We start from the raw sequence: 60,948 nt of genomic DNA on the forward strand, positions 1-60,948 counted from the left end.
AAGCCTGGTCATGCACAATATGCAGAATTCGTTCCTATCATGTCTAACATTTAGTGAACACATATATTGTGCTCATATATATCATCTCATTGAATCCTCATAACTACTATACGCTAAGCACTGCTCATCCGCTTATGGATTCTGCAAAATTTCATTGAATACCTACTGTATACTAGAACTATGTATTTATTCTACATGTCCCACTGTGTGCATTGCTGTGTAGGATATTATTCCCTTTGGATAGGCACTTTGGTGTTTGCCTTCATGAGAGTGTGAACAAGACCCAGTTTCGGTTGCTTAATGCTGAGAGTGTGATAAGCCTAGTGGCCCCTCTGACCCCTCTGAAGCCTTCTTCATACCAACACCAGGCCTCTGCACTGCCCATGGCTTTTGTCTTTCAGAACTCAAACCTTCCTCATTCAACGCCTTATTAATAAGCTCGTCAATATCTTGACTAACACCATTCCTAAGTTTGTGCTGGGTGAGGTAAGTGGGTTGAAGTGAGGGCTTCTAGCCCTTGCATCTTAGAGCTTCTCAGGCTGAAAGAGGCCCCTGGAATGAGCTATTCTGAGCTTTCAGTTTCATGAGTAAATTGCATCCACGTCTATCTGTCTATTGATCCATCTTTCTATGTTTCGTCTTTCCATCCTTCAACATACTGATTGGTTCTTGCTCTGGGCCAGGCCCTGAACATGTCCCCATACTACAGCTGAAATGGATTGGCCCTACCCATAGAAGTCCACCCCAACTTCGGCTGCAGAGAAGCACACTTCCAGCCTTTGCTTGAGTGCCTCCTCTGGCCAGAAATGCACCCCTCCCAGAGAAGTCCACCTTGTTAGAAACAGGTGTCATGTCACAGAGTGAACACTGGCTCGCTGTGCGATTGGGTGCTTCACATACATGCCTTCAGTTTCTCCTTCTGCCCAGTGGAAGTGTGAGCATTTATCTGTGGGAATGCTCAAAAAACAAATATTCTCAGATAAAAGGAAATGGTAGAAAACTCCCCTCAAGAATCCATTCTAAAACGATGTTGCTCCCAGGGTCTCCCTCCAAGTACCACTTTGTCTACCTCCACTCTCTGCCCCTCATTCAGGTGTGCTCTATAGTCAATGGAGTTCTCAGCCAGTTGGATGTGACCATAGTGCAATCCATTGCTGGTAAGTATCTGCAGAGGGGGAGAGAGGGCTTGGAAGCCCTCTCTCCCCCTCTGCAGGAACTGTGTTTTCCCCAAGGAGCCCTGTCCCTGCACACCATGGGTCACGTAGACCCCTCCAGCCTCAACTCTCTCCCTTTCGGGGTTTTTTTTTTTTTGCCTTGATTTATTCAGATAGTGTTGAAGTATAGACCCTTTCCCCCCCCATCAGCCCTGACACCGAGGAGAGCTGGGCTGGTTGGTGAAAGGAGGCATTGCCCCTGCCAAGCCCTGCCTGAGCTTGGTCAGACTTCCAGAGTTGCCGGTCCCTGGCCCCAGGCCTCAGAAGGAATATGGGATATCCCAGACACCTTACTCTGAGACCATGTCTCAGGTCTGCAATGGTGGTTTTTCATTTTCCAGAGAATCTGATTCCGGGAAAGAATATTAGCATTTCGGTCTAAATGTTCCAGGAAGGGACCTGGTCTCTCCTGAGCTGGTAAGTGCTGTTCCCAACTCCCCAGGATTCTGGAGGCTACTGTTCTTCCCCTGGTCAAAGGCAGCAGAGGGGTTGTGACAGTAACATCCAAAGAGAGAGACAAGTGCCACAGTGACAAGTATAGATGTGCCCAGAAAAGTCCACAGAGATTCTGACGGCAGTTGGGAACACAGGCAGCAACACAACACAATCACAAACAAAAACACACATGGTCGTGGATGCACGCACATACACACCCAAACACGTCACTCAGACAGGTGTACAGAGACACACACTCTCACACCAGCACACTTACACTTGTGCACACACATGCAAATTCACTGCACACAGGTGTCTGTGGATACACAGACACACACCAGTCAAACACGGGCACAAGGAGCCCCCTGACCCAGACCTGGGATCCCTTTGTAGCTGAAACAAGACCCTAGCCCTAGGGTCTCAGCCTCCTGCCCTCTCTCTGGAGGGTTTGATGATGGGCCAGTGCAAACAAGAGTCAGTGGCCTCCAGTCCCCATTCTGATTGAGGTCTTCTTGCAACAGAACCACTTCCTGCTGCTCAATCCATTCCCTGCCCAGCTCCGAGGATTCACAGAATGCTGCCCATGTCCTGAACAATTACACAACCACTGTTTGGGGCCAACAGCAGTCTTCTCTCCAAGGAAACTGCTTCCCCTCTTTTTCCACCAGGCATGTGTTACATTCCACACTTCCTCACTAAATAAAATTGCTCTTGTCTGCACACGGGACCTTGTCATTCTTCAGCATCACTTAAGTGCTCATTGGTTGGAAAGCATCCTGGCCTGGGTGGTTGGAGCCACAGAACAGAGTTTGGACCTTGCATCCGGGATCATAATGGTCTTTAGCAGGACTGGGACATGTTCAGATGAATGTGGATTTCAGAGTGACTGCTCTGGGGCCCTTAGAACAGGTGGACAGGGTGGTAGGGGTAGATGTGACACCCCAGGCAGAGATGATGGTGACATACAAGGTTACCACATAAGAAGTAAAAATGGCAGTTTGAGAGATGTTCAGGGGGTGGACCTGGACAGGTGTGGGTGAGGGAGCTACTGAGGCTCCTGTCCATGTATCAGGTTTGGGAGCCCAAAGGTAACTGGGAATGTGGGAGGCTAGGTATGGCCACACTGCACAGAAGTGCCTGGGAGACCCCAAGAGAGAGTCCTAGAAGCTGAGGATGCACAAGTTGTCTACCACTCCTCTTCGCTTACTTGCAACCAGTCATACTGGCCTCTTTTCTGTTCTCACAGCAAGAGGATGATAAAGATGACAAAAAGGAAGTGTAGGAGGAAGGGCCAACTGGGCCAAAGTGTTCATTGCTGAAAGGCTTGAGAAAAGTAGGGACAGAGAAGAGTCATTGGCATTGCATCTGAAAAGATTATTGTTGGCTTGAGTAAGATTCAAAGTTTGGAAGGAAGAAGATAGATTTAAAGGAACAAAGAAGAAGGGACCAAGGATACTGAGACTGTTAACACAGGTAAGATTTATGAAAAAACTAAATGCAAGAAGGAAGAACAGGGCTAACCAAAATAGTGAAGGTTGTCCCTTCAAATAAAAAATAAATATGTTACCATTATTTGAGGTCCTTATAGGACAAGCCCAACCCTGTCACTCCACACATGAGAACACTGAGCTGTGGGGTATATGTGAACAACTTGCACACAGCCACAGAATGACAAAAAAGACAAACCAAGGACTGAAACTCCACAGACTTCACAGAAAATCTTGTCCCTTGCTCTTTAGGAGACCCCATTGACCTTGTGAAAATGAGCAGGTTCAGGGTGATGTTTCTCAACCCCTGGGAAACATCTGTCATCATGTCCAGACCCACCACTGTCTGCACACACTGTTGCCACCAACCAACAGGGCATCCTGGGAGGACAGTCACGGAGTTCAGGACTGCAAAACGGTTAGTTGTAGGGAACCAGCAGGTGTCTCCTGGTGAGGACACAAGAGAGGAAACATCTTCCACACTCACAGAAGTAGGAGATCTCTGAGCTCAGGATCAGAACTATTAAATTCCATAAACAGTTGCATGACCATGGTAAATGTCTGTCCAGTTAGTGACGTGAAGTACAGAGGACCTTCCTGAATGGAAACCAGCCGTTAGCACCTGACTGGGATGAGGGAGGATCCAGGCATTAGCTACCTTCACGTCCTTTGTGGGCAAGGGTTAGGTCAAGACTGAGAGTCCTCCTTGGATGAGGCTACAAGAATCAAGGTGGATAAGGACAGGGACACACACCTGGAACCATCAGATCAGAATTGCTCCTGCTGCCCCCTGATCATGGCACCAAAATGCATTCTGACCTGGACATTCACCCACTACCCATCTCTAGACCATTTTCCCACTGCCCCCCAGGACTTCTTCCCATAGCTCACAGATGGCTCTTTCTCCTCCTGTAACAACTGCAGTTCCTAAGTAACTAGTCCAAGATCCCTGAATACAAAACAGTCAGAGAGATGGCAGGGAAATCAGAACTCTCTTTTTAAAACTCTCTAAAAATATGTCAGTGAACATGGTAGATTAAAGACCCCTGAAAATTCTCTCCTGCATAAAAGCAATGACAAAAATGGCAAAAAACAGAACCAACTTTTTTAGAACTCTCAAAATTAACCAAAGGCTTCCAACAATCTGGGAGGTATTTGATCAATAAATATATCAATCATCCTGGGCTCTGTGATCTTGCCTCATTCAGTGGCATTTGCTCTCATATTCTACAGAGGCCACCAAAGACTCCAATGAACACACAGGGTAAATATCAAAATTTTTCAGCGGGTTGGAGTTGATCCACCAGGGAGTGAAAACTGCAGTTCTCACCATAACCATGAACCCTCTGGACCACAAGAGGGCAGGTACTGGCCCCATCAAGCCCAGGGTCCTACCTAGCAAGGGTGCTCTCCAAAGGAAAGGAGGAAGGCAAGTCATTCACAATGACTAGCCATTCAGAGCCACACCTGTCTCAAATGTCAACCAGCGGAAAGGAGGAAATGTGCTTGAGTTCTTGCCCTTACAACATGCCTCATGTTTCTGCTTGATCATTAATTTCAAACTTGAACAGCTTGACTCGTTTTACCTCTCTTGTGCCCCCCAACCCTCTTTACTCACAACGGCCTGGGTATACCATCTCTCAGACTCCTTCTTCATTCCTAAGTCTTCGTCACCACATCCCAACTGTTTCTCTACTGCCTGCTTTCATTCTCTTTCCTGTTCCCAACTCCCCATTTCCTTCTTCTAATAATTATCCTTAATAGTAATGTCTCTGAACTTGCTCACTTTTTAAAAAATGGAATATAAATTGCCACAGTATTAGTCAGAACAGAGCAAGTCTTTGCTGCAGTAACAAAGGAGCCCTAAAACCCCAGTGGCCTAACACTATGAAGTTGTATTCTTGACTCATACATTTACTCCATGCTCCATTTTGGAGCTACACCATCTGAAATGCGCAACCTCCATGGTCACCAAGACAGTGCACTGAGGACTGGCAAATGGGCAGGACATTACTAAGGGCCAGGCTGAAAAGTAGCATGAACATATTACTTCCTTCACATTCCCCTGGCCAGACACTCTGAGCCCCAGTTTCCTTGTCTGCAAAAACCCCCATCCCAGAGGGAGTTTGTGAAGATTAAATCAGCTAATGCATGTAAAACATGGGCCTATCACAGTGCCTGGCACATAGTGAGGTTTCAAGAAACATAGCCGTTATCATCATTCATGCCAACTCATTCTGGAACAATTTCAGAAGCAAATTATTTGAGCCTCACTTCGTCATGGGGGGGCAGTGGTGGGGGACAGAGAGGTCCTCCAATTACTCTTCTCACCACAATATCCGGGAAAACTGAACACTTTTCTGTTTCACTTGTATCTACTTGTGGTTAACTTCTATTTCTGAAAGTTGATGCTGGGCTTTTTAACTGAAAATTGTAACATTTCCTATTATGATGGATTTCTTTAAAGATAGTGACACAGTTTAAAAGAGAATAAAGGAGAATTAGTAAATTGTTTATGTGGCTGGTAGGTGGTATAAATTGTAAGGTAGTATGTGAATGATTGGAATGTAAGGAACTTACAGACTGGTCCTCAAGAGCGTGACTAGTCTGGCTACCAGATACCCTGAAGCAAGAAGACCTCCAGCATCCTAGCCTTGCACCAGCGCTCACATATATGTCCTGTGACCACTAGAGGGAGCAATTGCATAGCAACCCAGCAATCATCTTGAAGATTAACATTTATTTAGCATTAATGATGGGACCAGCACCTTGCTCAGTCCTTTAAGTGCAGGATTTTATTTAATACTCATAAACATTAGGATGCTAAGGCTCAAGTTCATACAACTTGTGAGCATTGCATCCAGGATTCAAATTCTGGAAGTCAAACTAGAGCCCAAGCTTTTTGCCACAGGTTACAAATTCACGAGCATCCAGCCAAATCTGACACATAGTTTTTCATTTTTATTTTTTTAAATATATTTTATTATGCCATTACAGTTGTTCTATTTCCCCCGTTATTCCCCTCCACTCTGCACACCCCCTCCTCCACCATTCCCCCCTTTAGTTTATGACCATGTGTCTCAAGTTCTTTAAATTCTATATTTCCCATACTATTCTTGCCCTCCCCCTATCTATTTTCTACCTACCATCTATGTTACTTATTTTCTGTACCTTCTCCCCCCTTCTCCTTCTCCCACTCCCCTGTTGCTAACCCTCCATGTGATCTTCATTTCTATGGTTCTGCTCCTGATCTAGCTGTCCTCTTAGTTTGCTTTGGTTTTAGGTATGGTTGTTAATAACTGTGAGTTTGCTGTCCTTTCACTGTTCATATTTTTTATCTTCTTTTTCTTAGGTAAGTCCCTTTAACATTTCATATAATAAGGGCTTGGTGATGATGAACTCCTTGAATTTGATCTTATCTGAGAAACACTTTATCTGCCTTTCCATTCTAAATGAAAGCTTTGCTGGATAGAGCAATCTTGGATGTAGGTCTTTGGATTTCATGACTAGGAATACTTCTTTCCAGTCCCTTCTTGCCTGTAAGGTTTCTTTTGAGAAATCTGCTGACAGTCTGATGGGAACTCCTTTGTAGGTGACTGTCCCCTTATCTCTTGCTGCTTCTAGGATTCTCTCCTTCACTTTAATCTTGGCTAATGTAATGATGATGTGCCTTGGTGTGTTCCTTCTTGGGTCCAACTTCTTTGGGACTCTCTGAGCTTCCTGGATTTCCTGGAAGTCTATTTCCTTTGCCAGATTGGGGAGTTCTCCTTAATTATTTGTTCAAATAAATTTTTCACTCATGGTTGTTCCTCTTCCCCTTCTGGTACCCCTATAATTCCGATGTTGGAATGTTTAAAGATGTCCTGAAGGTTCCTAAGCCTCTCCTCATTTTTTTGAATTCTTGTTTCTTCATCCTTTTCTGTTGGGTCATTTTTTTCCTCCTTCTGGTCCACTCCTTTGATTTGAGTCCCAGTTTTCTTTCCATTACTATTGGTTTCCTGTGTACTTCCCTTCATTTCAATTAGTTTAGCTTCCATATGTTCCTCTAATTTGTGACTAAAATCAACCAGTTCTGTGAGCATCCTGATCACCAGTGTTTTGAACTGTGCATCTGAAAGTTTGGCTATTTCTTTATTGCTTAGATTTATCGGCTCTGGGGCTCTGAGTTGTTCTTGAGCCATGTTTTGATCTGTTCAGGCCTGTTAGGTATAAGGAGCGGAGCCTTAGGCATTCACCAGGGCGGGGCCACCCAGGTCACTGGTTTGTGACGCTGTATGTGGGAGCGGGGTCAGAGAGGGACAATGGCAGTTCCCTCTGCTTCTTCCTGCCCCTGAGGCCTGTGCGATCCGTCTCACTGCTAGCTCCTTCACTGGTTTATCTGCGCGCAAATGTGTGACCACGATCAGCCCTCAATGGGTCCACCCACTTCACACCTGGGATCCGCCCACGGCTGCTGGCGCACCTGGGTTGCTCACCCAGGTAGGTCCAGTGGATCTTTCCTGCCTGACCCCGCTCTGCTGCTGGCTCTGCCCCTCTTACCTGTTTGGCTGAAGGGTAAGTTATTGTCAGACTTCCGTGTAGTTAAATTTTCTGTGGTTTGGCTGCGTTTTTGTTACTAAAACTTTATTGTTTTTAAACTTAGTTGTGCAAGAAGGTGCAGTGCTTCCACCTACACCTGCATCTTGGCCGAAGTCTAATTTCATTTTTACTTTAAATTCCTTTAAATGCTGATTATTCTCCAAATGGGTGCTGATTATAAATGCTTTCACCATTTTCCCCACCCTCATCATATCAAGTCATCTTATGTTATTAAATGGTAGGCCCCTAAAATGGGGCCAAGATTTACCAATTAAAATTTAAGACACCCAGTTAAGCGTGAATTTCAGATGAACAATAAATAATTTTTAACGTAAGTATTCCCAAATATTGCATGGCATGTACTAAAACTAAAACATTGTTCATCTGTTATCTAAAATTCACATTTAAATGAGCTTCCTGTGTTTTTTTCTGGTAACCTTACTCTGCAAGCAATTGTGTTTATAACTCTCACCCTGTACTCTATCCCCCTCCCTGTCCAGAGGGGAGTGTTTATTGGGCATCTCTTCTACGTTAGTTTTAAGGAGTTGGGTGGGGGAGGGCAGAGCAAGAAATGGCTGTGCAGAAGCTCCATGCTGAAGTCCAAGCGGCACCGCCACTTGAGCCATGCAACTGGGCAGACCTCATGGTACTAGAGGCACCTGTGCTAGGTGAAGATGCCATTGTGGATTTTCTGACAAATCCCAATAAGTGAGTCACAGAGAAGACCGCTAAAGTTCTGGACTGAGGTCATGCAGTCTTCAGCAGAGACCTGCACACTATTAGAAAAACAGCCCTGGACGTGTTCCCAAGCTCTGGTAGAGAAGAGGCACACAGCCATAGGCCTCACTCAAGTGACTATGCAGCCAGAACTTCCCATCATGCACCAGGCACTGTTACTCACTGAGTCAGAGGTCAGGCAGTACTGACAACAATCCATCATGAGGTAGAAGTGATACATCTCATGTGGGCTCAGGAAGGTCCAGCGGGCATAAGTGAGCACGAATAGGTGGCCGGGACCACCCATGGAGCCTGTGTCACCTCCCAGGGTTGCCCTGACACCTCTATCTCAGTTCACACCAGTGAGGCATTCGCTGTGACCAGCTAATGGAGGGAAAATCCTTGAGCTCTGTTCATGGATGAGTCAGCTCAAAATGTTGGCATAAGCTCCAAATGGATGCTGTGCCACTACAGCCCCACCCGGAGTGACTGAGAAAGGCAGGAACGAGAGGACATCCTCCCAGAGTGCAAAGCTGCAGGCTGCACACTTGGTCGTCCACTTTGAGAAGTGAGAGAAGTGGACAGATATTTATAGTGTCATAGGCTGCCGCAGATGACTTAATAGTTTAGTCAGGGACCTAGAAGAAGCAAGATTTAAAGATTGGGGACACCAAGGCTGTCACAATCAATATCACTCAATGTATGGCCCATCAGCAACAGGGACCAACGAGTTCCATCCGTTCAGGTGACCAACCAGACACTTGGGCCAGCAGAGGGCCTGAGAAGTAGGACAAACTGAATGAAGAGTAGAGGAGGAAGATCATGGGTATCAGTTAAGGCCTCATGACTCAATGGGGACTCTAGTTAGCATTGCAAGTTTCTCAAAATCAGTGACTCTGTTAGTTTGCCAGGGCTGCCATCATGAAATGCGATAGACTGGATGGCTTAAACCACAGAAATCTATTTTCTCCCAGCTCTGGAGTCTGGAAGTCTAAGATCAAGGCACCACCAGGATCGGTTTCCCCTGAGGCCTCTCTCCTTGGCTGGTGGACAGCTGCCCTCTTACCGCCTGTTGACAGTCATCCCTCGGGCACACATGCCCCCGATGCCTCCTGGGCATCATCCTAATCACCTCTCCTCCTGAGGTCCAGGCCAGACTGGATCAGTCCCACTCTAAAAGCCCTATTTGAATGTAATCATCTGTTTAAAGGCCCTATCTCCCAATACAGGCATATTCTGAGGTCCTGGGGGTTAGGACTTCAGCATGTCGATTTGAGGGGATACAATTCAGTCTACCACCATGGCCAACTGGAGTCCTGGAGCAGCTGGGTCTTGATAGAGTGAACTTACTGGGAAAAGTAAGTCGATTCCAGCAATGCAAGAAGTGGACTGTTGATACTGACATTGCCCCAGCCGGATCCTCCCTGCTGGGCACTAACCCTCAGGAGCTGTCAGTGTTGACCAGCAACAACTCACAGCCTCCCCCTTCTCTAGGGAATTACCTTCAGCTGACGGGAGTCTCCCACCCCACTTAGTCCACAGCCAATGACTAACTTTCCGAGGGGCAAGAGGCCAGCCCCTGCACCTCAAGATAAAACCCTCTGTGGTGTGTTTCATGACACAGTGGTCAGAGCTGCTGCAGAAATAGCTGGGAGGCACCACCAGGGCCCTAACGGGGGAGCAAACCCATGTGAGCGAGATGCCCATTCCTGGAGACAAGGGGAAGGGTCGTGGCAGAACACAGCCTGTGAAACTAAATACTGAAACTCTATGTGCTGACGTGGAGGAATCTCCAAGACGCGTTCATGAGGGATGGGGGAACAAGGTGCAGCACACAGTGCTGTTTGGTGGCTATTGCAGAAGTAGCCCTTTCTGGAAGGAAGAGTTTACCGTGATTAAAACCCCTGGGAGCAGAGTGGGTCGGGGACGAGGAGGCTGTATGTCCGCTCACTCACCCTCCATCTGTACTGATAAGGTTTTATCCTGTACATGTGTGGCTTTCCCCCAATGTTTTATTACAAAGATATTCATACATACAGGAAATCTGAAATAACTTCTTTATAAGCACCCATATACCTACCACCTAGATTCTATAATTCACAGTGTGCTGTGCTTGCCCTGTCATGGGTCTGCCTGTTTATCCAGCCTTCCATCCATCCAACCATCTTATTTTTTGATGCTTTTCAAAGTAAACTACAGATATTGTTCACTTCAGGATATTGGTTATCTTTAAATACTTCAGGATGCATTTCATTACCCAGAGTTCAACATTTGTTTATGTTCTTTAAGGAAAACTTATATGGAATAAAATGCACAAATCATTGCATATTTATATTTCATTTTTATGCCTGTCTTCTTAAACATAAAAAAAAGTGCAACTACGGGTGTTCATTGCTGCACTTTCAGCCAGCACTTATTGTGCCCCTACTGTGTGTGGCACTGTGTGGCGGCAAGCTGGAGCAACATGGTGGACATAGAGTTGCAGTTCTCATGAGCTCACTGTTGAAGTGCGGTGCAGATGAGGAGCTCATCAATGAATAAGTTAAAAAGATCATTGCTGGCTGTGATGGCAGCTCGGAATGTCAAAAAGTGGGGGTATGTAATGCAGAGACTGTAAGTCTGAGACAGGGAGAAAATGTAAGACGATCCCTCCAAGGAGGGGACATCTGAGCGGATGCCTGAATGGTAGGAAGATGCCCAGACACACCCCAGCTTTGACAAGTCCTGGCTGTTGCCTGGAACAAGCCTCTTTGCCACTCTGAGCTTCAGTTTCCTCACCTGTCACAGGGACGGAACAACCCTGCCTCGTGCAGTTGCGGAGAACACTAAATGAGGGAGTTGCTCTGCTTCTCATAGGCCCAGCCCAGGGGAGCGTGGAACAGACATCAGAGGCTACTCCCATGGCCGCTGCTGCCACTATCGATTCTGCTCCTACTATGTATAGAGCCCATGCTGGGTGCTGAGGACACAGGGGTGAGCCATACAGGTGTCTTCCTTGCAGGGTTCAAGTCTAGACCCGGCAGGGGTGTCCAACCTTTTGGCATCTCTGGGCCACACACATCAAATACACAAGCACTAACAAAAACTAAAGAGCAAAAAAAAGATTGTAAGTAAATTGACGACTTTGTGTTGGGCCACATGTGACCCATGGGCCACAGATTGGACACCCCTGGCAGAGGGTGGGACAGTTACAGAACAGGGCCATTAGAGCTTCAGGAGAAGTAGCTAGAAGTATCCTCATGGCACTAAGGGGGGAGTGACTTCCTCTGAGTGAGAGGTCCAGGAAGGCTTCCTGGAGAAGGTAACATCTTAGATGAGCCTAAAAAGACAATTGTGATGTCATCAGATGAGTGAGGGCAGGATCACATTCCAGGCTGAAAAACCAGCCCATGTAAAAGCAGAGAAAAATGAATGGACCTGTCACACAAAAAACAAAAACAAAAAACAAACTCAGGTCACTAGAGTTAGAAAACTAAATGGGAGACGGAGAAGGCAAGGCTGGGCAGAGAAGGGCTGGACCTGGTGGTGGGGGCACCCAGAGCTAAGGCTCAGAGCCGGACCTTCTCCTGAGCCATCGGAGCCAAGGACATACTTTATAAAAAGACACACCTGACACTCCCAGCAGAAGGGCTAAAACTAAAAAGACTAAGCACACCGCATGTTGGTGTGTAACTCTCATACACTGCAGGCCAAAGTGTTAAATGGTACAACCACTTTGGGAAATGTTCTGATAGTTTCTCATAAAGTAATCAAACCCCTCCCCTGTAACCCAGCAATCCCAATTCAGAAAAATGAAAACACTTATTCACAAAAAGACTTGTCTTGAAATATTCAATAGACACTGTATTCACAATAATCCCAAACTGGAAACAGCTCAGGTGTCCATCAACAGGAAAAAGATGAACACACACCCTGTAATGGACTCATGCAGTGGAACACTGTGCATCCGTGTGAAGGGAGGACCTACCAACAGCTGCGACCACATGGATAAACACCAAAAACATTAGGCTGAGTGAAAGAAGCCAGACACAATAGAGTATATCCTGTACGTTCCATTTACGTGAAGACCAAGAGCAGACAGAACCAGTTTTTGGTGGTTAAGAAAAAAATCAGAACCTACTTCCTTGGTGGAGGGTCCAGAGGAAATGGACTGGAAAAAGGCATAAGGAAACTTTTTGACGTGATGATGAATTTCTGTTATCTTAATAGGGGGTTGGCTTACACAGATGTATGCATTTGTCAAATCTCAGCAAAAGGTCACTTAAGATCAGTGCTTTTCATTGTATGTTGATTAAAATGTTTTCCATTGCAGCCCACGGGCTGGACAGTCCCCAGGATCACTTTAACGGTTCCAGAGAGTTCTCTGGCTAAAGATCGAAGCCACATGTGTCAAGTAATGTTGACAATATTGTCTAAAGTCATATTCCCACTGTGCTTAATGTTTTTCTTCACTTTCAGTCTCTGCGTGGCTCTGTGAGGGCTGGGAGGAAGAAGGCACCCGCCAGTCTGGGCCTGTCTGTTCCGAATAGTCACTTCCACTGTCATCCCCAGAGCCCTCCAGTCCCAAGTTGTCTAAACAATGTCATCATCAACTTTTTTTGGAGACAGACCTTTTATTTAAAAATAAAAGAAGTTCACTTATTTATTTTTAGAAAGAGGGGAAGGGAAGGAGAAAGAGAAGGAGACAAACATCAATGTGTGGTTGCCTCTCATGCGCCTCCTACAGGAGACCTGGTCCACAACCCAGGCACGGGCCCTGACTGCAAATTGAACCAGCCACGCTTTGCTTTGCAGGCCCACCCGTGCTCGTTCCACTGAGCTACACCACCCAGGGCTGGAGACAGACCTTGAGGGCCAGGACAGATGTGGCATCCACTTCCCTACCAGCGCACGATTTTGATTTCATTCGGTTCAACGTGGGTGTCATGGAGGAGGCACTTGGTGTTAGATGAACTCAGACCAGAGAAAGGTGCACCTTGGCCTCCTGTGAGCTGAAAGCCCAACCGCAGGCAAATGTTGAACTCTAGGTAATGATGCCTGAGCTGAGAAACTTAGTGGGGAGAGTACTGACATCTGCAACTTGGGTTGAAATACATCACACCGGTAAGTTGGATGGGCAGAATTCAGGTGGTGAGTAGACAGCTCTGCGTCTAAAAAATCTCATAAGAAAGGATTGCGGGGAGGGAAGATGCCTCTGACTACAGTGTGGACAGGAAATTTGAGGGGCCAGGCCAGACTCAAGGAGGCCAGAGAGGAGGCTATGGCAGCTGCCCCAGTCAATAACTGGTGAGGCCTGAGGTGAGGCCAGGTAGTGGGGGTGAAGATGAGGGAGACCAGAGACTCCGTTTGTGGGGACACTCAGGAGGTGAGAGATGGAGTTGGGGAATGAGTGGAAACAGGCCAGAAATCAAGCCCTCTGTGGAAAGAGACCCTAGAACGACCTCCTCTCTCAAGAGCAGGAGACTCTGAAAGTGCAGAGAAGCAGACTGTTGGGGGGCAGACACAGCGGGCAGAGAGGTGTCCTGAACGTCCCTATCTAGCGTGAAGGAATACATTGAAATGAGTTCCCACGATGCTCCCACCTTCAGACTGGTCTCCTTGTTTACCCACTAATTCCCTCTTTCTCCTCTTCTAGAGAACTGGGTGACTAAGTGAGTAAATGTTAGCACAGGAACTTAATCCAATGTGGGTGACTTCAAGGGAGGTGCCCGCTGGGTCCCTGTCCTCCCCTCCCAGTCCCTGGTAAGTCCATATAAGTGAAGAGCAAGACATTTGCAGTCCAGGCAGGTTGCAAGTCTGGAAAAGGTGCAAAGAATTTCAAGAACACACTTCATTCGTGTTTCAGAGCCTCCAGTGCCAGAGGACACAGCTGCCCACAAGGTAAGAGATGTGTAATCTGGCTCGCACACTCAGAAAGGGCTCTGAAGCATTTCTTGATGCATGATAGGTAGCTTGGTGCAGAGTTTTCCTCGGTGGGAGAAGACAATTGGCCTTCCCACTCCTTCTCAATCCTTCCGATATGGAAGGCTCAGCAGGATGCTAGTGTGTCTTAGGCAAAGCTCCAAGTGCGGGCTATTGCCTCCAGGGGCCTGGAGCAGGCTGCAGGGCTGGAGCTCAACAGTACATTTCTGTTTATTTTCACTAGGACTCTAGAAAAAGTATTTAGGCCCTGGCCAGCACGGCTTTGTTGGAATGGTGTCCCATAACTGAAATGTCACTGGTTCAATTCTCAGTCAGGGCATATGCCCAGTGTAGACTCTCTCTCTTCCTTCTCCTCTCTTTCTCAAATAAGAACAAAATAGAAATTACTACTAAAATATAGAACAACGATCTCTTAACACTGACAGAAATCGAGCTGAATGGAAGTCTGACAACTATAGAATTAAAGAAACCACATCCACCCAGATTTGTAGAAGGGGCACAGATGCAAAACAGGCTGGTTCCACATCCCCATGCAGTGGATAAAAATTTGGGAGGGATATCTTGGGAGCAAGGAGTCCCAGCCCCATACCCAGTCCTCCCAGGAAGGTAAGTCCCCACAGCTTCTAGCTGCAAAAACCAACAGGGATTAAAACCATGAAAGAAACTTTTGGAGCCCCAGTTCCTCTTAAGGAACCTACACACAGACTCACTCAGACTCACTCCCTCTGTGCTGCAGCACCGAGGAGGCAGCTTAAGGGGCACCAATGGTATGCAGGGGGAGGCTGAGGTATCCAGAATCAAGGCAAGCAGAGACCATTGTCCCTTTCCTGGGCCCTCTCCCAACAGAGCCACCAGACTAGTGCCAAATCTAAGATTCCATCTGCACCTTGGCTAACACTGCTTGACCCACCTTGGAGATCCCCAGAGATCAGCACCACCCAATTTGTGGACCCATCCAAGCTGCTTTTACATATAAATGACTGGTTTTGGCTTAGGCTTCACAACTTCCTAAATCCTCTCAAGAAACAGCTGGTTTTTGTGAGGCCCAGGCTCAGTACTAGCGGCCTAGATTCACAGTTTAGCTTCACCAGGGAATCTCCAAGCCCAGCACAAGTAGCAGCCATCTCAGATTGCTCTATAGCTCACAGAGGGGGGACCTTCAGCAAAACAGCAGGTCAGGGCTGAACTTGGCCTGCACCACCTGGGAAACCCCAGGAGCCAGCCCACCCAATGGACAGCTACAGAACATGTCTGAGCACCACCACCCTGCTCTTGGATAGCTGATTCTCCACAGAGGGGGAAGGGTGGTGGTCAGTGATCACAGCCAGGCCTCACAGCTGACTGGCCTGGATAAATCCCTCCTATTGATCTGCCAACAGCAACCAAGAATCAATTATAAAAGGAGGGTATACTCAGCACACACAAAGGGCACACCCTGAATACTCAGCTTGAGTGATAGGTACCCTATACTGTGCCAATGGACCCTGTGCCATTGGACCCTACAGGACACCCACTACATTAGGTCACACTACCAAGACACCAAGTCAAAGCAGCCCTACCTAATACATAGAAACAAACACAGGGAGGCTGCCAAAATGAGGAGACAAAGAAACATGGCCCAAATAAAAGAACAGAGCAAAACTCCAAAAAAAATCTAAACAGAATGGGGGTAAGCAATCTACCAGTCATAGAGTTCAAAACACTGGTTATAAGGATGCACAAGGAAATTTGTGAGGACCTCAGCAGCATAAAGAAGATCCAGTCAGAAACAAAGGATACACTAACTGAGATAAAGAACAATTTACAGGAAAACAACAGTAGAGTAGACGAAGCCAAGAATCAAATCAGTGATTTGGAACCTAAAGAAGCAAAAAACAACCATTCAGAACAAGAAGAAAAAATAATTCAAAAAATGAGGATAGTATAAGCAGCCTCTGGGACAACTTCAAGAGGTCCAACATTCACCTCATAGGGGTGCCAGTGGGAGGAGAGAAAGAGCAAGACATTGAAAATCTATTTGAAAAAAAATAATGAAAGAAATCAGTGAAGGAAATAGACATGTGAGTTCAGGAAGTACAGAGAGTCCCAAACAAGATGGATGCAAAGAGGCCCACCCCAAGATACATCATAATTAAAATGCTAAAGGTTAAAAATAAAGAGAATCTTCTTCTCTTTATTGCCTAAGGGAGTGGGGGTGCTGGGTGGGGAGGGACTGGGGGAGAAAATCAGGACAACTGTAATAGCATAATCAATCAAATACAGTTTTTTTAAAAAGAATAGAAAAAAGAAAAAGTATTTTACCCCCCTGAAGGGGCTTGTCCAAACCTTACCCACAAAATGAGGTTGAAATAGTGCTGACCTAGGGCTATCCAATTCTCTGTTATAAATAGAAAATTAGCCCTGGCTGGTGTGGCTCAGTAGACTGAGTGCCAGCCTGTGAAGCGAAGGGTCACGGGTTTCGATTCCTGGTCAGGGCACATGCCTTTGTTGCAGGCCAGGTCCCCATCTCTTTCTCCCTCCCTCTCTATTAATAAATAAATAAATAAATAAAATCTCTTAAAAAAATAGAAAATCGAGTGTATTTAAGTTTTAAACATGATCATATTTGCCAAAACATATGTTGAGTAAACAGTAGTCCCGCGTTGGCAGAGTGCTGAACGCAAAGGAGATGCGGCCTGCAGAGGAGGGCGGCACGCAGACAGCAGCTGTTTGGGAGATGATGTCTGAAAGATTAAGAGCACAGGTGTTGAAGTCAGATGCACCAGAGTTCAAATCCTGGCCTCTGGTCCCAGTGGCTGTGTGACCTTAAGCAGGTCACCCAGCCTTTCTGCACCTCCATTTCCTTATCTGTACAATGGAGCTAATAGCAGTCAACTTGTGGGCTGGAGGCTCTGCCTGGCAGGTAGTGAGCACTCCGAAATGGTAGGGTCGTTCCTATTCTATACCAGGCAGCCCTTTCCTTTATACATAATTCCCGAAGTTAAGCAAGTGAAATGTGAAAGTCGAACAAGGAGACTTACACAGGAAGGGGGTGTCTGTGTGTGTCTGTGTGTGTGTGTGTGTGTTGGATTTTGGGGGAGAGCGTCCAGTTGGAGCTAAAACCACTTCAACCCTCATAACATTCTGATGGCAGAGCTCCAGCCTTCCATACCTATTGTTTATTTTTGTTCTCTGTCCCCACAATACAGACAATTGAGCTCCGTGGGGTTTTTTTATATTTCTTTGTCCATTTCTGGCTCACTCTGGTCTCCCGAAGAGAATGTGAGCCCTTGGGGGGCACGTGGGGTAGGGGGTTGTTTGCTCATTGCTCTGTCCATGGCACCCAGAACTGGGTCCACACACAGTGTGTAATACAATTAGCCAACTGACCAGCTGACCTTCTGGCTGACGCATCTGGCGTCTCACGGTCCTGAGTTACCGAACAGAATGGGGAGCACGCGTCCCTCTGTCTGAGTTTCCCTTTCCTGGGGCACTTTCCAATGTCCAGCTGACTGCCACCCTCCCACATGCTGCTCGAGTGGACAAGAATCACAGTGCTCAGCCCTTCGCCTGCATTGACCCTGACTGTGACCCCACCAGGAGTCTGGTTTAGTCAGAGTTTGTTTGTGTTAAAGCTTATCTATTCCTATCCCACAAAAGAGAGATTATGCCCGTGAGTTTCCAGTTCTGATTTCTGTCTTTCGTGCCCCACGGTTCCGGGACTAGAGTGACTGGGCTTTTGTTGCAGCTGTCAGCCACGTCACCGCAGTGTTTCCCCAGAATCCTGGGTTTCTGGATCAGCCCTGGGAAAGGAATGTGGCTTCCTCCTGTCCTTTGTCCTCTGCCTGACGTTTATTTACTCATTTTCAAGCTATTTCATAGAATTGTTTGCCGATCAAAAAATGCATTCAGTATAAAATTTTTTTTTAATTTTGAAAATACAAAGAGGATGGTAAGAGTCACCTGTGATAACATCACAAAGAAATAAGCATTGTTACATTTTTGGGGAAAAAAAAGAATAAAAAATAGAGTAAATAATTTCTTTTTTTCACTTGCTAAGAGTCTTCAATAAATTTCTCTATATTGTTTTGGGATGGCTGCCTGGTGGCAAAATTAAACAATTTATTTAATAATTCCTCTGTTGCTGGACATTTAAGCTGGTCCCAGTCTAGGGCTCTAATATGTAAGGCTGTAATGAGCAGCCTAACAGTTCATCTGGCCCACACCACTGGGCAACTCCCTCACACAGACCCTACACAGACCCTGGGCCAATGGGTATGGGCTTTCCTAAGAACAAATTTGTCCCCCAAACAGGCCATTCCTCACTGCATATTTACCCAGCTTTTTCTGTGATAAGCCCAGGTTATGCCAACCTACCTAACCCACAACATAAAGGAACCCAACATCCTTATCTAACAGTTGGGGAAACTGAGGTCCAGAGATAAGAAGACTTGTCCAAAGGCATTAGCCAACTTCCTGTTGTCTGGAGCTTTTCTCCTGACTCTGTTATCTCTTTGCTATTTTGCAAGAAAATGCAAAACTTCAACAAGGAGGCAGGTGGTTGCAGCAAGAATGTAGATATCTATACCGCTCGCTCATGGCAGACATTGGTAATCAATCATCACACTCTCCCCGCTGCTGAGTCCAGATTCTGAGGGCTTCTCCAAAGCCAGTACCAGCCAACAAGAGGTGAAGTGTTTCTCCATTCTGGTGGTCTTCTTGGTGCCAACAGAGAGTCTTTGTAAATCATGGACTTGAGGCCACTCAAGTGAATTCCTCAACGTGGCTTCCTTCTTGCCTTCCAAGTCAGTGACAGTCCACAAGACCTCCGAATTTCTACTTGTCCAGCCCTTCCATGTCCTTAGAAACCATTTCTGGTTTTCTACAGAACCACAGACTTCCCAGAAAAGGAAGACCCCCATCCCAGCCAGAGGTGATGGGGTGGGACCGAAGGGCAGAGCACAGGCGCCAGGGTCGGCCAGAGTGGGCTCCAAATCCTGGCTCCACATTTTATGGCTGTGAGACCTTGGGCAAGGCACTTCCCTTCTCCAAGAACCTTCCTAATCTGGAAAAGGGGGACAATATCCCCTCTACTTCCTCTGATCTAGGCCTCACTATTGTGATCTGTAGACTAGAGATGGTCTTTTTCACTCTGCCACCTTACTGTGTCAGTGTCCGACTCCAAATGGACATCAAACTCCCTCCCTCCACCCCTAACTGAGGCTTCGAAGGACCAGCTTGAGAGAGAGACAAAGAAGAGGAGTCTCTCATCTCTCTCTCTCTCTATTTCTCTCTCCCTCACCACACACACACACACACACACACACACACACACACACACACACCCCTTTTCCTCTATCTCTGGCAGCAAGCAGAGGACAATGCAGGAAACGTCTCCCCCTGACTAATGGGTGGCTCCTACTCTCCGGGGAGCCAAAAATGTTTCCAGCTCAGTTTAGTGGGCATCCTCATTAGGGGTATCTCCAAACCTCCCTACCAGGCCTCTCAGGCTGTAACCTCAGACGAGGACAGAGCCTCTCCACCTGATCACTCTGCGTGCCAGCCCCAGCCCCTGGTTTTCTGGCCCCGTTTCTTCCCCTGCCCAGGGATGAGAGCGGGAAGGACTTAAACCAGCCCCAGACTAGATCTCTATCCTGCAGGGTCCATACCAGGCCCTGGGAAAAACACAGACATAAGCTTTGACCCCGTCCAGAGGAAGCAAAGAGCCATAGTTTTTTGCTCACAGAAGCCATGCTCCCCACCATAACTTCAGCTAATCAGCCTATTTGTCTCAGGCAAGAAAGAGAATCCAGTGTATTTCATGTCCCAACTCCAGGGACCCTCAAGCCCCTAAATCATCCCTGGAAAGCCCCCTCCCTCTGGGTTTGCATTAGGAGCAAACAACAGCTGTGTCCTTTTTGTCACCCAGTCTAGACCCTTTTGTCACCTCAGTCTGGGTCAGGAGCCCCACATGAGGGATGTAAGAGCTATGCAGCCAGTTTTTGGCCACCTGCTTCCACTGTGCTCTGGCCCCTGTCCTTAGTATACAGTATCCGTGGAATTGTGGTGCCTCAGATGGCACTGAGTTTTCAGATTTCAATAAGGGCTGGTGAGGATATCTATCAGTGGGCAGTGAGCACAGAGCTCTACTTCAGACAGAGTGGCCAGGAAAGGCCTTTCTGAGAAAGGGGTGCCGAAGCTGAAACGTGGTGATTGAGAAGGAGCCAGCCAGGGCGAGGGCTGGGAGAAGAGCACTCCTGGAGAAAGGCTCAGCACGTGCAAAGACCCTGATGTAGGAATGAGAAGAGAGAGGGGAAAGGGGGTGGGGGATGAGGATTGAGAGGTGGCCAGCAGCCAGCCATGCGGGGACTCTCAGAGCTTGGCTTTTCACACAAGAGCTACAGAGACCTCTGGGTTTTAACAAGCAGGGAAGTGACACGGTCTGAGTAATATTTTTTAAAAATTAACTCAGGTTGTTGGGTAGAAATTGGATTCTGTAGGGGAGAATTGAGGTGGAAAGAGGAAGACTGAAGTGGAGACTGGGATAAGTAAGTGAATAAATGAATAATGAATGGATGGATGGATAAGACAGACATCTCTCACGGCAAAGGGGGATCCAAGCCCCAAGACAGTTAGTACTTAGTGCTTTAGGGGCTCCCGGGAGGCAAGAGCATACCAGGTCTCGATGGAGCAGGGATCAGGCCCCTGTGTGCAGATTCTGCCTTTTGAATTGGGCTTTGAAGGTCAACAGTATTATTTCAACAGTAATAAAGCCATTTACCATTTACTAAACACTCGGATGTTTCAAGCATTCCACATTGTCTTATGTGACCCTCAAAACCATCCTATTTCACAACCGAGGAAACAGAAGCTCAGAGGGAAGAAACCATCATCCCAGAGCCGCACAGCTGACCAGCCCGAGAGCAGAAACTGGACCACATCGGTCAAACCGGTCAAACTCCAGAAATGTCCCCTGCTCTGCTGCCCTCACAGGGCAAAAGAGGGTCATCAGGGTTAGGGGGCGGGTGATGAGGCATTCCAGGAAGGGGACACAGCACGACTAAAGGCCTGGGAGCTGAAAAGGGGTGCAGCCGGGATGAAGAGGCCCTTCGCAGTCTGCGGGGAGCTGAGCGATACTGCGGCCAGGGCCATGCGACCCATGGGTTCCAAAGCGTGCTAGGCCTACAGAGACACAGTCATGCTTGCTGACCCCAGCAAATGTGCAGAGCTGACAGGCAGGAAGCAGGAGCGGATGCGGGGTCCAGGCCCTGGCACTGGGCTCGGGCCTCCTACAAAGAGGCATTTTCCATGGGCATCTGGCATGGCCAACTGGGAAACCCAGGAGGGGGCGTTCGCCTTTCTGGATATGTGCCCAAGGGACACGCAGGGCTCCCCCAAGAGGCCTTGCCTTTAGGAGTTTGAGGACTTCAGGACATTTGCAAACACAGCCACAATGTGCCTGGTCTAGTTGCCTGCTGTGTGCCCCAGCACCCTGCTCAACCTTCATGACAGCTTAAGACCTCCTTTCTCCAAACCTCAGGAAGCTGGAGTCCTGAGGCTGCCTCCAGGAAAGGATGTGGTTCAACAGAAGCCACAAATATTTTCCTTGGAGACCTTGGCCCAACCTGAGGCCTTGGCCCAAATGCAAAGGGTAATTGCCCAGCCCAGTGTATATAGGATATAAGCCTGAACTTCCAGACCCACTGCCCAGGTGATGAGTAAGCTGAGGACTCTGGCACATCCAGGTAAAGTGTAGGGAAGGGACTGAAAGCCTAGGGCACCATCAGGGTTCTGAGCTGGAGACACTTGTTGGGGTCAGATCAGAAGCAGGAGGGAGACTTGGCCCTGAGGGCCATGAGGTTCCTGGAATGCCTCTTGAGGGAGCTGGGCACCTCAAGACCCTCAGAGCGAGTGGAGAGGTGCCCAGCTCCCTTACTGAGAACACCAAAGAGCAGTGCCGAGGGATGAGAATGGCTGAGTCTTTCCCTGGCTCCATCACAATGACATAAACACATTCTGCTTACACCAATTGCTCTGTGCCTGGCCCCGTGACAGGATGATTCTGGGGACAAGAAGGATAAGACAGTTCTGGCCCTCAGGAAACTATCAATAGGGGCTAGTGTGGTATATGCTGTGCTCAAGGAAAGCCCAGGGACATGGTGGTGGGGAGCAGTCAGGGAAGGCTTCCTGGAAGAAGTGACATGTCAGGTAAGAAACTGAGTAGAAGTTGGTTGAATAAAGGAGAAGAAGAAGGCATCCCATATGAAAGGAACAGCATAAGCAAAGGCCAGGAGGCAAGATATGCTGTGGTGTGTGTGTGTGGGGGGGGGGGTGCTAGGATTTGGGGAGGAGACACTTAGCCACAGGAACAGATGCAACCATCCTCTTGGTTCCCTGGGTGTCTCTGATTAGAGGACAGAGAGATGTGCAAAGATAATGGAGGGGAAACAGGGCTAAGATGCTTGAAAGGAAAAGATTATAGAGTGGGGGTGGGGAACTTCCCAGGCACCTGTGCAGAGTGCTGGGAGTCATCTCTGTTTTCTGGCTTTGACTGCAAGGCCATTCTTTCTGACCCCAGTATTATTAATAATAACTGTTATAATGATAGCAGCTAACACATTGAGCTCTTGTAGCATGCTGGGCCAAGGATTGTCTCATTTAATCCTCCCAACAACCCTGTAATGTAAGTATTATTATTATCCCTTATTTTGCAGGTAAGAAAACTAAGGCTCAGAGAGGGTAAGTCCCTTGCCCAACATCACCCAGCAAGTGGTAGAGGCAGTCTTCCAATCCAGGTCTCTCTGACTCTGAAGCCCATGATATCTCTCCTTCACCCTCGAGCCTCCTGGCACACAGGGACAACGGGGTCCCGTGACTTGACAGGGGTCCCCGGGGCCTAGCCCTTTTCAGTTCAGCAGGCTCAGACTTCCCATTCTTCCAGGGCTCCCAGAGGCCATTGATTCATTCAGCAACCGTTTGCTTACTTAACATGCACTGTGTGCCAGGCACTATGCTGGGTGCTGGGGACACAATGGGGAGCAGGTAGAATCAATGCTTCCTCCCAGAGCTTGTGGCCTGGTCAGGGAGGCAGATATTCAATCGTAACTGCAAAAGTCTCTAAAAGCTGGCACTATTCCAGGTCACAGAAGACAGGTGTCTCCCAGATGCTGTGTTTCTTTGTGTTTGTCCTTTGCAACAAGAAACTCACATGCTGAGCCAAGAAAGGGTTCAGGTATCTGGGTCAGCATCTTTCCTCCCTTCAAGCAGGACAGTCCACAGAGGGCAGAAGCTTCCATGGGGGCTTGAAGGCTGAGCCAGAGTATAAGCTGGGGAGCTCAGGACCAGGTTATAGGTGCTGATGTTCCACCCATGAAAGGGACAGAACAGCCAAGGGACCAGAATACCCTCAGCTCTTCTCCCAGGAGACACCCACAGGCCTCTCCTTCTCCCTCTCTGCCTTTCTCTTCCTGGCTCCAAGCAGCCATCTAGTTCCTCCTCAGGCCCTTTAGAACTGCAGATTAAGTAAACAGCTTTCCTGCCACTTTGCATCCCACCTGAATTCTCATGTCCTTCCTGCCTCCAAACTTCCTAACCTGGAAACACACCAGCCCCAGAGCGATACTTCTCCAAGTGTGGGCCAGGGTCTCTGGCTGCAGGAGAAATCTAACATAGGAAAGGGATGTGTGGGCAAAGTTTTAAAGGATGAATAGCAGTTCAGCAGGTAGATAATAAGGAAAGGGAAAAGCATTACGAGAAGGAGAAAAAGCAAGGGTAAAGGCGCAAACACAAGAGAGAACTGGCTATGTTCTGGGACCTTTGAGCAGCTTGGAATGACTGGAGGCTTTATAGACAGGAAGGGAATTAACAGGAGGTGGAGCTGGCTGAGGTTGGGCCATTGAGTGTTTTAAGTGCCAAGGGCTATAAAGTAGAGCATTATTTCATTACACCCCATTTCCAGATGAGAAAACTGAGGCACAGAGTGGCTGATTGTTTAGGCTACACAACTAGCACCTGGCAGCAGAAGCAGGACATGGAGCTCACCAGTCAGACTCCAGAGCCCACTCTTTTAATCACTTCACTAAATAGCTCTCCTGGACTCCACGCCCCAAGTCACCAGGCATGGTAGACCTGCCCTTGGCCTCTTTGCCTGGCTAACAGAGCCTTCTGTGCTCACCCCAGGTTCTGACGGCTGCCACCTGCTGCTCCCTGATGCTCAGGAATATGGCCAGCTCAAGGACTTTCATCCTCATCTGTGGTTTGCTGGCAGCCACCCTGGTTGGAGCCACCCTCAGCCCTCCTGCGGTTCTCATCCTTGGCCCGGAAGTCATCAGTGAAAGTAAGTCTTGGCCGCCCAGCCCTCAGCACCAAATGGCAATGGAGCAGGTGGAGCAGCTCCTCAAAGAAGGGAGGGGGCTTCTCTCACTGCGGGTGTGCAAGGCATGGCTGGGACCCCAGGTGTAGGTGAGATTCAAGTGGGCAACTCATGAAGGTTGAGAGTGTCTATGATCCCAAGAGTCCACGATTCCAAGTAACTCTTCTTAAATTCCTTGATTGCAAAAACCCACTACTCTGAGGTTCTGCCGCCTGCAGAAGTGGAGTGTGGCACTGAGTGTGATGAAACTGCTGCTCCCCCTACTGCCCTTGCCCAAAGCCCCCTGGCGGAGCACCTCCTCAGAGTTAGAGTCAGTGTGCAACCAGCCCCCAGAGCGAAGACCCTTGGCTGGAAATCTGGCGGCCTGGGTCCCAGGCACAGCTCTACGGCCCTCTGGCTCTGTGGCCCTGGGAGCCTCGGTTCCCATCTCTGCAAACAAAGAAGGGGGCCTGCCTCACCAGGTGGTTGGGACTATGCAATAGGACAGGAAGTAACAAGGATTTTATGAACTCTACGGTCAAGTTTCTGAACCCAGCACTTCTGACTTTTGAGACCAAATAACTCCTCGTTGTAGGGGCCCGTTCTGTGCCTCAAGAGGGGTTAGCAGCACCCTCAGCCCAGCTGAAACAACCTGAAGTGTCTCCAGACATTCTGTTTCTTAGAGGACAGAATTGCCCTGGTTGGAAACCACGGCTCCAAAGTGTTGTCCCCTGAGGGGATGACAATCAGTCGGTTCTGAGAGTCCATCTAAAGCTCTTAGAGACCAGCCCTCTGCATGCAGTGAACTTGGGCTGGGGCTGGATAGGCAGGGGTGGGGCCAGGTCCTGCAGGGCCCCATGGGCACTGTAGCCAGAGGAGGGATCCCCATGTAGGGACAGGGGGCAGAGAGTTCTGGGTGCTGTTGGGCAGGCAGAGGTGCCCTGGGCCCACAGCATGAATCACAAGCACCTGGAATGGCAGTCAGAGGAGCTCAGAGATGAGCAACCTTGGTGTGGGTGTCCCTGCAGCGGAATCTGAGTTCAGGAGTTGCTTGCAAATGGTTGGTTTTAGAGGTGATCTCAGGAAAAAAAAAAAACAAGAACCACCAGCAGCAGAGTGGGGAACAAGTCAGGCAAAGGCAGTGCAGCTGCCACTGAGAGCTGGGGCTCCGTCCTACTGGGCAACTGTGTTAGTCGGTCAGGGCCCGTCAGGAGGCAGAAACCACAGGGGGAATATAACTCCTGAGTTTGTTTAAAGAATTATGAGAGTGGGGTTGGAGCCAGGGGAAACTGGCTAAGAAAGAAAATAAAAAGAACTCCAAAGAGGATTGGGGACGGGGGAGAGGCTAATCCAAGGACAGAATAAACTTGGGGTGGGGGGGGGATTCCTCCCCAGACCTCAAGGGAGGAGGATGGCTGAAGTGCAGTGGGTGGTGGGGAAATGTGCCGGGCTGCCCCAGGTCAGAGCCGGTCCACAGTGGGCAGGCTGAGCCAGCGGGCGGAGACATGCCTACGGGGAACGGAAGGAATTCTCTGGGGAGCTGCCTCCAAGGAACAGGGTTCCTGGGAAGCCTTCTCCTGGAAACTTCCTGGACAGGAGCTGGGGTGCCCACCAGTACTCACGAGCTGCCCTGGGGACTGATGTCGAACTCACAGCCCCAGACAATGAGACCACGGGAGCCTGGCGAGAGGAGCCTCTTCCTCCTCTGTGGCCCTCCAGAACCTCTGCTGACAGAGCTTAACATTGCACCAGCTGGCCAAGGAGGACTATTTACAGGGCCCATCTCCATTATCACAGAGCAGGCAACAGGGCGATTTTGTCGCCCAGAGGCAATAGTGCACAGGGACTCTGGGACACAGTGGGGGCGCATCCCTGATTCCGATCAGTCATTGGACCAGGGCCGCTTCCTGAGCATTGGCTCTGCAGCACTTCTGACCGGCTCCGCACACAAGCCAAATGGGCTCTGGCTGCCAGGGAGCGTCCAGCAGGGACCGGAACCCACGGCTCCTGGCTCACAAACCCCCAACCTTGCCTCCCCCTTTCTCTGCTCAGCACTTGATACTCTTTGGATAATAGGCCCATACGATGTGGATGCCAGAGAATTGTTAGCAAGTGTGGTTTTGGCAGCAAAACAGCCCCAAACAGGGCCTTATGAATCCCCTGCTTCTTGAGTCCAGAAGTGTTTGCCGCTGACTGGTGGGAGGGATGCAGAGGCTGACGATGCTCAGGGGCGTGAGTGCCCCGGCCTCAGTCTTCATGTGAAGGTGACCCATCTGAGCCATCATCCTCAAGGCCATGTCTACACGGTGGACATGGTCAGGATGGAACCATCCACACCATTGTCTTGTGTCCAGGTCCAAGTAGTCCTGGTGAGGCTCCCTCTTAGCCTGCAGCCCCCACCAAGCCACCCTTCTTGCCCCTCCTGCTGGACCCTAATCCCTAGAATCTGTCTCCAGAGCTGACCCAGGGGCTGAAGGAGCACGATGCTGCCAACATCCTGCAGCAGCTGCCTCTGCTCAGTGCCATGCGGGAGAAGCCGGCCGGGGGCATCCCCATTCTAGGCAGCCTGGTAAACTCCGTCCTGAACCTCATTATCTGGTAAGTGGAGCAGGGCCAGGCTGGCAGCTCCCTGCCCACACTTCTGCCCAGGATGCACTTTGCACACTCAGTTGATCAGTCAACAAACATCGGCTGCTGTCAACTTCACGCCTGACCACAGAGTGGGGCAAATTAAGCCCCTTCCTCAGAAGCTCCCAGAGGAGTTAATAACCATAAAAGAGTCACACGGGAGCCCTGATAGGGTGACTCCAGAGGGAAGTCACCTGGGGTGAGAGGGTGAAGAGATAAGGTGACACTTCTAAGTCTGAGTGACAGGTGAGCCTTTGAATCCATGCTCCAGGAGACGAGAAGAAAATGGTATTCTAGGCAGAGGGACCAGTCTGGGCAAAGGCACAGAGGGGTGACAGTCGGTCAGAATGGCTGTTGTTCAAACCCCAAGGTGAGCATGGGGAGGTCAGAAGGGCCAGGTCACAGAGGGTCTTAGAAGTTGGGCCAAGGAGCTGGGATTCATCTCTTAAGGGAGGCCAGAGGCACAGGAGTATTGTGAGTAGGGGCAGAGGTTGAGGGGAGGGGTGTGGCAAGAACACGCTGGGGAAGAGTGAGCAGACAGGGCTTGGGTCCAGCTGCCAGCTGGGCAACAGGGGAGGGGGGAATGATGGAGGGAAACAAGTCTGTGGCTGGCGCTCAGATGACTCTTGTCTCTCCTGCACCCACCCAGGCTGAAAGTGACCTCAGCTAACATCCTCCAGGTGCAGGTGCAACCCTCGGCTCACAAGAAGGAGCTGATGGTCACGATCCCACTGGACATGGTGGCTGGATTCAACACGTGAGTAACCCCTCAGTCTGGCACAGCAGGCCCGAAGGTGCATCCACGCATCCCCACTTTCCTCTGTGCAGGGATCTAGAAAACAGTTCTGAGCAGAGGAAGGAGCAAGTGCAAAGGCTCTGAGGCAGGAGTACACTTGCTTTGTTCCAAGAATGGCAAAGAGAGAGGGGAGAGAGAAGGGGAATCCTGGGAGGTGAGGCCAGCAGGGAGCCAGGGCCGGGTCATGCAGGGCCTTGTGGACTGAGCTGAGGGTTTGGCTTTTCCCTGAAGGAGATGGGAGCCGTGGAGGGTCCTGAGCAGAGGAGAACCATGACACGCTTAACATTTTTTAAAGAATCCCTCTGGTTGCTGTATATGGACGCCATCCAGAAACTTCTAAAATAATTCAGATTGAGACTGATATCTGGGACCATAGTTTGTGGAGCAGGAAGGTGGCAAGGTGCTGGATATGCTTGGGAGGCAGGTGGAGAAAACAGGGTTTCCTGATCAATGAATGTGGAGGAAAAGAGAGAGAGAGAGACACTGGGGAGTCAAGGCTGGCTTCGAGGTTTCTGCCTGTGCAACTGGCAGGAGGGAGTGGCCAGCAACCCAGACAGAACGACAGTGAGAGGAGCAGGTTTGGGAAGGTTCCGCAGTTCAATGTTGTACACGCTAAGCTTCAGATGCCTGTAAGACACCTGAATAAAGAGTCATGTATAAGTTTGGAAGCTGTTGGCATATACAGAGGATTTAAACCGGGAGAGAAATTTAAAGAGAGCACAGGACATGCTAAGGTAAAAAGTAAAATGGGGAAATGAGGAGAACCCAGCAAAGGAGACAGAGAAGGGAGGTCAGAGAGCCAGAAACAGGGAGGGTCGGCGGGTTTGCTCCAGCCTGGAGCTCGGATGCTGCTCACAGCGTTGGGCACCGTCACTCCCAGGCCACTGGTCAAGACCATTGTGGAGATGCACATGGAGACAGAGGCCCAAGCCACCATCCGAGTGGAGACCAAGAGCAAAAACCAGACCAAACGCCTTGTCCTCAGCAGTTGCTCCAACAGCCGGGGGAGTCTACGCATCAGCCTGCTGCGGAAGTGAGTGTGGCCACCTCCCACTGGGCTCCCTGCTGTGCCTGGGAGGAAAGCCAGGTGGCGGTCTTGCCCCATTTTACAGATGGAGAACAATGACACTCAGAGAAAGAAAGGGACCAACCCTCCTGACTCTTGATCTGGGGCTCCTCTCAGGGCATCTGTGATGTCAAAGAAACTGCAAGACATCAAGTGTGGAAGTCATAATGGTGGAATTTCAGGCATCGTGCCAGGCAGTGGAGCAAACTTTTAAAGGTGGAGAGGAGCCACCTTCCTAGGGCCCCTCAAACCACCCCAGGCAGGCTAGGGTGGAGCCAGGGGTAAAACATGCTTTAGAGTCAGGCAAATGCATCTCCTCATTTACTATCTGGGTGATGCTGGGCAAGTTGCCTCTCTCTGCCTCACCTTCCAAGGGGCAATAAGAGGATTAATTAGCTCAGGCCACAGCTGTAAGTAAGCACTCAGCAGAGTATGTAGCACACAGCAGGAGCTCAAAAATGTGGTGCTTCCCCCCTCTTCCCCTTAGCAAGAGTTTGGGGTGGTGGGGTGTGGGGGGCGATGCCATCATACCAGTGTCCAGCACAAATTTCTATGACAATCCCCAGCCCCTGCTCCCTGAGAACTCTCTGCCACTGGTGTCTACTCCCAGCCCTATCTCTAATGGCCGGCCATGTGACCTTGGGCAAGCTCCTTCCTCCCCTGGACTCAGTTTCCCCTTCTGTAAAACAAAGCACGAGCAATCATCTCTGACCTTTCCTAATCTCTCTCCTTTTCTTCTCTTGGGAAGGCTCTCCTTCCTGGTCAATCCCTTAGCCAACAATGTCATGAAACTGCTGGTGCCAGCCCTGCCCGAACTGGTGAAAAGCCAGGTGAGTGGAATCAGGACCTCGCGAGGCTATAAAGATTGCTCCCCCTGTAGGGTTGGAGTGGAACTGCAAGCTGGTGCTGAGGGACCTGTGCCTCCTTGAGTGGATCATGCTTTCAGCAGGGGATCATTGAGGTCAAGGTAATAGAACTGCCAAGTCAGCCAGGAGACCTTGAACAGTGATGTGCTGATAAATTGTGCTGAGCAATTGACTTTGGAGAGGCTGAGGGGAGAGAGCCCAGATCTGTAGCATTTGCTGATTTCTCTGGTGTAAACACTCCCTCCAAGGCCAATTTCAAGCTACTAAAGTGATGTCACTGAGCCGAGTTGGGAAGCACTGTGCAGCAGCACACCATCGAATGGTTTTCCACCAGATGATGCAGTAGGACCGCAAGAGATAATAGTAAGATAAACAAAATAACTAGGAAGAAATGAGTTTGGAGTTTTTATTAACTTTGATTTCAATATAATTTTCTTAGTTGTAAGTTTATATGCTTTAACTTTTAATAATGGCTGAATTTGGTACCATCTCAGACATTCTTGATAATTTAACAAATTGCCTCGCAAACCAGTACAAGCTGGCTCTAGTATACTAGTCTCTTCAACCAACCCGTGGTCCTTAGGGGTCTGTCGCCCACCAGGTCCTTTTGGATTTGTTTTCCTGAGTCAGTAAACATGAGACAGGCATGGTATATGTCCCTTACAGGCCAAAGGTAAGTTAAAACTTGCTAAGTTGATTCACCCCCTTTGACCGTTGATTTCCACTATAAATTCCAAGATGATGTTCACAACAGTGAGCCACCTGGGGTTCAAACTACCTGGTCATCTAATTTTTTTTTACAATAGAACACTTTTTAAATGAAAGGATGATGTAATGACAAAACAACCTCAGGGGGAAAATACTCATAATCCTGCTATGTTAACTCGGCAGCTGTTTTCTCTTTTGCATATCGCCTTCTAGGCTCCACCCACTTGCGCTCAAGTGTTTGTGGCTGTGCTCAGTGTCAGCACTATTTTATATCATTTAAGTGACATATATTTTCTATGCCATTGTACAATATTCTGAAGTATTGTAATAGCTGCATCTTAGTTAATATTTAACTAAACCATTCCAGAGAGCCTTTGTAAAGGAATCTCAAAGTGGAAAATTCTGTACGACTTGGCTTTTCCTGTGGGGGCTGTTCCGTACCCTGTGGGATGTTTGGCAGCATCCCTGGTCTCTACTCACGAGATGTCAATTTCATCCCCCTCCTGAACTGTGACAACTAAAAATGTCTCCAGAAATTTCCAAACATCTCCTGGGGAACAAAACTGCTCTCTGGTGAGAACTGCTGGCAATTTGGGAGGAGCCACGAACCCACAAAGGACACGAAGGGCGTGTCCACAAGTCTGGTTTGGTCTGTCTTGCTGGCCTGTCCTAGAGTCTGACAGGAAGGAGAAAGTCAGTAATGAAAACATGGGCTCTCGGGAACAAGATGAGTCTGGCAGGGAGGGCACCTGGTGGGCCAGGTGTACCTTGGGCATAAGGCAAGGGGCAAACCACTGCAAAAGATCTCAGGTTCACCAGGGGATTGGGAAGGCAGGGGCAGGGGGCAGGGGGAATCTGAGCAGCTGGGTTGGCTGGGGGAGTGGACCCATCAGAGTCCTCAACCCCATAGACAAAAAGCTGGCTGGCCACGGGCACAGCAGTGGGACTCAGGCCACGTGGGCCAGACATGGGTCACCGTGGGACCCCCTTGCTTATGGAGCTCCCGTTTTTGTGCTGTCACAGTTGTGTCCCGTGATCAAGGAGGCCCTTGAAGACATGCATGAGGACCTCCTGCACCTGGTGAGAGGTGAGTGCCTGCTCTCTCCCACCTTTTTCCTTTACTAATGAGCCGGCCTCCAGGCCCTGGCTCTGTCCACGGGGTACCTCCCCAGTCAGGCCTGAGCAGCAGGTGGGAGCATCAGATGATCCCTGCCTGGGATGAGCAGATAGGAGTTCACAACACTGACTTCACCAGTACTTACTAAAGGCAAGTTCCCACGTGACCCAGCAGGTGCCCCCGATAAATCTGAGTGCAAATTCCAACTCTACCATTGACTTGTTCCATGACTATGAGAAGCCAACTCCACCTCCCCATCCTCAGCTTCCTCATCTATAAAATGGGGCTTTTACATACATAAAATGGGCCTTACTCACAGGATTGTTAATGAGAATTAAAAATTTACAGGAAAGTTCCAGGCACAAAGCAGGTGTCCTGGCAGCACAGAGAAGTATTTTCAAACATGTACTGGGTTGGTGGATGGATAAATGGATGATACAGCAACCACTCTGGGCTTAGAGAAGAGGGAACGAGGGAAGAGACCAGTGTACGCTCAGGAAGGAGGTCACTGTTCCCTCCCTGAGAGTAGCAGAAATGGAAGGTCACAGGCTTCAACCCCCACCTCAGATTTCCGCTGTGCTCAGACACCTCAGAGTGGGGATTGGCGGGAAGAAGAAAACTCTGCCGCCTCCTGTGTTGGGATCTGAAGCGGCTCATTCAGAGGCCACCAGAGGAGAATGGGAAGAAGAGAGTGGAATCAGCAGCACTGAACACCCACAGAACAAACACTGGGCTGGGCGTTTTATACGCTGCCTGGCTGACTCCCCAGACAACACCATGAAGTAGAGATCATTGCCCTTCTTCACAGATGAGAAAACTGAGGCTCAGAGAAGTTAAATCATTTATCCAAGTTCACAGAAGAAGTAAGTGATAGAGGAAGGCTTAAACCCAATTCTTCAAATTTCAAGTGTAATTCTGATTCAAGCCAACTTTACTGTGAGTAAACAGGTTGAGCCCGGAGGAGACTACCTACGGCTACTGTGGCTAGGACGGAAGGCTATCTGGCCCCTCAGCTCCCCAGGGGTGGGGCAGGAGTTGGATCAGGGAGAATGTTAGTGAGTGTAGAAGGTCCAAGGACCTACTCCCTGCCCATCCCTGCGCCTCCTCTGCTGCCCTCCCCATTCTCGGCCCAACAAGGGCAGCTGAGATACCACCGCCACCTTGCGGCCAAATGGGGAACTCCAGGGCGAACATATGGGATCCAGTGGCCAGATCCAGGTCTGCCTGGGTACAGATCAGTGTGGTAGGGAGGTGGAGAGTTATAAGCAATAGTTCAGTTTTGTTCCAAACCAGGACGCTGGTATAGAACCACCGGATTCAAATTTCACAGTATGAGCAAATTATTTCACTTTTCTGAGTCTCAGTTTCCCATCTGTAAAATGGGGGTAATATAGGCCCTACCTCCTAAGGCTATTGGGAGGATTAAATGAGCTAACACATGTAAAGGTTTCACACAGCTCAGCACTCAATATACGTTCAATAAATGCCAGTCATTATCATTTTCATCATTGTCATTATCAACCATTACTCCTGCCCCCCTCTGCTTACCCCACCCCATGCAATAATGCAGCTCCACTCAAAAGCAGCCCCCAAACAACCCCATCCAATACCTCCTTTCACCCTCACACAGCTTTCTTCTTGTTCCTGAGCAGTGCCTGTTCCCGTTGGCTACAACCACCTGAACTTTGACCTTCTGTCTCCTGCCATCAAGGGTAATGTCATCCAACTCAACTTGGCGGTGAGTGCCATGGAACCATGAGTGTAAAATGGGGACATCATTGGCCTTCTCTGTCCACCAAGGGTCTCTTTCAGGGGAGAAAATGCTGGTCACAGTTAAGACACAGGCTGATTTAGGAAAATCTCAGCAGGCTGAACATGTCCTATGTAAGCCATTTGATGCAGAAAAACAGCAGGTAGAATTGAAGGGCCAAACACAGAACATCGGCCTTGGTGAGCCATCCTCCGACCCTGAATTCCCCAGTCACAGGCCAGAGAGTTGGCACTGGGACTGTTGGCCTTTCTCCCAGGCAATCCTCTGCCAATCCCCAACTATCTGGTTACCTTGAAACGAGAGCCCAGGACCAAAACACATCACTGAGAATCACACAGATCTAATTTCTCTCCCGGCTCGACCAGTCTCTGCCTGTGTGACTTTGGGCAAGTTTCTTCACCTCTCTAAGCCTCAGTTTCCTCATTTGTAAAATGTAGATTAGTCATAGTCACCAAGGAGAGAATGAAATAAGACTGAAGACTGGCAGGCAGGAGAACCCTGGTAAATGGAGCTACATACACACTGGGGCTCGACTCCCTAAGGGACCGGCCCAACCTGGGCAGCTTGCATCCCAGACCAGTTTTCATGGATGTCTTAGAAAACTGTGGCATCAATCATTTTCATCAATTTTGTTGCAATTTTTAATTTTCCCATCACCCAAAGGGTTCATGAGATATCGGAAAAGTTGAAATGCCAAATAAGGCATTTAAAGTTTGAAAAAATCAGATTATCCAAAGGATGCAGGTGGGGTTGCTAGGCACCTGAGATAACTCATCACCTACAGCAAGGCACTGATTTCCAAGCTAAGCTTCCTGGAAGCAAGTGCAAAAGGGGAAACAGACTGAGTAGTGTTGTGTCCTTCTGGGTTGTTAGTGGGTGTGCCTCAGAGTTTCGAGCCCACTCTCGGCTCTGTGTCTCCTTAGGCCAAATTGCTGGACTCACAGGAAAATGTGAAGAAGCGGTTCAATGAGTCTGCAGTTTCCCTGACAATGCCCGCCCTGGACAGCTCCCCTTTCACCCTCACAGTGAGGCAGGATGTGGTAAATGCTGCAATGGCTGCCCTGATCCCTCCTGAAGAAATTATGGTTCTGTTGGACTATGTGGTAAGCCTCAGCATGGGACGGAGGATGAAGCCAACTCTGCTGCATCATGGGAATTCCCTGAATCAAAGGGGGGGGGGTACAAGGACCCCTAAGCCCCTGGGCCGGAATCCCCTGTCAAGCTCAATTTAAATCCCTCTGGTAATGGAGAACACCCTCCACCACCCCCGCAATGGTTTCTGCCTCTGACATGTAGCTCTAAAGCTGAAACTTTCCCTGTGACATCCAGCCCTGGTCCTAGCTCTGCCCTCTAGAACCTCATAAACCTGCTTCTTCATAACAGTCCTCTTGAACCAAAGGGCATCTTAGATACTGTGCCACTGCTCCACCATAGAGCCCATAGCAGGCATTACTAATCAATCAGGGTCCTCCTTCCTATTGAGCCCAGGTGCCAAAACAGCCCTGGAATTCTTATCAGCACAGCACAGCAGGCAGCTAGGGTGTGCCACCACCTCCAAAATGACTGATTGGGAAACAGGCCCACAGGGGGAAGGGGTTGGCCCAAAGTTATGAGAGGGTGTCAGGACTTGAAGTCAGTTGACAAGCCACAGATAACCAAGCTCTTTAAGATTAGAACTCAGGGCAAGGGGCTGAGATGATGAGAGAAAAGAAGTGGTCACCAGCAACCACATTCATGACTATAGTAAGAACTGGGTCACTTCTCTGTGTCCTCTGGGAGCAGTGAGCTGCCCACAAACCCACAACCACCAACAACCCACAGTGCAAGTCCAGGCTGGAGGACCCCATGCCCCATGACAGCTGACATAGGGCTGTTTTCCACCAGTGGCGAACATGTGGCCTGGACCACCAGGCCCACCCAGCTCTTCAGGGTTCTTGGGATCCCACCAGTGCGGCTGCTGGAGGTGTTTCTCCCTTCTCCCCTCAAGCTGACCTGCTCTGGCTTCTTCTCATCCTCAGCTTCCTGAGCTGGCCCTCCAGCTGAAGTCTAACATCAGGGTGATCAGTGAAAAGGTTGGTCCATTGGCCACCTGCAGCTTGATGGGTGTTTGTTGTGGTCTGTCCACAGGCCTCTGGGGAATAAAAATACGTGTGAGGTCACTCTCCTTCCTTCCAGCGCTGGTGACTTTTACAGATTGAGTCCCTGTCCTCATGAAGATTTCAGTCTAACGGGACAGCTTGACCTGAATCAAATAATTACACAGCTCATATTTCAGTTACAAACAATAGATTCTAAAGGGTGTGAGAGCATTACTGGAGCACCTGATGGAGTCTGGGAAACTAGGGAGGGTTTCGGTGGAGGAAAGGGTATTCCAGGCTGGGGGAGAAACAAAACCACAGGCTGTAAGATGCATAGAGCAACAGTCCATTTCAGGACTTGAGAGGACAGTGTGGCTGGAGCACAGAGAGGAAGCAGGGAGGCTGGGAAGTTGGGCATGGGCCGGGCCGCATGGGACCTATGGGCCAAGGCAAAGTACTTGGGAAGCCACATACAGGTCTGATGTCCTTCCAGGCTGCGAATCAGCTGGGGCACACACAGATTGTGAAGATCCTAATCCAGGAGTCCCCAGAGCTCCTTCTGGACCAGGGCAGTGCCAAGGTGGCCCAACTTATCGTGCTGGAAGTATTTGCCACCAATGAAGTCCGCCGCCCCTTCTTCACCCTGGGCATTGTGAGTTCCATTGCCCATGACGTTGGCAGCCATCTGGGGAGCCTTTGCTGTGCCTGTCACCACTCTTGTTTTGCTTAATGTTTCCACCTCTCTTGTCACCCAGCAGGACTGGAGTATAGGGAGCTCTAAACTCAAGAATCAGGAGCTTTGGGGGCCCAACTCTGACCTTGTGACCTTCTTGATTGGTTGGGCCTTTTGCTCCCCCTTTTCAGTCATTTACTGCAGTGAGGGCTCCATGCATGTTGGCTGCTGTCGTCATCATCATCATCCCCCACAACACTCGTATGTGGTTATCTGTTCAGTGGGGGTGGGTACAGGTACTATCTCATTTAATGGGTGAGAAAAGTGAGGCTCTGAGAGGCTGAACCCTTTCCCAAGGTCACAGAGCCAGTGGTTGAGAATCACGTCAGCTTGACCTCAAAGCCTCCTTGCACAACCCCACACCCCACCCTTGATTCATCCCCTAAAATAAATGGGGCCTGGGCTTCTCTTGTTGCAGGAAGCCAGCTCAAATGCTCAGTTTCACACCGAAGGTGACCAGCTTATACTCAGCTTAAGTGAAGTCAGGTAAACATGTAAATCACTGTGAAGAGTCTGGTGATGAAAATGAGTCCCACCTGTTGACCACTGGGTTTCTTGAAACATAACGTCTTGAGTCTCTGGGGTGTGAGCCTCCAGTAATGGCTACCCCAGGACGGGCAGAAGGGCTGCCTTACCTGGACTGTCCCAAGGTTGAGGACTGAGTGTTCAAGGCAGAGAAGGAAAGGGAAGCAGCCTTGCAGCAGCCATGGGGCGGCTGACCCTGGCTGCAGGAACAGTCTACCCAGCATCATCCCGTCAGCCTTGGGCAGCCCATTCCGACCCCTCCGACACAGAGGCAGTGACAGTCACAGAGCCCAGTCCAGAAGCACAGGGCTCCAGCTGCCTTCTGTGCCCCCTCCTGTTCTCCCCTGACCCACCACCCTCCTGCTGCCCCAGAGGGAGGTCAGGGGCTATACACTGGAGCCTCCTAGGACAAATCAAGCTCATGGATATGATTTGATTAGCCCACATATGGTTAGAGTTTTATATATAAGTGAGTTATCAACATCTAAAAATCAGAATTTCTGCCTGTCATGGGCCTACATTCCTACATGGCAGTAACCAGTTGAGCTGGGAATCAGGTACCTCTTCAGGAGGAGACCCAGTTCCCCAGTTCACATGGTCCTCACACCTGAGGATGATTTTTCTGTTCTCTGGGCAACTATTTGTTTTCTGACCACCCCCCATTCCACCCCCAATTACAATGTAAGCTCCATAAAGCAAGAATTTTATCTGGTTCACTGCTATATCTCCAGAGCTTACACCGTGCCTGGTACATAGTAGGTACTCAATAAACAGTTGTTGAATGAATGGATGAATGAATGAATGAGACTCAGAGGGATCATTCTCATGGGCACCTTCTGTTGCAGCTGTGATCGGATGCACCTGATGAACTCAAACGTTGGTCTGTTCAACGTGAGTATTAACAGATTGTCCTGGGGAAACAGAATAGCCCAGGATGGTCCCTCTGGAAGGGAGATATTGCCAAGAATGTGCTTTCAACAAGGTGCCCGTGGGTAGCCCCAGAGTGGGCTGGCCAGCCTCCATATTATCAGCCACAAAGCCTAACCTTCTGGTTCAGGCATTTACTGAGCACCTACTGTATAAGGAACATAGCTGAGAATATACACATCCAGACACACAGATATACACTCACTTTCCTTCTGTGAAGTTCTGACCCAAAATTAGAGAACAAATTTCTTCTATATGCAGTTTTGGTTGGAAAAGTATCACTTCATTCTTTGGAACAGTATCCAAATTTCCTATTTGGTTCTACTCATTTGTTTTGACTAAGAAGCATATTTATTTCCTTTATATAGCTTTATGTCATAAACTCATCTCGGTGACCCTCCCTCTGGTCCTGTTTCTCCCTCTGAGTCAGGCTAAATCACAGATCCGAAAATGGCTGAGTCCTGTCTTCTGAGGGTTTGGTGTTTTTTTGTTGTTGTTGTTTTCTCTCCCTTTCCCTTTCTTTCTTCCTTTCTTTCCCTTACATTTTTACTTTGTGTTTTTTTTTTTAATTTGTTGACTAATATTTTTAAGTGGGGAGGTTTCCTCATGAAAATCAGGACTTCTAGCTTCCCTTGAGAAGTCTAAACCTTGGGAAGCACAGAGCTACATTTCCTTGGGCACATTCTGCTGGAATTCTTGAGAGTCAGGGAGGGGAGATGCATCATTCTGATGTACCCCAATCCCTTCACCTACTGGACCCCAGGGCCAGCTGGGTTCATGTCACCCCTGGGAATTCTTGCAGCTTTGACTGGCAGGAGACTTGGAATTTTGGCATCTCCACCAGCTGTCCTCACTGTGGGGCTGGGCTGTGCCCATTCCAGGAATGACTGGGAGGACTTGGGAATCTCAGCCAGGGTAACAGTGCCCCTTCTCTCTCACAGCCTGAGCTTCTGAAAGACATCAGTGCGGAGATTCTTGCCTCTGTTTTGCTGCCAAATGAGAATGGTATGTGCCTTTGCTACCCATCCCCCCACTTCCCAGGGCCCTCGGGGTGGCACGATACTTCTCCTGCCTAAGTCTCCATCTGGGGCCCCTTTTATTCATTTGCCACCCTAGTTCAAATTCCACCACGGGAATCCTGTCCAGTACCCATCTACAAATGAGCTCTCCCATGTCCAACTTGCTTTACTGGTCCCAGAGCCCAGGCATGTGAAGATGACCCAGACAATGTCCCAGCCTCACAGGGCTGACGAAGGGACGGAGGTGTAAACAGACAAGGACAGCACACTTGGTGTGCCTCGGGCAGACCTGGTTTAAGTCTTGATTCCCCCTCTTGCTGACTGCCTGGCCTTAGATATGCTGCCTAATTATTCGGAGCCTCAGTTTCCCCATGTGTAAAATGGGGAAATAAGAGTACTTTCCTCAAGAAACATAAAGAAGATGCTGTTTGTAAGAGGTGGGAGTGTGGGGGAGAGGGGCAGCACCTAGCACAGTTGGTGCTCAACATTTCTCAGCCATTGCTATTATTAAAAATGTCATTTGTGTTAGTAATGGAGGAAGTCAAGAGAAAAGGTGGAATTACTCTAATTAAGCCTCAGGTCACTGGGGTGGGGAAAATTGGTAACCTATGTCAAGCCGCCTTTTCCATTTCTTTATTTTATTAGAATGAGAAGTCTTAATTTCAGCATTTCTGCTGAGGGTGACGGGAGGCCCTGGTGGTTCTTGATCAGAAATGTGAGAGGATGTGAAGGGTGCCCTTTGGAGCAGCCCTAGCCAGTGCTGGAGGCAAGGATTAAGGAGGCTGAGTGGATGCTGGGCAGGAGAGCAGATGAGCAGAGGCAAAAGGGACAGTCTGAATTGGGCGTGCCTGGTCCCGAGTCCCCCTCTGGGAACTGCAAACATGCCTTGAGCTGCCCAGTTCTACCCCAGCCCACCAGTCCCTGACTGTATTTGTTATTTCAGGCAAATTAAGACCTGGGATGTCACTGCCAATAGTGAAGGCCTTGGGGTTCAAGGCAGCTTCGTGGTCTCTGACCAAGGTGAGTGGGGTTAAACATCCTTTCCCAGGGGAGGACACAGTCACTGGGAGAGGTCTGGGCTGGGAGGTCGGGCTGTGCTCCAACCCAGGCCCCTCCAGTTACTCATGGGGGACCTTGGGCAAGTCCCTTCTTCTTTCAAAGCCTCACTTCCTCATCTTTAAGTAGAAGAATACAACCATCCTTGCCTGGGGTTAATACACCTTGCTTATTCCTGTCATTCATTTACTCCTTCACTCATTCAGTAAGGCCTGGCACAGTAGATGCTCAATAAATGCTTATCGAGTAGATGACTCTCTGGCAGCTTCTGGGGAGAGGAGTTGTAGCAGCATCATCCCCAGATATTATCATTAATAATATTTAACAGCCATAATTATTTTGTGCTAGGCACTGGGGTATAGGCAGCATCTTGCTCAGTTTTCACAACCACCCTTTGAGGTACATCTGTCATAATACCCATTTTACAGATGGGGAAACCAAGACAGCAAGATGACAAGTCCATTTCCAAGGTCACACACCCAGTAGGTGGCAGAGTCAAGATTTGTACTCAGCACCTGCCCTGATAACCCCGTTTTGGGCCCTAATATCCACATGAGCCTGTGACAGTGAGGTGGTTCCCTCTCAATCAGCTGGCCGGCAGGAATTTACCAAGCACCTACTATGTGCCACGCACTGATCACAACTGTGAACAAAACAGACAGAAACCCCTGCCTTCCTGGAGTTTCTAGTTCACCCTAGAGGGGGAGAGACACTGAGAGCACAATTATTAACAATTAAGAAAATCCACAGGTAATGGCCCATCGTTCTATGGCCAAGGAGCCAAACAAAGACCAGGGAGGCATTTCGGACCAAACCTGTAACTTGATTTGCCCAAATCTGTGGATTGGTACCACTGAATTCCTGACCTATTCATTTCCAGAGAAACCCCCAGAAGAAAGGAAGTCTCAAAAGTGCCCCATCCTACCCGAGTCAAATTGCAGGGAAGGGCAGGAGGCTTCATTAACTAGCTTCAAAGACAGGTCGATATTTGACCTGTCCTCCTCAAAAACCATGCCCACCCTTCAGCTGTCTGTGATGGAGGATAATGAGAACAGTACTGTGGGTGGGACCGAAAGAGGCTGAGAGTCTAGACTCGGGGACCAGAGGACCCCGTCACGTCTCAGCTCTGCCTCTCTCCAGCCATGGGGCCTCAGGCAGGTCCCCTGGCCTCTCTGAGCCCAGCTTCCTCATCCATGTAACTCAGCAGATGTCTGCATACACAGGCCATGCACTAATGGACTATAATATTACAATAACCTGACTAAAGTAGAAGCAATTTATTAATCTAAGACACATACTTGCACTTGATTCCATGTTGGACGGACAACTGGTGTCTGCACAACTACAAAGACAGCCTTTATTTCCCACATTTCACACATCTCTTATTAGGGGGCATTTGGCAACTGTCCACTTTCTTTTTTTCTTTTAAACAACTTTCATCACAACATTTACAGTTTGTATTGGAAAAATACCATTTCATTCTTTGGAACTGTTTCCAAGTTTTCTATTTTGTTTTATTCATTTGTTTTGGACTAAGAAGCATATCTATTTCCTTTTTATAGCTTTACAATATGTTCTAAAATCTAGTTAAACAAATAAATCCATGATTAGCTATGAGATAAAGCAAGTATGGTTTTTTAAAGTTTATAGGAGAATCTAGGTGATGAATATATGAGTGCTCACTATAAAATTCTCTCAACTTTACTATATTTTTTAAAATAATCATAACAAAATGTTGGGGGAAATCTAATGGATTAAGTTCTTCATATCACACTTAGTTTTTTTTTAAAGCCAGAGTCTTGTTTAAAATGTAGCTGCCTAAGACCCAGTGGATACAACCAGGAATCTCCATTTGATGAAACTTTTGGGAGACTGGTGACCAGCTGAGACTGGGGGCAACGATCCTATACAATCCCACACTCTGCATGCAGATCCTTTGCCTACACTCCAAACCCCTGCATGGCATCACTTTTCACACACAGACCCTACTCCTCTGACCCTTCCAGGGATTCCATATGAGTGAGTTCATGGTCATGACCCCCAGTGCCAGTGGTCACCTTGAGAAGGACAAACCAACATAAATCACAAGGAAGGAGCTAAAAAACCCAATGACTTTCCTTCTCCAATTCCAGGACGCTCTTGTGATCACCCCAGTCTCCGTGTAGAGCCCCAGACCCTTCTCCTGTCTTCCACTGAAGACTTGGGCAGCAGCCATCCAGGGTAGACTGGCTTCCAGTGAAAACCAACTCTGTAGGTGTCCCTCTCTGCAATAAATAAATAGTTGTCTATGGCTTCTGCGGTCTGGAATGTATCTTTATCCCAACTTGGGAGTCATTGTGCCTCCGGCAGCCTTGGGAGCTGGGCATCCAAGGCACATCTGCATCATGTTCAGGCACTTCTGAGCCAATCTGGGCCACATCCAAGCTATGTTTGGGCCACATCAGACCTCCTGTGGATAACATCCAGGGTCTTGGCCACCTCCTTAAGCATCAGGAATAAGAAAGCCGGTTGTGCCCTCCTGCCTTCTGTGTTGGCCTTATACTTAGAGTGGGACAACCTCTTGGCTGGGATCTCATGTTTGTTGATCTTGGCAATGTGGTGGGTCGAGGGCTGCCTAAACAACGTGACTCTGGGGGCTTTGAGTGCTCGCCTGGCCCCTCTCAATGGTTGTTTGACCCTGGGATGTGGCCTCCCCTCAGTGGGCCTCAGTTCTCTTCTCTTCGAAATGGGAAGAGTCATAGTCCAAATCACAGAGGGCTATAGTGAGGATGAAATGAGAGAGAATGGTTCCAGACACACAGGAGATGCTCAGACAATGTCACCTCTGGGAGATGTCATTAACGCCATTGTTAACTGGCCTCCTGATGTTGGCCTTATCACTGAAGGTCCTTCCTTCTTGGAACGCAACATGACTGCCATTGTCTCCCTGACCTCCCCGAGGTCAGCAGGTTCAGGACAGACAATAGGGCCCCTGTTCTCCAGACTTCAGGTCTGGCCCAGCACACATAGGCTTCAGTTACATGAGGGGCCAGGCAAGAAGGGGTAGGTGGGCATTTCAGAAAAGTCATGACTTCGTGGCACTGGGGTGTGAGAACAGCTCACTACCTGGAAAGGCAGCCCAGAAGGAAGTCCCATCTACAAGGCACAGGCTAGGCCAAGAGGGACACGGAGGGGCCAGGATAACACCTTGCACAAGGTGCTTATAGCAGGGTCAGCGAACACCTGCTGGGCAGTTGCTGAGCTCTGGGCCCGGTGCTGCAGCTCCCACGCACTCCTGACTCCCAGCCACTCTTACAGTGGTCTGTGTCCCCACACATCACATTCCATTCTTTCTCTGAATCATAATAAGTCTGGGGGTGAACCCCACTGACAAGGGAGATAAGAAAGTCAATCTCCATCTTGTCTGCAGTAGGTCTCTTCTGGTTCCCCAGAGTCATACAAGGATCTACTGGGATCTGAGGAGCCTGGAAGATGGGGCAGAACCTATGGGTTGCCCTTTTATAGAGGGTGACATGTCTACTAACTGGCTATTAAGAATTGGCACCTGCATTATTACCAGCAACTGGGATGCCAGCCAAGCCTTGGCCAGCCTTGAAAGGACCCCCTCTCTCAAGAGTCAGGAGGTCAAATCACTTAGGGTTTGACAACAAGGGAGCCCTACTGCTCAGCTGCTAAGCCACCTTCTGAGAAACCGCCTCATGTGCGTCCTGGATTAGCAGATTCGACGGCTGCCCCGCCTCCTAAGGATGAAGCACAGACAAAGACAAGGAACCAGGAAGCCCTGAGGGGCCATTGAAGGCTGCACCCCGGATATTCCTTTCCCCACTTCTGAAGTTGGGGTCATTCTTTGGGTCCAGAGAAACCATTAACAACACCAAAAGCAAGGGCCACACCCACAAATGGGTGTCACAAATTTCATCTACAGGATCACATAATTTTCCGCAAATGTCCAAGAGAAATAAGACCCAGAACAGTGGGTTTTGTCTCCTACTTATCAACACGTGTGAAAATGCCTGGTTCTGCTCTGAGAAAAGGTCAACTGCCATTTGTTCTACGCAGCTGACATTTCAGCAAAGCCCATAATGGGGCCTTTGGCAACTGGAACTGCACTTGAGGTTCACAGCATGAGAACCACGGTGGGCTTGGGACGGGCCAGGCAGCAAACATGCTGAGCCTGCTCCAGGCAGGGACCCAAACCAACCCCACCACTCCAAGAGAGCAGAAGCAGACACTAACCATGTGCTTGGTCAAAATCATCTCCCTCTCCCAGGCTATCGTTTTCTAAAGCTGTGATGACACCGCACAGCAGGATAGTGACAGGGTGTACAAAATGACAAAACTTCCAGTGGTAGGAACTGAACAGATGACTGAGAATAGCCCTTTACAATAGGGGAAAGCCTGAGGCCCAGAGCATGGGCTCCAGGAGTTGAGGAGCCGATAAATAACGAATACGTGAGAGGAAGCCCAGCACAGAAAGGAAAGAGGGCTGAGCTCATCATGGAGCAACCTTGCTGACAATGCCCCCAGGCCCGCAGTCCTGCTCTCACCCACTCCAGACGCCCTGTACGTTTCCAGTCCTCACGCACCTGTCGCTCCATTCCCAAATATTTGCATGTTGGGACACTTCCTATACACACCTGATATAAAATGTCACTTAACAAGGAGACACCCTGTCCAAAGCGACCCCAAATCCTCTCCTTGGGTCCCCACACTAGTTTCATCATTCAGTGCTGAGCGCCAACTACGGACCCACCTGGCACCTTTGGTAAAGGTGAAGGGCTCTCAGTGAGGGGCATCTGTGACCTTACAGACGGCTCTACTCTGCCGTCCAACCACCTCTACACAACTCAGAGATAACAGGCCTGTAAAGGTTGAAATCAGGGAGCAGACAGGACTTGGCCAGGATGCCCCCTCTGAAAAAGTTCCAGGCACCATGAACATTTCTCAGAGAGACACAGACAAATGTCACAACCATTAGCAGGTACTGATCTTGGAAATCAGCCATATCCCGTCACCCTTATCAGCAAACTCGAATCACACGTCTTCACGCCCGATGACTTTCCCAAGAGATGCTGGTCTATAAAAGTAGGATGTGCTTTTCCATCTGACACATCGAGACGACAGCAGGAGGAGAGGCAGCTTCTACAAACGTGCACCCATCAACGCTGACTCATCGACACTGGACAAGGTAAGAACTCACTGAACCAAATTCATGAAAGAACGGGTCCAAACTGGGAGCTGGAAACAAGCATAGGGGATTCATCAAAATTCAACAGTAGAGTCTGCATTTGGAATCTCTTCAGCCAGGCCCCTTCCCTGCTGAAATGACACAGCACTCTGCCGAGTGCGGCAGCTGTCACCATTGCCAGCTATGCCTCTGCTTTTAGAAAATGGGGATCTGTAACTGGGACTCTCAAAGGGTCCCACTAAAAACAGTGTCTTTAGACTACTACTGCCATCAACTCAGTCACAGGCACAAAATTGTGTTATTTTTCCTCACAAGATACTTGCATGTCACCTGAGACAATAAATGCCAATTTCTCAGATGACATAAAATTAGTGAATAATGAGAATGTGATGATTTTTTTCATAAAGCCCAATTTGTTCAATGTGAAGGATTGTCACTGGCTTCCTATTATGTCCTTGCCAACATTTCTGCAAGACTGGCTCTTTGGTGATGCTGGTGAATGGCAGGCAGCTCCATGTGGTTAGCGCCCACCTACCCATAGCAAGAACAAAGGTTGACAAGGCCCATTTTACAGAACTGGTCTGGAGGAAAAAATCCAAACAGAGAAGAACTCCAGAGACTACTTGCTTCACTGAGGGAAGAGGCCCTGAGACACAAGCCTCCACGTCACCCAAAATGTTAGAAACACATGGACTTTGAGAGTCACAGGAAGGGAGGACTCTGACAGTCAGGAAAGGAAGGGACCTCCACTGAGTCACAGTGCTGAGCTCAGAGTCAAACAGGCCTTCCTGCCTGGGAGTGAAGCCAGCTCTGTGCCTTTGCTGGAAAGAGGAGCAATAGCACTGCCGAGGGCCTGGACTTGCTGGGAGGATCATATAAGACACTACACGTTTGCACCCTGACCAGTAAGTGCATATGTATGGACATACCCAACCAACGGAGGTGGAGTTGACACACACATTTACACAAGTGCTCCAGTTATGGCTGCTCAGCCCCAGCTGAGGGGAAAAGGCCACATGGCTGGTGGTCAGTAGGACCACACATTGCCTTGCACACAGATGGGGCCACAGCAGGTGGATGGCCTGGTTAACTCAACCATTCACTTTGCACACAGGGAGCCCACTTAGTGCCAAATACCAATACTAACACTAATACCAAATACTTAGTGCAATAGTGTGAACTGGCTAATGCCACCTTTGAACCATGCCAGTGCTTTCCCAAAACAGAATGATGGTCCTTAAAAAGACGGAGTAGACCTGAATTGGTTACGCAGAAAGACAACTCTGGCCTCTGCACACTGAGGTAAAATGACAGGACAGCCCAATAACCAAAGAGGTACCAGGTGTCAAGCCTAGGAATGACTGATTGGCTGGTTTAGTCCTGACCAGGCCAAACTACCAGGGGGCTGGACAATGGGCACAGGCAAGCATAACTGCCTGCTCTATACAAGTCTCACCACCTGATTAATGAGGACACCGGCTCCCCTCTCTGACTTGTGCAGAGAGTTTAAAGCAGCTGATATCTGTTCATACTCCACAAAACAATGGGCCCTTGATAAGTTCACACCAATAAAGAAACCACTATATATTACCTGACCTGAAACAGGGAGAGGCCTTGACCACCACTGGAGACAAAACACTTGTAGCTGGATCACTCAACACTGTCCAGTTCCCCAGAGGGTGACTCAGACCACTCCAAGGATGTTTGAGTCAAAGACTGGCAGGAGAATGTGGGACCCTTCAGGGAAGGATGTGGCCTGTACTCAAAGGGTACCACCAGCCCATACACACCTTTATGCAAAAGTGAAATAGAAGTCAATGGAAGCCCTTCTTGAGATATTCACTGCCATGTGCTAAAACATTGTCCCTTGAGTACACTATGCAAACCACAATATCTCTTATGGGAATGGCACCCTCCTACGAGAGCTAGGACCTTGCGAGTACACCCAGTACAAACATACTGGCGGCCCTCTGGTTGGTTGGGAATATGGAGTCTGACAAAGCCCTCCTTTGCAGATACTGGCTGCCAAGATGCTGACCCTCTGGGCCCTGGTCATCACACTAGCTGCCCAGGCAGAAGCAGTTGACCCGCTGAGCCTTCCTTCTGGGTTGCCAAATCTTTCTGGAGGAAGACCCATTCTACAATCTGGACAGTTCCTCAGATATCCCGCAATTCCAAAAGAATCTCCATTCATAAAATATCTATCTGAGACTCCAAAACCCAGTTGTTCCCCTGTGGCCAAGTTCTTCATGTCTAGCAGCCAGCTCAATGATTGTAAGTAAGAACTGTTTCCACCTTTACACCTTTAATTTTCATACCCCTGACCTGTGCTCCTCCCTTCTAAGCCCAAAGGCTACTTATATTGTTTGAACAATTGTTCTCAAAGAAGAGGTGGTATCAGAATCACCTTGGGAGCCTGATGACAAAACAGCTGCCTGGCTCTACTCCCAGACCTTCTGCCGTAGCAGTAGCACAGCTGTACTGGTTTCTAATGAGACCAAGATGATGCTGAGGCTGTTTGTCATAGTCCACACATTGGGTAGCACACATCAAAGAAGGAAGCTCTTGGATCCAGCAAATTCCGGTGGCCTGCCTCTTACATGATCCTCATCCACTGAACGCTGTGCCAGAAAATCTCAGTTTGTCAATGCTGGGCTCCAGAGCTAGGCCGAGACACCCATGAGTGCTTAAAGCATCAATTACCAGGAGCCAGAAAATAAGAAATCCAGGTCCACCCCCAAACCCCTTGACCAGAATTGTGTTCCCCAAGATTCCTTAGTCTGAGGCTCCTGCTCAGGAAGATGTAGAATTTCGTCCCAGAGAAACCTCTTAGAGCCTGAAAGCAGAGGAGTCAGGAACTGCAAGAGACTCCCTATGAGGAACAGGAAGGGAATAGGACTCATCAGCAAACAAAGGCCAGCAGGAAAGTCCTCATACATCCCTTAATGGCCTTCTGAAGCCATGGCCTAGGTTGGCCTCCCAGCATGACAGGACAGGGTGACAGAGGGAAACTTGGCACCTGCCTGCTGGCGTCAGTGCCCAGCCTCACAGCTCCCACCACTGCTCTACTTCTAGGAACATGTGCTCCACTCCTCTAACCAGCCTCCCTTATTACAAATTACTTCAAACACACAGAAAAGCTCAGCCAGTTGTGCAGAGGACAGCTGTGTGTCCATCATGCAGTGTCTGGCGGTGGCAGTGGTGAATTTCACTGTCGAACTTACAAAAACTGAAAAGGTATACAAAGCAAACACCTTTGTAACCAACATCTACATTAGGAATAAAACCCCCTGGACCCATGTAGCTCAGTTGGTTCGAGTGTCATCCTGTAACTGAAAGGTCACTGGTTCGATTTCTGATCAAAGTATATACCTAGGTTATGGGTTCGGTCCCAGTCCAGGTATGTACATCCCAGGTCTGTTCGGGTATGGAAAACAACCAGTTGATGCTTTCTCTCTCACATCACTGTTTTTCTCTCTCCCTTTATCTCTAAAAAAAAATAAGAAGAAGAAGAAGAAAACCAGGTATAGAGCTAACAGCCCCATGACCCCTACTGGGCTGCATATCCCTCCCTTCTCCTCTCTTCTTCCCTCCAGAAGAGGCCTCCAGTCTGATCAACTTTACACGATCTTTCCTCATATTCTACCACATGTGGCTACTATTTCTCAGTCTAAAAATTTGCACTACATGCTATAAAGTTTCCCTAAAAGTGGCCTTCTTGCATCATCTCTCCTCTGTATGTTTGAGGTGAATCATCAGTGCGTAATGGGAAATTTCACCCATTCATTTTCATTGCAATATTCTACCTGATGAATCCTGCACGATTTATGCATCAACTTTGCTTTTGTGTACTGTGTGCTACTCTAGGCAATACTGACCGAAACACTCTTGTGTGGGTCTCCAGGCTCACATGTGCAAGACATTCTCGGAGACATTCCAGGGATGGAGGTGCATCTACATCACCCTAACAGGCAAAGATCCTCCAGACTGAGGAGCCCTGAGCACAAGAAGCAGTGGGCAGGCTCCAAAAACCATGGCCCAGCAGCTTGACAGGGGCCAACACACCCAGACTTCTTCCTCCTGCTACTCTACTGGGCCAGGAATCTTGTCCCTCAGCCCAATTCACTTTCCTGCTAGGCAGCCAAGGCTGTCTACCCTCCAGCTGTGCAAGCTCTTCTGAGCAGCATGACAGGATAGAACCATGTGACTTCACAGCTCTGCTACTTGGCTCTTGAGCATCCTTCCCTTCCCCACCCCATCTTCTGAGGTTCCAGTTCTCCCTGACTTGCTTCTCTCCAGTGTGGAGAAAAACCCAGAGTTAATACCTGCTCCACCCTCCCTATAATAATGCTGCAGGAGGCCGAGAGCTGATGCAGGAGGCCCAGCAGAGGCAGCGTGTCAAGGGCAGGACCTCCCAAGGACACACAAGGGCAGAAGAGAAGGGATTTGCACAGACTCACCCAGATAGAGACCAGGAAACTCCAGAACTGTCAGCTATACCAACACTTCCCTCACCTACCTCCTTACTCAGCACTTAAAAAGGCAATCTCTCATTTCATCCAGCACCCAGTGACACACACTGTGGGCCCCATCATACACGCACAGATGGCTGCAGAGACTGTGGCTCAGAACAGAAAAGACCCTGCCTCAGGTCACTTAGCCTTCAAGGGACAGAGCCTAGTCTATGTTATATTCTAGGCTACTGAGCTCAAAAGCTAAACAGGGTCCTTTCACTTATGCCCGTCACTTCAGAGTAACATACTCACACTAGGCTAGCCTCAGGAATGTGCTAACAAATGTTAACTCTTAATGGGGACTAGTACATTTCTAAGTGGCCAGTCTATCCTTGGGGTGGGCAGAGCAGGGATTGGTGTGTCCAGAAGGCAAAATGGATTGTGCCTATGGGCCCACAACTCTTTGGTGCTGGCTCTCCAGCTGGGAAGGCTCCTCTGGCTGAACCAGCTGGGCAGCTAATGGTAAGAACATGTCTCTTTACCATTTCAGATCTGAACAGCACTCTGCCCCCGCAGATTGAGGAGATACTCAAGTGTAAAGAAGTGGACCTGGCTGGTTTGCTTGGGACAGTGTTAGAAACAGTATCGAACTTGGACTTGCAGTCTCTCTTAGACCTCACTTCTCTTCTCAATATCCTTGGTGGTGGTGGCCAGAGTGGTCCCCAGGACAAGGGGACCAGCAGCAAGTCCTCAAATCTCCCATTGCCATCACTCTCAAAAGCTACTGATGCTGTCAGTAACCTGATACCCTTGGCCCAAGGGATCCTGGGAAGCCTATCATCCAATGGTGCAAAGAGGGATCCTGGAAGAAAAGCTGGCTCTTCTCTCCTCTCTAACCTCCCCCTGAGTGGTGTGCTCAGCCAAGTCAGTGAACCCCTGAGTGGTGTGCTCAACACAGTGGGCGAGGTCACAGAATCCACCGAGGGCATACTGAACAGTGTGGTGCCGGGTGGCATCAGTGATGCACTCTCGGGCCTGCTCGGAAATATTAACCTGAAAGATCTCCTGCTGGGGTAAGTGCTTCCTTGACCCTAAGGTATGGCTCATGAGAAAGCTTAAGTTTGGGGATACTCAAGTTCATCTTTCCATCATAGATCCCATGGACAGAGACAACCACATTTTCACTAAGCAATATTCCAGCTCTGGGCTAAAACTCTGCCCTTTGTGGGGTAATATGAGCAAGCTTTCTTGAGTTTAAAGAACTGGGTGGGTAACAAGACTGGGGAATCCAGGGCATGGATGGGTTGGTAGGTTGTTAACTGGCTGCTTCAAAGGCATTTCTCCTGTAGCTCAGGCTGAATCTTGAGGCAGAACTGACCATGGATGCTGTCACTTTGCAGATTAGAGGTTCAAAAAGCAACGGTGGAAGACATGATGTCAGAGATGACAGACCAAGAGATCCTTGTCCAAGCCTCAACTACTGCCTTCATTGGTGGAAAAGGGTGAGACTGTCTCCAAGTCAATCAGCTGGGTTGGCCTGGACCAGGCCCTTAATATCCAGTGTTTGAGGGCCAGGCAGAGACAGCACAGAGTAAGGCAGGATGTCTGAGGGTGGGGCACATTAGGCACCAGGCACAGCAGTCCCCATGAAAGCTCCACCCTGAAAGAGCATTAGCCAATGAGAAATACACACTTCCTTGTGAAATATGCACATTTATACAGATGGCCAACACACACAGAAACCACTGAGTGCATCTCCTACTGATAACACTGGAACTTCAGAAAGTGCACCTTCCAGATAACCTGCACTCTCTAAAGAGAATCAGCCCACTGTTACACACACTGTCCTAGGCAGCTGGGAGAGACAGAGATGTTTAATAGCACTCAGGAAGCTAACAAACAAACATGCCTGCATGCACATGTTCATTCACCCACCTAACAGGTAGTTAATACATGCTACTCCATACCAGATGCCCTGCTGGGCACAGAGGGATGACTAACAGTGGTCCCTGTCAGTGAGAGTCAACATGTGGGGGAAGAACAGGTGAACATACAGGCCCAGGGTACATGGGAAGACAGGGAGGGGCAGGAATCCACACTGGGAAGAAGAAGACTCCTTGCACTAACACACACAGCACACATACCTCTCACTGACCCAGCTCCACCCAGGCACTTAACTAGGCACTCACCTTCCTGAAACCTCTTGACAACCTCATCAGAAAAGTGGCCCTGTCTCAAGATTAGGAAAACAAATGAGACCAGCAAACCTGTTACAAACCTCGCTCACAGTCACACAGCTGACATATGGCAGTGAAAGCCTTTGAATCCAGGCATTCTGCCTCCAGAGCACATGTCTGTGACCAATACAATTAGCAGTGGCAGGAAGAGCCATTCATCTTCTCCAGAACATTTGGTGCTAATAAGACCAGGTTGTGGTATATGGAGGGTCTTTCTTATGCTGTCACCCACACAACAGACAGCCCAGGTGCTAGACACAAATGTGAACCTGTAATGGGCAGCTAGATACAAGGCAGCCTGGTGCCTCTGGCAAAAGAAGACTTCCTGAAGTTTGGCCAGGAGAGGGATTTTTCAGTGTTTAATGCAATGCCTGCCATGAACCAGGCTCTGAATCCCGTGTACAGGGCACTGTCATGCTCATTGGGAAGCACCAGCCTTTCCCTGTCTCTGAAACCTGGACACACCCATGAGGCTCACTCCCAAAATGCCCACCGCTTTGGCTGAGCAATAGCCTGCAGCCAGGTCTGGTTTCACCTGTGTCTTGTTGTCCACAGCCTAGTAGGACCTGTTATCAGCCTCCTGGGATTTCAAGTAAATGGGGACGTGACTCTGAAAATTGGGATTTCCACAAACAGCACCCAATGTGTCAACCTCCAAGTCCAGGACATTGACATCAAGGTCAACAAAGTGTACCTTCAGTTGGTGAAGACGTATGTGAGAATATTTTTCTCATTTTCTAGATCAAGGGCCAGTGGCCAGAAGGTCCCCACTGGTACACAGGGGGGTAACCTCATAGATTAGCTCAACCAACCCAATGGTTTCAATGATCAATCAACAGAGGCCCAGAAAGGGGTCTCTGCTGGGGAACAGCCTACTATGTTTCAGAACAGCCTTCCCCTACTAAGCCTGCAGCCTACCTACTAAGGACACTTGTATTTTGTTCTAGTTTTTTGCATAAGCAATGCATTCACATGGATCAAAAGTCAAAAGATACAGAAAGCTATAAAGTGAGGTCTCCCACCCACCATGTATAGTCCCTGGAATCAACCAATGAATCCAGTCCCTCTTTTTGGCTTTTAGAGATATTACCTGCATAGGCAACTAATGTAGTCATATATCCACAAACACAGAAATGAGTAGGTATTATGTAATACCTATATTCCGATCATTTCACATTAAAAAATTCCTTGTAATCAGATGCATCAATAAATAGCTTATGTTATTTCTACCTACAACTCCTGTATGAAGATGCACTATAATTTATTTAACTAGTCCCTTAATGAAGAATAGTTGCTTTGTACCCTATGCTGATATGTAAGGTCTCACACAAGTGTGCTCACCAAAGTGCACAGTATCTGAAGGATAAATCCCTCCATGTGGGAACACTCATCAGATGCCTGGCTTTGGTCATTTTCCCAGATATCCTTGCATCTTCCTACATGACGAAAACCAAAGGTGAAATGGCTCAGGTGGTTGCAAAATTTAAGCAGCAGGACATCACTGCAGCTATATCATCAATGGGTGGGTTATCACCAATGTTTGGGTGAAATCCAGAAATGCAAAATCATGCAACTCTCTGCCTGTATCTTTCCCAGGGTCACAGATACTTTGCCTCTTTCTGTCCCTGTGCCCTTGGATGACATCATTTCTCAACTGCTGACAGTTAAATTGCAAGAAAATGTAAGTCATAGGAAAGGGGAGGGCACCATGGAAAAAATCCGTCATCAGGTAGAAGACAGGAAGAAGCCTGTCCTCAGATATGGCCTGAGGCTGGGAGAGATGTGCACAGGACACATTGGCCCTCAGGGGTCCAGAGGCCAGGGGATGCAACATCCCTCTGGCCCAAAAGACCCCAGCAATAGGATAGGACAGTGCCTCAGGCTGGGGGAGGGAGAGAACCAGTCCTGCCAAAAAGGAGGCCCCAAAGTAGAAGAGGAGGGACAGGAGGACAGGGGAGGAGGAGAAGAGGAGGTGGCCTGCTGCACTTCCTCTGCAAACCTAACTGGTGGTTCATTCACAGTTGAAAGAAGCAAAATCATGTGACATTGATCTCAGTGATTTCACCGAATGCAAAAACTGTGAGTACAGACACCCAACCTCCAGGGGCTGCCCAGGTCAATGCAGGGGGGTGGCCAACCCTCCCTAGGAATCCCACTGGGTGACAGACAGAAGAGGATGGGCCTGTGAGCTGCAAGCACCCAACAAACTCCTCAGCGCCCTCAGGGAAGAGAATGTGGCAGTTTAGCTGCTTCTCCAAATTACTGTGACTCATTATCCAGGGTATAACAGAACGAAAGCTCCTTAGGAGTGTAGGTGGTGACGTCCCAGGCCCAGATGGTTTGCAAAGTACATGCATGCCTGGGAGCCTGAGCAAGGAGCAGCCCCAGAACTTCACACCAGGGAGGCTGAGAGATGGAGATTTCTTCCAATATGTCCATATATATCAAGTATACAAGGGTTATAGGACTTGATTAGTAAGCTGACACCATTGCAACCAAAACCGGAAATTGGTGACAGTGCTTAGTTGCAGGTAGAAAAAACATAGGGCATGGGTAGCAAACCTTGTCCTACCCCTGGCAGTTGTGGCACATTAGGGACAGGGCTGAGTTCTTGTGTCACCTTACTCCCTGAAGATTCTTCCTAGACACTTAAGATGGTGTGGCTTCTGACACCATCTTAAGGTTTGAGGGAAAGTGATGGTCCCCCACCTGGAGGCCAAAGCCAGGCAGAGAACCCTGGACATAACACCTGTTATGTTGGGTCCCTCCACATTCTCTCTTTCCTCTCTCCTGCAGCTACTTGGTTGTTCAAATACTATATTAGAAGTCTCCAGGCATCTGAACAAGGTCTTTCAATCTTCTACTGTGTAAGTGTTCTTTGTTATTATGATAAATTCTGCAGGAAAGCTGGAAACACCCTTGAACTCAAAATATACTCTAACGACATGACAGAGCAACCTTCATCCCTTCTCATACCCCAGATATTTACCATGGCATAGATCTCCCAGGCTTCCACCACAACACCTGAGCATCTAACATGGGGGTCAGCATGTTTTCCCTTCCATTTAAGTCCAATTGTCAATGCGTAAGAGGCATTCCAAAAATGGCAGTCATTTCTTTATCAACAGGCTGTGGCAAGCACAGGTTTAGACACTCATGGAAAAATACATAAGACAACAAAAAGGGCCAACTCACCCCACCCAGCCACCCCAACCACAAGGAATACTGAAGAAAGGCAAGGTTTTTTGACCCACTTCACTGCACTTCTGGGAATCCATCTGTACAAACATCCCAAGTGTACATATATTTAAAGACAAAGAAATACAAATATTAACAATAAGAAAAGGAAAAAAGCTAGAATGAAACAAAAAGGAAATAATTGAGCCAAGTATGAGATCATTAGAAGTTTTTCAAGATGCTCATAAAGGTACTGTTAACTTTTTAAAAGTAAAATAAAAATTATATTAGGTATGCCAACAAAAAATAAGGAGAAATATCAGATGTCACCCAAGATCCCTTTTCCCTTCTTCAAATTTCTGTAAACTTTTCAAATTTCCTGCTTTCTAGAGTTTGAATTTTATAAGCAGAGATGAAAATGCATATGAAATGTAATTATTCAGTGGAGGCCAGAATATCTATGGAAAGGTTTCATAGACAAGATGGCCTTGAGCTTGACAAGGAGGTTCGACCAGGTTGAGGAACATGTTAAAAAAAAAGGTAGGAGCTATAAGTTATGCACAAATGCATACACACACACACACACACACACACACACACACACACACACCTTACTTGAAGCAACACTTAAATGGGGAATTCACCTGGAAAAAATAGAATTTGTGGCTACTCTTGGAAAATCAAGTCTGGGAGCCTGATTTGCACCACATCAGGGCTAATCAGCAAAAGAAAAGCAATGCTCTCTCGTTTACAATGAGATCCGTCTGCAGTCTCCACGTACCCTACAACTCCCCAGTGTCCCTCAGCTGGGAGGCTGGGGAGGTCTGCTGCTCTTCGTCTTCATGCTCATCCACTGCAGTGCCCACATGGAGCCACCTCACTCCTCCACATCTCAGCTGGGACTCCACAGGCACTGAAATTGATATTAGTTTCACAGGATGATGATGTTTCTCTCTCTCTCTAGGCTTTCTTTAACGGGAAAGTCCTGAAACCCAGTAGTCTCCTTCCTCCAGATCCTAAAAATGCCAACATTGCCATAACTCTATCGAACACAATGCTCAGGGAAATCATCACTGTCAGTGCCGAGCAGAGCTCCATCAAGGTAAGCGTCATCCACCTGGCCCCTGGCACCCCTGTCCTGTGTGCTTAAGCCGAGTCTGTCGACCTCTAGTGTGAGAAAGTAGAAATGGGCTCTGGAACACTGTTCCAGAGACAAATATGAGGAAATGGAATACATTGTTTCAGAGACAAATATGAGGAAACGGGATACATATTTCCCCTTAATGATCATATATGTGCATCCATGTTTATATTGGAAAAACGGAGAACAAGGGCACCAGAGGACAAGTGTTTTCTTAGTGCTTTCTATGTGCCAAGTACAAAGCCACTTGTCCTTAGATAATGAACAACATTTCATCCTCACAACAGATCTGGGAGGTAGGGATTCTTTATTCCCATTTTGCTGGTGACCAAATTGAGAGAAGTAACTTATCAGGAGTCACAGCAGGAACAAGGGAGGGGGTTACTCTACATGTGAGGTATTTTTCTCTTGCTCCCAGTGGTCGAAGGAATGGTGACAGTAGTTATAACAAAACAGTGATCACTGGTCTATGTGCAGGGCTCTATTTCAAGAAATCTAAAACATATCCTTAACAAAGTTGTCCAAAATACTCAAGTGCAGAGTGGCCTGCCACTAGGCCATAGAAAGGAACAGTCTTTAAATTGGATGAGAAGTAATGGAAAAGTAAAATTTTGTCTAGTATAGGTACCACTGTCCTTCCAAGAAAGAAAATGAGATAAACAGCAAGGTCTGGAATGAGACCCTGTTTGTGTGGTTACTTCAGCCATGCCAGCACCCAGCTAGGTGACTAACTCATACTACAGCATCAATTAATATTTGAATAAGTGAATTGAACGATGTGTGGTTGTTTCAGAACACAATATTCTGCAGTCCTTCTTCCTCTCCTCTCCACACTCTAACTGATGACTTCTTTACAACAGATCAATAACCTGACTGCACGCATCACCAGAATATCGTACTTCAGCCTGCCAGGCAACAAAATCCAAGTCACCTACTGGGTTAACGTGAATGAGGATGGTGAGATCTTTGCCCAAGGGCTAACGGTGAGTGCTGAGTAGCAACAAATCAGGAATCAGTTGCAAAGAGAAACCAGTAGAAGCAGAAGTTACATGGAAAAAAACAGTGTCCAATGAGGGGAGTTACTACCATAACCCTGAGGGCTAAGGGCCTGGGTGACCCTAAGACAAGGGAGATCAATCAGTCTGGTGGGCTCAGCTGCCAGGGCAGAACAAACAGGTTGTCTCTGGAGATCAGGTAGTCTCCATGCTAGTTCTGACCTGTGGCCTTGTTGGTCATACCACAATGTGACGTGTCTGCTGAGTAGCCTGGTCAAGGTATTATTTTTAACTTGTTTGTTTTATATGAATGCAGAGGTTTCTCATCTCCTATGCATGCAAGATTTTAAAAGGAACATTGATGGCAGACCTCAGGATTCTAAGGTACTGTCCATAGCTACAAATTCCTCTAGACATTTATCAGTTATACTGCAGTATCAAGAACCCTCTTCAAATCACATGAGAGGAATAATGGACAAGGCCCTTGGGAAGTAGTTGGATACTTACCAGGAACTCAGGACAAAGATTTACTTACATGCTGCATTCACCTGTCTGTATTTGATAATTTATAAATGGTTTTACTAAGTAACTGAGCTAATAATTAAACTCTATTTTAGAGTTAGTTCATATTTTTATTTGAAAGTAATTTTTCCTTGTATTTTGTTTCCCAACAGATTTATGCACAGCACGAACCCCCCGGAGGCTGTAAGTTGATTAGATTTTCAAAACACTTATGATATATGAGAAATTGTTTTAAACCCAGACACTTAGTGACACAGGGACTTTGGAAAGGGAAAGGTCACACAGACTAGATCACAGACACAGTGCGGAATAGGGCTGCAAGCTCCATGCTGAGGCTTCTCAGGAGAACTTGTAAAACTGGTTCCCTAAGTCCATTGCTGCAGTGCCCCATTCAGTCAGTGACCTGAAGGCAAGCCTGAAATCTGTGCTTTTTTAGTGTCATGTGTCATTCTGATGCACCAGGAAGTCTTGGGGTCCACAGGAAGGATGAAAAATGATATAGATTCTAACCTTGCCTCAGCCCATGGGAGTTGCTCAAAAACATACCCAGCTTCCCATGGCCTCACCTTCCCCATCTGAGGTTTTCGATCCATGTCCTGTGGAGCAAGGGCATGGATCAGGAGAGGAAAGCCCAGGGGATAGGGAAGAGTGAGGATAGGGGGAAGAGTGAGGGGAGCACCCAGTGTCTAGGCTCCAGGAACAAGGATGGAAACTCATGACAGATTTACCAGCCAACCCCACATCTAACACATTTGACCTTGCACATATTCATACCATCATCCAACAAACATTTAGTGAGTACCACTATGAGCCCGGCTCTAAAAATGCAACTTTCTGACTCCAGGAGTGACCCTCTGGTTTCAGTGGGAAGACAGAGACAGATTAAAGGAATAAACAAGCCAAATCATTAAGTGACTTAGTAACCACACACTGGGCAGAAGCACACAGTGAGCACCCATCGTGTGAGTGACTGATGACTATGGGTGAACTATCTGTGTCCTATATCTGAGCCTCCAGATAATGGTGAATCTGTCAAGAGGCAAACTCTGGGAGTCGTGGCAAGCCCAGAGTTCCTCCATCTCATTTTCACCGGGGAGGTATGGGATATGCCAGGCTCTGTGCCAAGAAAGGAAAATAGAAGGCATGGTCCCTGACCTCAAGTAACTACCCACCTGATGGGGACACGGGGACATTTATGCAAATAGCTGTCCACTGAGCATGAAGAAGACAGAGTGGAAGAGAACCATCTGGAAGGCAGATAGTGGTTTCACTAAATAAATGATGCCTGAACTCAGGCTTCAAGTACTTACCACAGATGAAAAGTATACATATACCAGGTAAAGGAATCAGACTGCAAAGGGGAGGCAGCATGGAATCATAGGCATGATGAAGAGGAGAATGTAAAGGGAGGAAGGTATGTAGAGCCCAGCAGGGAGGACCAGATCAGGGAGGGATTTGGACAGGACACAAAAGAGGAAGCATTAGGCAACAACCAATCCTCCCCAATACTGAATTCGGTATTTGTCCCGAGGGCACACAGCTGCACAACTCTACCTAGAGCAGTGTCTGAGACATAACAAGGACCCCAAAAACATTTTTCGGGGCTACCTAAGGATTTTCAAAAATCCCAAAGAATTTAGAGACCTGGGAGTTAGATTGAGACCCACTTCCCTACATAGCCTTGTCCAGTAAGAGGCTTCTTCCACTAGGGAAAAAAAAAAGCATATACAGAGGGACCCAAGACTGCTTTCCCCAATGTGAGAACTAACTGGGGAACTGCTAGATTTCCTGATAAAAATGTTCCTCCCATCTCTTTCAGATGGATGAGGTAAAAGATGTGATGTCTGCAGTTATGAAGAAGTTTGTATCTACCATTGCTGGTATGTAGAATCAACGTGAACACTTGGAAGAGTTAGTGTCACAAGCAATTTGCAAGGGTGTGAAGTCACACCACCACAGAATGTGTCATGGCAGAGAGCACAATGTCATCTGATCACTGTCTGGGTCGAAAAGCACTTCTTTGTTTTCAGATACAGACTTCAGCATCTTGAAGTGGCAAAACATAGAAACCAAATCAAAATGTCTCTTGGACAGGTTCAAATGAAATCCAGGCCCCTAGGTATCTTCAGAACAACAGCATCACGCCACTTAGAGGGGAGATGGACCCAGGTCTCTCGTCACACAGACACTAAGGTTTGGGATAATCAAGAGTCTGAAGTCATAACCCTTATGGCCATTGAGAGACGATGGTGCAAAATGCCACCTGTACATATTCATGATGACCTCTACAGGGGACTAATGGCACCTTTATAGTACAAATGGAACCAAAACTGCAGAAACTAATTCTTCTGGTTTGTTAAGATAGTGAGGGCAAACATGCCTATGTACCATATTTTGCTGTGTGTAAGGTACACTCATGTTTCTGCACACATTATACATGGGATTATTATACCCATGGTATATAATCATTATACTCCTATATAATGTATACTCTATCTTCCCTCAAAAATGTGGGCAAAAAAGTGTGCATTATACACAGCAAAATACAATATCTCTTGGTATCAATTCCTTGTGCATAAAAAGCTCACCAGGTTTCCAGTTAGTTCTAGGGTCTCTTCTGATCCTTGTGAACTCACCAACACACACACAAAAGACTGAGAGAGACAATGTCTTAACTCAGATCTCTCCATTGAATGGGCAGGGGTGATTTCTCCTAGACCCATACACTGCCCAGAGATGCCCTCAGTAGACTGTGGATACAACAGCCCAGCCCTGTCATTGCTTTTTTTCAACACATATCATAAGATGCTCCTTCTTTATTTCAGAATTTTCCAATCTATGGAATATTCCACCAGGAATAACGTCAAATCTTCTAACCAATGCCAAGGTTGAACTACTTAACTCGGTAAGAGATAAAGAAATACAAATATTTTCCTTTTGCACTAAAGCCCACTCTGTACTGCAATCTCCAAAGGACCAGATGGAGCCAGTGGGCCCTGGCATCACAGGCAGCTCCAAGCTGCGCTAACAGCTCCATCCCATCCCCTGACTCTTTCCTAGGCAGATTCACTGTCTCTTTTTTCACCATATAAGTCGTAACACCGTGACACTCTTGGTCTTTTTTCTTTTTTTTTTAGGAAAACAAATTTTATTTATTTATTTTTTAGAGAGAGAGGAAGGGAGGGAGAAAGAGAGGGAGAAAAACATCAGTGTGTGGTTGACTCTCACGTGGCCCCCACTGAGGACCTGGCCTGCAACCAA

At 48.2% G+C, this 60,948-nt stretch overlaps 3 protein-coding genes across 3 annotated transcripts in view; all 3 read left to right on the forward strand.

The window, feature by feature from the left end:
* Positions 1-2,262, forward strand: part of BPIFA1 (BPI fold containing family A member 1) — a 6,742-nt gene extending 4,480 nt beyond the window's left edge. The window contains exons 6-9 of the mRNA XM_053671240.1: positions 402-486; positions 1,094-1,157; positions 1,556-1,631; positions 2,171-2,262. Coding sequence (XP_053527215.1) covers positions 402-486; positions 1,094-1,157; positions 1,556-1,596 — 190 coding nt within the window. The 3' untranslated portion in view covers positions 1,597-1,631; positions 2,171-2,262. The remainder of the gene's footprint in view (positions 1-401; positions 487-1,093; positions 1,158-1,555; positions 1,632-2,170) is intronic.
* An 11,975-nt stretch (positions 2,263-14,237) lies between these two features.
* BPIFB1 (BPI fold containing family B member 1) lies at positions 14,238-42,224 on the forward strand. Its single transcript, XM_037143230.2, has 16 exons — positions 14,238-14,311; positions 24,512-24,668; positions 27,140-27,281; positions 27,961-28,068; positions 28,988-29,140; positions 29,922-30,003; positions 31,771-31,834; positions 33,517-33,602; positions 34,559-34,738; positions 35,654-35,707; positions 36,207-36,365; positions 36,865-36,932; positions 37,817-37,862; positions 38,840-38,903; positions 39,861-39,937; positions 42,106-42,224. Exons 2-16 carry the CDS (start codon positions 24,542-24,544, stop codon positions 42,136-42,138), a joined length of 1,443 nt encoding a protein of 480 aa, XP_036999125.2. The 5' UTR covers positions 14,238-14,311; positions 24,512-24,541; the 3' UTR covers positions 42,139-42,224.
* Positions 42,225-47,191: 4,967 nt separating this feature from the next.
* Positions 47,192-60,715, forward strand: LOC128628299 (vomeromodulin-like). Its single transcript, XM_053671191.1, has 14 exons — positions 47,192-47,435; positions 50,166-50,688; positions 51,016-51,117; positions 52,408-52,563; positions 53,449-53,533; positions 53,874-53,931; positions 54,649-54,719; positions 55,994-56,131; positions 57,031-57,153; positions 57,482-57,549; positions 57,840-57,870; positions 59,507-59,567; positions 60,513-60,592; positions 60,662-60,715. Exons 1-14 carry the CDS (start codon positions 47,192-47,194, stop codon positions 60,713-60,715), a joined length of 1,794 nt encoding a protein of 597 aa, XP_053527166.1.
* The last annotated feature ends 233 nt before the right edge of the window (positions 60,716-60,948 follow it).

The sequence above is a fragment of the Artibeus jamaicensis genome, unplaced genomic scaffold, assembly GCF_021234435.1.
Source record: "Artibeus jamaicensis isolate MK-2021 breed Jamaican fruit bat unplaced genomic scaffold, CSHL_Jam_final contig_685, whole genome shotgun sequence".
NCBI classification, from domain to species: Eukaryota; Metazoa; Chordata; class Mammalia; order Chiroptera; family Phyllostomidae; genus Artibeus; species Artibeus jamaicensis.

What these genes read in the sequence shown, in the direction of transcription:
- BPIFB1 (XM_037143230.2), top strand. Translation starts at nt 24,542, where the DNA reads ATGCTCAGGAATATGGCCAGCTCAAGGACTTTCATCCTCATCTGTGGT. An exon ending in CCGAACTGGTGAAAAGCCAG is followed by an intron (nt 30,004 to 31,770) that starts GTGAGTGGAATC and finishes GTGCTGTCACAG; the next exon opens with TTGTGTCCCGTGATCAAGGA. An exon ending in CTCAGCTTAAGTGAAGTCAG is followed by an intron (nt 36,933 to 37,816) that starts GTAAACATGTAA and finishes CTTCTGTTGCAG; the next exon opens with CTGTGATCGGATGCACCTGA.
- LOC128628299 (XM_053671191.1), top strand. Translation starts at nt 47,192, where the DNA reads ATGCTGACCCTCTGGGCCCTGGTCATCACACTAGCTGCCCAGGCAGAA. An exon ending in GCCTTCATTGGTGGAAAAGG is followed by an intron (nt 51,118 to 52,407) that starts GTGAGACTGTCT and finishes TGTTGTCCACAG; the next exon opens with CCTAGTAGGACCTGTTATCA. An exon ending in TCTTTGCCCAAGGGCTAACG is followed by an intron (nt 57,154 to 57,481) that starts GTGAGTGCTGAG and finishes ATATGAATGCAG; the next exon opens with AGGTTTCTCATCTCCTATGC.